Here is a 58,459-nt window from a genome sequence, read left to right as displayed (position 1 = left end):
AGTATTCTATTTGCCTCCCCAAGAACTCAAATTAGATTTTTTACATTCCACTTTTTTAATTAAAGTAATAAATGTCAGGGCTTAAAACATGAAATCACTGTCTAGGATGTCTTTATTTAACGTCATCTGAAATTCCATGCCTTTACGAAATGAGTGCATTTATTACAAACTTCCCCTCACACCCTCTGGCAGCTTGAATCAGAGTTTACATTGGCAGGTAAATGGAACAGCATAACTCCTTATTAGGAAGTGCATCCGGTGCGTCACCGCTGAGTCTGAGGGCTGTAGAGGCACAACTTTGACAAGTGCGACCGCTTCATGTAATCACTTCTTACAAATGGACTAAAGACCACGATGGAGTTCTTCTGGGGGAATTTATTCTTCACTTTTTTAGTCATAGGTAAGTCCTGGGGTTATTTTTAGACTTGTAATCTGTAACTAACTTTTTTTTATGCTACTAAGCACCACAAGGATGCTGCTGATGTTGGAAAAAAAAACCTAATGCTCTTTTTTCCCCCTAAAGCAGTTCGTCTGACGTCATGTAAGAAATCGCTGATTATGACGTTTAAATTGATTTTCAGGTGTTTCTTTTTTACTCTTCGTCTTATGAAATGATTGAACGCTAACTTTGCAGTCGCTTTTACCGAAAAAGACCGCCTAGCAGTGCGTGTGCTGTGAAAAAGATCCCATCCTGTAGCTTTTCCTCTTCTCCCAAACAAATGCATGATCCCCAATCAGTCACATGCATGAAATATTCATTGTTCTACCGTGCAGCATTATCGCTAAGGGAACATGAATGTTGCTTTGTGTCTGCACTATAACCCCCAAAGCTTTCAAGCAGCAGCCAGGCTTTTAATTATCCTCCTGTATGCACATTTCCCATCTCTGAAATGAAAGGAAATATGGATGTGTCGTGGGGTTTGCAGAGCCCCAAGAGAAAGGCAAAGTGCTACTCTGTGCAGCAGGTAAACAGGCGTGGCTGGAACTAGTGTTAGTGTAGGTCTCCTGAGTCCAGCACCCATTCACATTCCTCTCTGCCTGCTGATTGAGGGGAAGGCAGGCTGAAACTGTGAGCTGCCTGTGCGGGCATGTGGCTGTGATACAGCATCAAGACTCACGCAGACAAATTCCATGTCCTCAGGGGGTTTAAAGGACTGCAGTGGGAAGGTAACTCTTCAGGGGTTAGCCATTAGAATTAACGCAATCTTCAATGCTTGACTGATATGGTGTCCTTCATGTGTGTACAGAGACATTACAGTGGTCTGCCTTGCATGCATGAGTCAAGTTGATGTGGCTTTCAAAATGTTTGTGATTCAGCCACAAAAAGCACCTAAACCTAAAGGAGGAAGTCAGGATGGCTGCACTTGTTGCTGGTGTTTATGTCAGAGTCATGGTAGCATTTAAGAGATAGTCTCGAAAACAAGCCACAAACATGATAATTGAGATGATTCAGAGTTGGATATGGGTTATGATGTGTTTGATGTACAACTGCTCATTTTGAGTTGTGAGCACTGTGATGTGATGATGGTCAGGTGTTATTACCCATACTGTCATGTGATCTCTTGTTTCTCTTCCATCAGCTGACAGATTCCTGTACTCACAGTCCTTCAACGTTGGCACCTCAGGTGCAAAGATTTTCAGTGGACCAGTGGCGGAGGAGTTTGGCTACACAATCCAACAAGCAACAAACCATGAGGGCAAATGGTATGAAGTCAAGTCACCACTTCATGGTTTTCATCAGTTAAAGTGGAACAGATTCAGCTTCAAGTCATAGACTGTGTTGCTTTCACCCATGGCATCATCTAATATTCTACACTATCTGGCTGCTACTCATTAGTCTCTAAATATTGGGTTGGAACATCTATGAAATACATCATTGTTGATACACCTTTCCATAAGCATCTGAACTAGTTGTATTTAACTTTGCCTCTAGGCTTCAAATTCTGCTCTATGCTTTATTTCAAATTTCAACAAAGGTGTGAATGATAAAAAAGGCCATGCTCCTAATCCAGAAATAGCATCAAAAGTCTTGAATGAATTCATGTTGAGAGTTGTCCTCATAGCAGGGGTGTTCATCTTGTAAGTGAAGGCCTGTTGCTGTAAACAAAAACACACCCGGTTATCAGCAGTGTCTGAGCCTCCTGTGACATGTAAACAACTCCCAGAACTGTCACCAGCCACCAGCCACCTCTACTGCAGGCACTAAACAGAACGTAGTGAGGAGCTTGTCTTTTCATAACAAATGAAATAATGTTTACATAACTCAAAAAGTAACAAATGGATCTTGATGAAATTTTCAGGAAATGTTCGATATAGGATAAAGAAGAAGTGATAACATTTTCGAGGTGATCTAGATCACTGTTTAGATCCAGGATTTTTTGTAAGGATTCTTTATCATTGTCAGATAGGGACGGTTTCACCATATGTGTATATAACTCCACAATAAATGGTCGGATTGCTTCAAAACAATATAAGACAAGGTCACCATAATTTCTGACAGATGTACAAGTATGATCCAGATCCTGGCGATATTCTGGATTCTAAGATCTGGAATATAAAATATGTACTGGGTCACCATAATTTTAACACTGTAACAAATTATCGTAGAAACCTGCAACTAACAACAAATTGTTGCAGACAGTCTGCTGAAAGGGAGTATAACATTAAAGTAGGACTAAAGTGTTGCGTGACAATGACAATATGCTTAGTGGAGGTCTGCGCTTTCTCAATGCTTTTCCAATCTAACTTTGAATTTGCTGGAGGAGACACCATCATTTTAATGAATCTCACTTCCTTTTGGAAAAGTTTGGTCGTATCACAGTTTTTAACTCAGAGAAATGAAAACTGTGGCAAGGTTTCTTCTTGGACGCTCTGTGAACACCTTTTTTTAGACCATGGTGACATAGTTGTTGCAGATGGCAGTGATGGTCTGTCAGATCAATCCACCGCTCTGGTCGAGTCCAATCAGTTGTAGCCAATCTCAGCAACAAGCGGATGTTGATTTGTAGTATTTGTGGTTTTACTGAAATCTAAAGACATTAAAGAAAAGGAGAACACTCAAGCAATTTACTTATGTTCAGATGAAAATACATTAGAAAACAGTTTGCATGCTGACTTTTAGACTTTCTTTTTATGGAAATGTTAGCATGCTAATATTAGCATTTAATGGACGTCAAAACAATCAAGCTGTCTCGTACGGTTCTATGTAAAAACTTCCTTACCAAACTGCTGCCATTTTCTATTAAATCCTCAAACCTCTTTTTTTTACAAGACATTCAAGGTTGAAAAGATTTTTTGGTATATAGAGGGATTTTTATGGACTTAAATTGATCTTTTACAGTTCATATCAGTATCGATAAGTTAATGAGGTCTTTAAATGCCATCATCAATAGGATAAAAATCCACGTAGTCCTGTAACAGACTGGTGACAAGTCCAGAGTGTGTACTCTTCCATGGTCTCAGTGACAGCTGAGTTTGGCTCCAGCCTTCTGTGACTCAATGAGATAAATGTTGATGATAATAGATGGATAGATAATGGTAACACTGAGTTTTGTCTGACATGTTACAACCTGTGCATGTGTCACACAAACACTCCTGTCTCATTCAAAGCCTCTAACATTTTACAGCCCACACTCAACATGAAGTTAAACAGTAACCGAACTCCTCAGTGATGTCTGGATGTTGTCCACTCTGAGTCACAGTCCCGTAGAGTCATTTTCTGTCTGGAGGAGTGTCCTGTTTGCGTAACAGGGAATTGTAAACTGTGGCAGTGGTCTATGTGACTGTATTCCACTTAAATATCAAGCATCAGCGCTACATCCTGTTTCCTGCCATCTGACTTATGAAGAGGCATGATGTGTGCTCTTTGGCCATGTTTGAGAGGAAATGGCAGTGATAAGAAGTTATTTTTGGGTCAGGGGGGATTGGGAGCAACATGTTTCTCTTTTCTGTGGTTTTTAGTTTTAGTTTTGATCTTGTCCTCTGAGGCAACAGCAAGAAAATAAAGAGCAGCACCTAAATTTCTGACACCAAGAGAAGTGTTTGGAGTTTAACCATTCGGCGTGAACTCTTTTGAAGATAAAAAACACCTCACTGACATTTTTGTGCCTGCCAACAATATAATAGCACAATGGTACTAATTGTATATCTTGTTTTTGGATGGGCTTCATCAGTAATATAGCTTTTTCTCTGAGTTATAACAAGAAGTTTAGAGTGAAAAAAAGTGATGACTTGTGTAAATGTTTGTAAGAGCAGTGAAAAGATGAATATCACTGTTTCCTGCAGGCTCCTGGTCAGCGCTCCATGGAGTGGCTATGATAAAAACAGAAAGGGGGATGTTTATAAATGTCCAGTCTCAGGATCCAGAAACAGCTGTGAAAAACTTAATCTTCAAGGTAAGGTTTGTTGTGTTGTTACCTCACCTTTGACCCCTCTAACAAACATTTGCCATGGACTCGAAGGACTGAAACCAAAATGACAAGAACAAACATAAACTTATGCTTTAAACTTACAATAAAATGAAGACTAAATCATTTCAATCTTGATCTGTAAACTCACAGAAAGGAGCCCTTCTTTTTCTCAGGAAGTTTTGATTTGCTTTTAAAAATCTCTCTTAAAGGAAACTATGTTTTTCATTTTGATTTCCTGACTCAATGTTGAAATACATAGGAGTGTACTTCACGGTCCACATGACCATGCCATTTAAAAAGGGATGTTTTTAACAGTTTCTAATGAGAGTATACTATGTTTTTTTTCCTTGTCGTTTATTACTGAATCTATGAATAACCGTTGAAGTAGTTTGTTTTACTCGTCCACAGATTCTGTCAGTATTCCAGAGGTAAAAAACCTCAACGATAACATGTGTCTGGGAATGACTCTTACAAGGATGCCCTCAGTCAATGGTTTGATGGTACGTGTTTCGGATGCTGTCTTTTTCAGAAGTGGGGAATAATGAGTTTTTGGGGTTTTTTGCCTGAAAGATCATATTTCAATCTAGCTCTGTTACTTGTCTTATTGTAAAACCACCTGCTTAGATGGCACTTCATTTTGACAATAGCGAGCTATCAAGAGTTCGATTGTTGAGTGAACCCAGAGGTGAAAATACCTGGTTAGGTTAGTGTTATCAATAACAAACTGATAGTCAATAAAAAAACAAAGCAGCGGGTTAAAAATTCCCAGCGATGCCTCCACTTCCTCCAGCAGCTCAAATAGTTCAGTGTGTGCACCAAAGTGATGAATCTTTTATGACTCACTGGTTTTATCACCTGGTTTGGTAATCTCTCAGTGGGAGATAAGAACAAGTTGCAACAAATCAACAACAAACTCGCTGTCAGATCTTTGGCATCAAATTTCAGTCAGTCCCCTACTTTTAGTAAGAGAGCTACAGCGAAGGCTTGAGGCATCCTAAGGTGTCCTCAACAGCCTGTCTTTGGTGAATATGAGCTCCTGGCCTCAGGCAGGAGATAATGACTGACAAGGCACAGCCCATCTGGATTTTGCCTTTGGTAGGACTGGAATTCTGAAGCTCAGTAGCTGTCAGAAATGTTGTAGTCATAAGACAGTCTTACAAGGATTAGGTCATGTCTATTTTTTGTTTTACATTGGAGTGCTATTTCAAGTAGGAAGAAAGTATGTTGGAAGCTCTATTAAATTTTTATTAAATACGAACCTTTCAGACTTTTTGTGGAGCTAAATATTTCTGTTCTGTTCTTCTTTGACACAGATGTGCGGTCCTCTATGGGGACAGCAATGTGGAAATCAGGACTTCTACCCAGGAGTATGTTCAAAGCTGAGCCCCATGTTTCAGCCTCAACCTGCCTTCTCTCCTGCTGTGCAGAGTAAGAGCTGTCATCTCGCAATGAGTCATTGATGCTTTAGCCATGTACTGCTTTTCCCACAAGCTATTAACTTGTTCCTACAAGATATTAATGTGTGCTTAGGATAATTAGTTGTTCTTAAAAGGTTGTTAATGTGCTGATTATAACTATCTTGGTAGAAAAAAAGTTTATTTTTTGGACACAAAGTGATAAATCAGTTAAGTTGTCTGTAACCCATTAACAGGAATTTGTCTTGACTTGACACATTTAACCGCAACATTATGTCAGTTTAACGGCTCAGAAAATACAGCTTCACTTGGTTGTGGTGTTTTCTTGTCTCATACAAGCTCAAAAGTTTATTTTTTCTTTCAATGTTTTGGCACGGGCTTAATCAAACAAACACTCACAGATTGTTTGAGCAAGTATTTCATTTGATGTTTCTTTTTGTGACCACTAGAATGTGGAGGGCCCATGGACATTGTGATTGTTTTGGACGGCTCCAACAGCATTTATCCATGGGAACCAATGAACTTATTCCTCCAGAAACTGATACCTGAGCTAGAAATAGGGCCAGATAACACACAGGTGAGATACATCTTTTTTATCTGTTACAGATTATGGTCCTGAGGAGGTTCATCTGGTTACTTTTTCAGCCATCACCAGTCCAGGTGATTTATCGCACTATGTCTTTCTTGATGCAGGTTAGTGTCATGCAGTATGGTGTCGAAACCCAGATTGAATTCACACTGAACCAGTATAAAACCAAAGATGAGGTGTTGGAGGCAGCATCCAATATTAGACAAATGTTTGGATCATCTACCAACACCTTCCAAGCCATCAGATATGCCACGTAAGTGTCACACTTACTCTGACAAGTAGGAATGCTTTGTGAGTAGGTTTAGGCATTGGTTTGTTTAATCTTTGATTGTATGGTTTGTATTTAGTTTTGCGAGAATATCTTTTGCTCATAAATATTTCTGTGAATCTAGTTTCAGTGTCAGAATGAAGTAACTGTTCTGATGTTTGAACCTAAAAAGAAGCATTTTTCTACTTTAAATCTCTGACAAACAGTGTGTTTTAAAGTCATGAAAAGTAGCCTGAAACTTGTTTTCTCTACAGTCAGTGGGGTTTCCATCCACAATACGGTGGTCGGCCGAATGCTGCCAAGGTGATAGTGGTCGTCACTGATGGGGAGTCTCATGATAAAGCCAGCAGGGATGATGTCATCGCAGAGTGTGAGGCAAAAGGCATCACTCGCTTTGGTATCGCTGTGAGTTTTCCATTTACTCTCTTTGAGGAAAAGTGATACAATTATTTATCACTTTTCAATGATCTAAAAATGTTTGGTGTATTACCACTCTGATAAGCTACAGGTCTCTTTTAGGATCTCTGAGTTCAACCTGTGAGAATTTTGCTTCATCTTATTTTTTTCCAGTGATTATATTGATCACTCTTTCACAACATTCATTAATATTTTAAACTTGTGTTGCATGAAGCTGTACTTAAAACTATATGGCATCCAACGACTCAGTGTGTGCATAATGATGTGGCTGAATGTGCCTTTGTTTAGATTCATCAGTGAAGATGTGGATGGTCTTTAAGATATGATGCCAGTTCACATCATAGTCATATAAAAAATAGCCTCTGATTAATCCAATATTGACATCTTCTGTCCTTTTTCAATCTACTTTTTTGCTGCTCCCTCTTTCTTCACAGGTTTTGGGTTATTACAACAGACACAACATTGACACAAGAAAGCTTATCCTAGAAATTAAGTCCATCGCAAGTTCACCCACAGAGAAGTACTTCTTTAATGTGTCAGAGGAGGCGGCTCTCTCCACCATCGCTGGAGCACTGGGGACCCGTATCTTCAACATAGAAGGTGCCCTGTATTTCCAACAGCATGTTTTTATAAACAATCATTCAGAGCCATGAAACATCCAGAAAATACAGTAGCGATTTTTTTCTTCCCTTTTTTATAACATGATACTCTGCTCTTTAAAGGCACTGGTAAAGGAAGTGACAACTTCAAAATGGAGATGTCTCAGGTGGGATTCAGCGCCCACTACTCCAGCAAACAGGTACGGACTGCTGCCGTGTACGATGATAAAGAAATTTCAGTAAGCTGGACCACTTGAAGAAGAAAACTCAGGAGACTCAGACGGCTTAAGTTTGAATAGTTTATGCAGCATGATTGAGGAGAAGTGACAAAGAATACACATAGATGTGCAGTGAAATGCAGTCCGTGCGTTCAGTGTTTATCCTGTCTGAGGTTGTTATGTCTGTCTATGTATGTACACAACAGTCTCAGCTGTTCAAGGAGACAGGAGCCTGTGTATCTGATCCAGTTCAGACTGGAGACACACTGTCCCTGTATCGAGATAACTTTAAGGCCAAATGCAGGTTGGTGACTATGCTTGGCACATACAGAGGCCATTTACAGAGATGACTAAGGAGAAACAAAGACAGTAGGGGATTTCCACCGCATACGATGCTTTGTCATCCTACAGTAAAAAGTATGCAAAGCATATTTGGCTTTTTCCACACTTCATCCAGATACAAAAGGTAAAGCAGGTTGTTTGAAGTTTGAAGGCTCTCGCATGTTAAGGAGTCTGTTCTCTAGCTGTTACAGCAGTGACCACCTTCATCTTCATCTTCTTCTTTGAGTAAAGATAAGAGAAATGAAATGCCAGCAGCACAAACATTTTCGCCAAACTCTGCCTGATATTCTGTTTTCTTTCAGTTGAAGCTGCCATCTCTTACATATCTTCATTGTTTGCTGTCAAAGCAGTGGAAACTATGTGCTAATAACAAATGCCTGCAAAGCAATGTGGTCATTTTTAAAAACACCACTCAACCAAGAACTGTTGAGAAAATGAAGCTGGTTGGAGACAGACCTCTTGCTGTAACACAAACTGTGTCACTGCAGAGAGAAAAAAGGAAGCTGCCTTTTTTTCAGTGTGAACACTATCTTTGTTTGATTTTTATTCTCACATGGTGAGATATGTCTGAATATCTGTTGACTGGTGTTTTACCTGCTCTGTCGTAGGATGTGATGATGCTGGGAGCAGTGGGAGCGTACGCTTGGAGCGGGACCGTCGTGCATCAAAAAGGGTCGAGCATCAACATTTTTCCTTTCTCAGCCTTTGAAGGGACACTTCAAGACAGAAACCACAGCTCATTACTGGGTAGGCTTTAAAACTCAAGTTTGATTCCTGTCATTATTTTGCATCTCTGGATGAAACAATGCTTGAATGAGAATGTATGACTCAACTGCTTGACAGCGGCTGTGTTTGAAACCTCAGGGATTGGGCAAAAGTTGAAGGTGGTGTGAAAATGTCAACCTTCTCACCACTAAGGCACTTCCTACATCCTGTTTACAGTTCATAGAAAAGTGTCTTCTCAGAAAATCCTTTAAGAGCCTGAGTTTCTGCATCCTGATAAAAGAAAAATAAAACAAAAACAACTTTATCTCATTTCACTGTCCTTTAATGTTGCTAAAACATACATAGCATTACTTTACTTGTCCATATGGATGTCCATACTGGAGGTAAATGACATCACCCATGATGGATGTGGCAGATGGTGCATTACCACACATTACCGAAAAAAGAAGTTCATGATTTGTTCTTTTTTTTGTCATGTACCACTTTCTATGTGAGTTGATGAAGAAATATTAACATCTTAATTTCAGCGTCTTTTATACAGTAACAAACTCATTGCAATAATGTAAAATAAGTAAAAATGTGGATCCTTGATTTTATGAATTGTTGCATGTATCTGTGGATAGATAAAATAAAAGTAGTAAAATATTTTTTAAGCATAAGTTTTCACTCCAAGTAGAAATACTCCAGATTAGAGCATGTAAATAGATAAATAAAGATTAGTCAAATGGCAAATTTTCCAAGAAAAGGGGTCACAAAGTGTCTCACAATGAAGTTTTATAAGTCAATACAGATTTAGTAAAGAGAAATAGCATAAAAGCAGACAAAGACAAATTAAAACAAGGCAACAAACAACAGATGAGTCTTTATCTGATTTAAAAAAATGTGTGCAAAACCCTGCACAGAGGACCACAGAGTTCTGCTGGAGTTATGATGCTTCAGCAGCTCTCTGTTATAAGCTTGAGCTTGACCATACAGCACTTTGTGCACAATGGCAAAAGTTCTAACTGGATGCAAAATTCCAGATGCAGATCCTGTGTTTCAGAAAAAAAAAAAAATCATAATTTCATAATTATAATTCATAATTTTTTTTACCACTAGTGTGTTTGAGTATGAGCAGTAGCAGTAGCAAGCTCCTTTACTAGCCGATGTATGCAAGTATCAGGATTTTTTGTTTAACAATTTTGAATCGTGACCTTTTGTTCAGAAATCTTTTTTTTATTATTTAAAACCTCCATTTTAGTCTTTGTTTATAAGCTAGGTTGGAAAAAAGTTGGTATGTAAGATCCCTGAATAAATCCTAAAAACTGACTCACATTTGAAGAGCATTTTTGGGCAAAATATGGCTCCTAATATAGTCTATAGACATCATCATCATCATTCAACTTTTTTCACATGATCTGGTGTTAAAAAAGCAAACTAAAAATTGCAAAAATCAAATCAATCAAAGAATCGTTATTTAAATTGAATCAATGCTCCAAAAATTGTAAAAGAATTGAATCATGAGAAAAGCATATCGTCTCAGCCCTGCCTTTCACACCCACTGAGGGCATGTACACACTGCTTTTGACTGACACCTCCTGCATGCTCTAATTTATTAAAACCTGCTGGGACAGGACAACCTCACAGATTCTTTTATTATTTAAGAGTTTCGTACACTCTCATCCCTGTATTACTGCACCTAACTCACACCTGAGTAGAAGTGTGATCAACCAGAAATGATAATTCAATCTCACTGGGTCTGTAAGTCACTAGTCATGTTGTCAACCATGATGCTGAAGATCAGATGTAGTAAATGTGTCACTTGCCATTTCAAGGTTACTCTGTCACAACCCTGAGTGATGCTTCAGTAGAGTATTATGTAGCTGGTGCACCTCGCTCCAACCACTCTGGGCAAGTTATCGTCTACACCGTCAACACACAGAAACAATCTGCTATCATAGATTCAGCAAGAGGGAAACAGGTACAATTCAGATCATGATTTTCATTTTTTCCACTGGATTGAAAAGTTGTATATACACAAACCATTTTCAAATCTTTTTGTCCTAGATTGGGTCATACTTTGGAAGTGTCCTGTGCTCCCTTGACGTTGATGATGATGGGGTGACTGATCTGCTGCTGGTTGGTGCGCCCATGTTCATGAGCGACTTGAAGAAAGAAGTGGGCAAAGTCTATCTCTTCTCTGTCACAAAGGTACAAATGAGACAAAAGTCATTTCTATAGTATGATATGGAGTCTCTGCAGGAATAGATAAATGAATACAAAGTATCACTGTTTACAATAAGATATGCAGTAAGAGCCGTGGTTCTGTGGTTAGCGCTGTTGCCACACAGTGAAATAGTCCTTAGCTGGGCCTTTCTGCAGAGTCTACCTGTTTTCTCTGTAGCCTCCTCCCACAGTCCAATTACATGCTCATCTGACCTGCATGTACAGAAAAGGTCAAAATTGTTAGAATAGAATAGAATAGAATAGAATAGAATAGAATAGAATAGAATAGAGGAAATTAGCCCCCCTAACCCAAGAATTCCAGGTTGTTTTGTTTGTGTTTCAGAATTTTCCACAGTGCTGTTAAACAGGTCAAGAACTTTTAACACAGCTTTCCCAAACATTCTTATTTTATTTTGGATGTTCGCATTTTTTTTGCTTTGCACACAGGAAAAAAATGTTTCACAAAAACTACTGAGGTCAAAATCATGACCCACCTCAAGTACTGACCTTTTTATTCATCCAAAGCACAAACTGCTGTTTTGCAATCATGTGTTTTACCTTTGTTATGATCACAGCTTGTAATCAGTCAATCAAGTAAAAAAAAAACAAAATCATAAAATTTCATAAGAGGGCGAAAAGAGGCATAAAGAGAGCTTCTATCTTTCATTACCACTACTTGTTTGGTTGAGTTTAAATTCAACCCCAAAACCATCCTGTAAATAGGGATCTATTGTTCGACTTTGAGCCCTGTGGTCACTTCCTGTCTCTGTCTTGTGGTTTGAAGGGTATCCTGAATGAGCAGGGAATCCTCATTGGTCCACCACAAACTGAGAACGCCCGCTTTGGCATGGCTATCTCTGCCATTCCTGACCTGGACCTCGATGGTTACAGTGATGTTGTAGTTGGAGCTCCTCTGGAAGACAAGGGGAAAGGGGTAATCTACATCTACAACGGAGATAAGAAGACATTAAACAAACAGTTCTCACAGGTATGGAGAGCAAAGGTCTGATATTTGACTTAGGCAAACATGTTTAGTAGTGTTATTTTTTTGTTAATTCTTTGCACTCAAAACATAGGGATAATTTAACTGTGTTTGTCACTTCTTTCAGAGGATCCCTGGCTCCAAACTGGGTCCTCAGCTGCAGTATTTTGGAAGGTCTTTAGACAGCTTCAAAGACCTGAATGATGATTCACTCCCTGATATCTCTGTGGGAGCTTACGGCAAAGTTGTGCAACTCTGGTGAGTTTAATCCATGTATGATTTGGGAATGTTAAGATGACGTGTTTGAGCTTGTAATGTTTTTTTTCCAATTATCAAGCTGGGTGAATTTAGAAAATAATCGTGGAATCAGCAGAGCTTTTTGTTTATTGTATTCCTTGTTTTTCAGGTCTAGAGGTGTTGCATCTGTCACGGCGAAAGCTTCTTTTAAACCTGATAAAATCAACATTTTCAACAAAGTCTGTGACATCAATGGACGGAAGCTAACGTGTTTCAACACACACCTGTGTTTCGGTGCTGATTTCAGGCCAAAGAACCCTGTCGGACCCATCGGTAAATCAAACTGATGTCCTGTTTTTGCTTCTTGAAAATATGTGAGCTCGAGTTATAAAAATGAGGAGTATCCTTTGACTAAAGCTGTGCCAGCTGTTTCTCAATGTTTACATACAAAGCTAGCCACTGAGCTAAGCTAACTATAGCCTATTACTTGGTCTACAGACATGTGATGCCAATTTACTAAACAAATCTCAGCTTGTGTTGTGTTCATATGACAGTTAAGGTGAACACATGTATGTGGACAGAATATGTGACATAGGAACCATACTTGACCTCTTTCAGATATTTCCTACACTCTGACCCTGGATGCTGACTTGCTGGCCTCACGAGTGACATCAAGAGGACTGTTCACTAAAAACAATGAACGCTTCCTCACAGAAAAGGCTCAAATATCCTCTGCACCTCTGTGTCTGGACTACCAGGTTTACGTTCAGGTAAATGATGAAAATACTGTTTTGTTTTATTGTGACACTTGTGTGTGCTCATAAAGAAGGATCAGTGACTGATTTATCTGGGCTTTTTGATGAGGCTTGTAGATATATTTTGAAAGTCTAATAATTTGGTCGTGTGCTGTTTCTTCAACAGGATGCACCAGATTTTGTGAACTCACTGAGTCTGAAAGTAGAAATCAGTCAGCAGAGCACAGATGCAAATCCTGTCCTGGATATGTCTGCGCCAAGTGCCTGGGAGTTCTTTGTAAGTGACTGATACAGCATATCATTATCTCTGATTCTGTGTATACATTTTTTTTTCTTTTTTTGAGCTTATGGCCATGACAGATCTACAGGAAACTGGAGCTTTTAGACATAGTCATTTTGTGGAGGTGTTTCCACAGCCATTTAAAATGACATGGTGCAAGTGATGATTACCAGCTTCTACAGCTGAAGCGTCTCACAAGTCACGCAACTTCTTAGATTTCCACACAGTGTGTTTACCCATGAACAAGATTCAAACAATTGACTGATTTCCTTTGTGCCTTTTTTTTCTCACATTCACACAAATTACATGATAGTAGTTACGTACTGAAAACACAGCCTCTGAGAGGAAAAACTCATCAGGTAAGTGTTTGGTAAATGTTTCCCTCTGTTGTTGTTCCAGATACCCTTCACAAAAGACTGTGGCTCTGATGAAGTGTGTATCAGTGATCTGGTGCTGAGTGCAAAGACGGACACAAAGGCCACCAGGTAAGGATCACTAACCTGTATTTAATGTAAGGAACAAGATGCAGCATGTTCAAACTTGTGCAACACACAGCAGCAATTCAGACACTGATGATTGTTTGTGTTTTCATTGATGAACCTGGAGTTTGCCTTATTAATTAAAGCTACTGCAACGAAAATTTAGCTGATTGGGAAACAGGATGAAATTTACTGTGATGCTTTTTATTAAGCTACCAAAAACCAGGACTGTTACAAAAAGCTTGACTTTGTAATGCCTATAAACTGTAAAAAGGAGGAGGTGTCATGCATGATGATTGACAGCACACTGAAAACAGCTGATTTGACTTTTTCCACAGCAAATATTTGAAGTTAGAAATCCACAGAACCATAAATTGGAACCAGGATCAGATTTGTTTTTCACTGAGCTTATTCACACATGTACAGGACACATTTAGAAAAGGGGTTCTTTGTCCATAGGGGGTGTTAAAATCAAAAGAAACTTAAAGATGACCACAGGAGCTTTAAACTTTGCAATAGTTTTTTATGTTGAGTAGATAAGATAAGATACAATAGAATAAGAACTAGTTATGAAGTAAGACTAAAATGTAACACTCATAATGGAAATCCTGGTGCCAGATAGCTCTAAAAACAACATGAAGGGTAATGAAGGGTAAATTCAAAGAGACGGAGAGCCCTCAGAGAGCGCAGATCTCCGCCAAGCGTATTGTTATTGTGATTGACACGCAACACTTTAGTCCTACTTAAGTCCTACTTACTTAATGTTATACTTCCTTTCAGCAGACTGTCTGCTACAATTTGGTGTTCGTTGCTGGTTTGTACGATAATTTGTTACCTGAAAGTGTTGAAAATAATGATGACCCAGTACATATTTCATATTCCAGATCTTAGTATCCAGAATATTTCCAGGATCTGGATCGTACTTTTACATCTGTCAGAAATTATGGTGACCTTGTCTTGTGTTGTTTTGCAAAGCAATCCAACCATTTATCGTGGAGTTATATACACATATGGTGAAAACAGCTCTATCTCACAATGATAAAGAATCCTACTAAAAAAAAGTCCTGGATCCAGACAGTGATCCAGATCACCTCCAAAATTTAATCACGTCTTCCTTGTCCCATTTTGAACATTTCCTAAACATTTCATCAAGATTGGTTCGTTAGTTTTTCAGTTATGTTGTTCACAGACAACCAAACAGAAAAACTCTCCCAAAAACATAAGCTCCTTGGCAGAGGTAACAAGTAATGTTTGAGAAGTTGAGGTAAGAAATAGCATAGGTGACATATTATGAAGAGATATAATGAACATAAACCAAGCTCATATTTAACATAATTTTAATTGATATAAAGTAAAGTTGCACTCATTAGTTGGAGCAAAATTTTTACTGGTTTAGAAAAATGTAAAGGATCATTAAAGTTGCGCGTGATTATGAACGCAGTCTGTATCTGTGCAAGACCTGTGCAAGAATTACACCTTGAGACTTTATGAAGACTCGTCCAAATATAGACAGAATGTGTAATCCTCTGTCCTCTCACAACCATTACACCATTTCTATTCTCCACTTTTATGAGTCTGTCTTAATTCCTTAATGGCAGCTCAAATTGGACTTTTCCAGTTTATACAAAAACTTCACAGCCTGTAAAATGTCTCAGCCTTACTTATGAGCCTGGACAAAAACTTTCAGGGTTTGGGTGATCTGTTCTTGGTGGATTAACTTGGATGGAAGGATATAAACAAACATTTCACAGAGACAGTTCAACACTTCTTAAAGTACTTTCCCACACTCAAACGTAATTGATCGCAAACAGCTGCTGTTTGTTTCAAGTTTTATTCAAAGACTGGTCCCTATGCCTCTTTCATTCTCCTTCAACTTTAAGACCTTGCTGGTTTTCAGTCCTCTATGTAGAAGAAGCTGTGCAATATAAAATGGAATTACATGTTTTAGTTTTGATCTGTTTTATGTGCTGCAGACTTCAGCTGTATTTATTTATGGGTTACAGTTTTTGAGCTTTGTGGTTAAAGCTTGTAGCCAACACTTGCAAGTTCAACTCCCAGCTTCAACAGTTATCTGCACATCATCCTCTAATCTCTCCTCCTGGTATTTCCTGCCTATCTTCTGCTGTCTTATCAATAACATCCCCTACATATTTTTCTAAATAAATCACCAGGGGTTCACAGTAGGTCCCATTTTTTAGTGTTAAAGGAGACCTGAGCCATTGCGCCTTGTTTCAATACCTCTGCTCAGCAGCACAGACTGCTCATTTAATCTTTGGCAGGAGTATCTGTGACAACAATTTAAAGCACATTTCATTACAAGTAAGCTCAGTGTGCCTCACATTGGTGATATGAACATACAAACTAATAAGTAACAGTTGGTTACACAGTTTAAAAACAAAAGAAAAAGGAAAAAGTGGAGACAGTTGTGATGGACCTTGTGTCAGCAGCCATATGGACTAAAACGGCTTCACCAGACTTTGATTTGATTTTGGGTTCAGTTCAATGATTCCCACCTGAAGAGTTAAGAGGTCTGATCGAGTTATAACTTGAGAGCATATTAGAAATACACTCAAACACTTTATGGACTAATAACAGGGTTGTGAAAGTGATTTTGAGTACAGTAATCTGAGCTCTTATCTTTGCAGCTCGGCTCCCTTCCTGGTCAGCGCTAACAACCGAGAGCTGTCGTTCGAGGTTGTTGTGAAGAACAAGAAGGAAAACGCTTACAACACCCAAGTTTTGGCCACATTCTCCAGCAGCTTGTACTACTCATCCGTCTTTCCTCCTGTGAGCGATATATCATCAACCACACTTTTTTATTAGTACTGAGTGGATTCTTTTTGCACATTTAGGAGATATGCTAATGGTTGAAGAGCAAAGCCACAAAGTACTGATGCTCTCCTCTGAACTGTGACTTTACAGACGGATGGAGTCAAATGCACTTCAACACAAACACAAACTGTCACCTGCCAGGTTGGATACCCTGCACTGAAGAAGGACCAGCAGGTGGGTGCGAGAAAGAAATAATCCAATCTGTTTTTACTGTGGCCATTTTGAACAGTCTTTGCAATATAAATGCACTGTACTTAATGTTTTTTCATTTTAGATGAAATTTCGGATGAATTTTGAATACAATCTTGAACACCTGCAAAAGAAAGCAGATGTGAAATTCGAGGCCAAGAGGTATGCTCACTACCTTACATTTTTTTTCTTTATTTTGCATTTGATGAGCACACAATAATGCCTCAAACCTTTTTCCTCTGCAGTGATGGCAAAGAGGAAAGACCTGCAGATAACAAAGTGGAAGTTTCCATTCCAGTCCGATATGATGCAGGGGTTGTTCTGTCAAGGTGATTTCACATTTCATGACCTTCAAATTACTTAATTAAAACTTCAGTCTAAGATTCACAGTTGAAAAGTTAAACTAAAGATTTGACTTTCTTTGTCTTTTTCTCCCAGGCAGTCAAATATCAACTTCTACGTGGCAGATGCTTCTGTTCCTGTAGTTAAAATGGTGAAAACTTTCAGTGACATCGGCCCAGAGTTTAACTTCACAGTGAAGGTGGGATAAATTAATATACCTTATTAATTATAGTCATCTTATTTCTAGTTTCTACTACTGAGACACATTGTGTTAACAGGTTTCTACAGGTAACTTCCCTATCAGCCTCCTCTATCTGACCATCGCTCTGCCACTAAGCACTAATGATGGAAATCCACTCCTCTATGTTACCAGTGTGGATGCAGTGAGTACTCAGTTAACTACTTACAGTAATTTTTCGAGTAAAAATCTTCATTTCTAAATCAGGCTTCGTCTCTGACTTGTATTGTACAATATGAGTTATGAAAGTCACAGTTTAAATGACCTGAATTTTGTCAACTTACAGGGGGATTCCATCAGCTGTGATTCCAGCAGACTGGTTGATCCTCTGAAGATCGGTGTGAAGCCCCACAAAGCGTCCTTCTCTGAGGAGAGTTTGAGAGGCACTGAGAAACTGGTGGGTCTCTTCTTTATTTGTATTTTATCTTCTTTTACAGAGCAGGAAAATTTCTCCAGTGACATCTTTACGTGCAGTTTTTGTACTTAACCGGGGAGGTTAGCGTTGCACCAATGTAAAACTGCTCTGCCAGTTCAAGAGGAACAAAATTTCTGTTTAAAATGCCTCTTTGAAAAGGAGCTTTTCTGGTGCTTACTTCTGACACGTCCCCCGCCATCTATACGAATTAATCATGTCACTTATAAATCTGAAAAATTAATTCTCTATTTTGAGTTAAAAAAATCAAGATGTCACTCGCTCAATTCAAACTCAAAACACATTAACCTGTAACATGTTAACCAAACACGTGTATAAATAAATGTATATCCAGTAACATAATTGATCCCTCCTTATTTAGAAAGATTTTCATAAATTATAATCTTTCTTTAAATTACCCAAGCTACAAGTTTTACATGTATTTTTTTAAACTTAACAGTCCTTAAGTAAAATTTGAACATCTCCTGTTGTCTTTACATAATGCTGACAGTTTTTACTTTCATGCTGTTATTGTATTGCTACGGACATGTGGTTTTAAATTTCAATTATGGAGTTTTTAATGGTTACAACGTTTTTTTCAGTTATAAAGCAACAGAAATCATAAATGAATGTTAAGTAGAACTGGTTGTTACTTAGATTTATAATTTAGTGTCTTTTTATGTGCACTACTCACTGAAATGTATCCTCCAAATCCTCCCTCAAAGAAGTAAAAAGTTCAAACTTAAATACTACCTGTAGTTTTATATTATTTATTTTAGTTTTATAAAATCAATCAATCTCTCAAACTTTACTTGTATACATGACTTTGTAATACAAAGTGCTTTACAACAAAAAAAAAAATAGAAAATGAAATAACAAGGACTGGAATAAAAAGCAGAAAATTGCATAACTAAAAAAAAAAAAAATGAAAACATAAGACCCTACAATACCCCCTCTCCAAACCACATTCAATACACACACACAAAAAGATATAAAAAGGAAATTCTGACAGAAAACAGAGTTAGAGTTAGAGGACTGATGAAATGCCGTCTTGAATTAAAAACATTTGTTTTATCAGTAATCCAGGAGATTTGAAAATCAATAGATTTTATGCTTTGATCTAAATTGTATGCCATGAACAGTTTTATTTTACTAATGTGTTTTATTTTATAATCAACAGGACTGTAAAAGTGCAAAATGTGAGTTAATAAAATGCATCCTCAAAGACACTGAACTGAAGACGGACTACTTCGTGAAAATTAAAACAAGGATCTGGAGTGGAACTTTTATTTCAGTAAGTTTTTTTTTTATTAATTCTACACTGCTGTTTTTTTTTTTTTTTTGCTCTAAATAAATTTCTTTTATAGTTGTGCTTTCAGTGCACTTATTTGTGTAAATGTTTCATGACAGGCGACCTATCAGACCGTTGAGCTGACGTCGAGCATTGATGTTGAGACCACCAATCCTGATCTGCTCATTATTGGCCTCAAACAGCTCCCGGTAAGTTCACACGACACTTACTTTGTAATTTAAAAACATTTTGGTTCCTGTTTTTTTTTCCTCACGTTAAACCGGATCATATGACCTGTACAGTTTTTTCTGTGTAAGACCGAGCGTGTGTTAACCCCTCCTCTGATGTCTAGGTTGTCTTGACCATCAGTAAACCTGGAGAGAAAGGTGACGTTCCTGTGGGAGTAATCGTGGGCAGTGTCATTGCTGGACTGCTGCTGTTGGCTTTAGCTGTTGGGCTGCTGTGGAAGGTATGTCTCTGTGTGTCTGTGCTGAAAATATGGAGCTTTGTGTCTACAGCAGAAAAGGAAAATTTAATTTATTTATCCCCAAAACTTAAACGACAGAAAAAAACAGGCTTCATATTGTAAGACAAACAGTTGTGTCCAATTTTAACACAAATAGAGCCGTCAGTGCATTTTACATGATTATGCTAACTGAAAATTGAAATATGCACTTGAACAACTAAAAAACTACATTCTGAATTGTGTCTGAACTCGTCCTTTTTACTTCCTAGTTTGGGTTTTTCAAAAGAAAGTACCAGCAGCTGCAGAAGGAGGCTGACGATGACACTCAGAGCCAGGCAAACATTGATGAAGTGCTGTGAACTGACTGAGGAGACAAACTGCAGCCTTCACCCCTCACTGGGCTGTGTTCAGTATGGATACTGGTACTCGTTACTGATCCTGGTAAAGTGGAATGGACTACAGCTCAATCACTGGAGACTGGGCGTTTTTTTTTTTTAAAAGGAACCTTTGTTTGTGGATAACTGGGAGATGATCTTTGTGTGAAATTTTTTGGACACTTTTTTTTTTAAGCTTTATGGACTCTGTGGACTGAGTGGTTTGATGCACTGACTTTGAATGAATGCAGAATTGTACTTTTACAAACATAAGGTAACTAAATTCAGCAGCCTTTGGTGATGTTGTATGGGATTCCTGTCCTGACTTAAACCCTGTCGTAGTATCTAAGCTCGGGGATGCTTTGAATTTAGTTTTGTAAAGTTTTACTTTAGATGCTTGGCACATAGTCGCAAAAAGTAAAACAATGACCTTTTAACATACATGCCGTAGCTGGACAGTCTCCAGCTGGGATTCACAGCATCATTCGCATAGTATGGGGTAAGGGTAAGGCAGATAAAGTCTTAAAAGTTTATTGTCAGAAACAGCAGTCGCCAAAATGTACTGATGCGTGGCCGAGAAGGTGTCGCAGACAGAGTGACGACTTTCTAACATAAAGTACTCAATAATAAGTTTGTTGTTCTCAGTTGACAACCTTTCAGCCTGGTGGACAGTTCAGGCTTCAGCAGGTCATACTCGCTCTATCTAGTTGGAGTCATTCTTTATATGTAGCTTCTCCTGAACTGCAAAGCAGAGGAGCTCCATGCTAATGCTACTCATGTTAGCTTTTAGGCATGAGACAAGGCCGTGGAGCCTAGGTCAGGTCTGCTTGTTGAGCCTTAACAATTAATAACATGGAATCCACAGAGAATGTGTGTGTGTGTGTGTGTGTGTGTGTGTGTGTGTGTGTGTGTGTGTGTGTGTGTGTGTGTGTGTGTGTGTGTGTGTGTGTGTGTGTTGCATTTATAATTAGTTGTAGAATTGAAAGTTGGGTACTTGATATATGTCTGTCTCTAAACAAACAGAGTAGGAGTAAGTGGTAAATTTTAAATTTCAAAAAATTCTGTTTACATTGGTATCAGCCAAAATGAGTTACTAAATATTGGTGTATTGGATATTGGCAGAACCCAATATTGTGTATCTTTGGTCTCCAGGATAATCTGCCTTCAGGTCCGCTGTCACTGTCTGCACTCAGGGCTTTTCTGGCATTGAGACAGTTGGAATCTGTGGATTAGTTATTACTCTGCTTCACTGTGTTTGTACTGTACATACTGTAAGATAAAATTTGGATCTTTCATCTAAGATCTGTGTGTAAAAAGATCATCTGAAATGTGAGTCACTGGAGTAGCCTTTGTGTTTGCTGTTGTTTTTGTTGATGAAATTTTTTTTGTTGTTCTGCCCCTAAGAGCACACCCTGTTCGGTACAAATATTGTAGTATTCTAATTTTTTTTATGATTAATTGATTTGAGGTGGTGTCATTTAGAGGTCAGAGATGGGTTTGAAAGGGATCATCACAGTTTCTCAGGTTACAAGGGATTTTTTTATGATGCTTTTTTTTTTAAAAGTAAGAATGAGCTCAAAACCTTTAGATATCAGAACCGTTGTCAAACTCTGTTAATCAGCTTATACACACAAATGTAGCTTTTTGTCCTCTTCAGGTAAAGTTGGTCTTAAGCACGGGGCAAAATGAGACAATATCCTGCATTAACAGAAGCAGAATGTTGTTCTGGAAAAATCCAAAGTGTGATGCTGTAAGATGTGTCAAACAAAAAGCAACAACCAGGTTCTCTTTTAAGTGAATACAACTCTTGGGCTGTGTTTCTTGCTTTTAACTGGAGTATTGGAGTGGCATACAAATATGCATTAGCAAAGCTTTGCCACAAGATGGCAGCACAGTATAGACAGTCTGTTGGTGCTTTTAGTTTTTTCCCTACTGCACTGGTGATTTCTTAAGTGCTCCATCAATTAATAAATTATGATTTATCACTCATTAAGGGTGTTTGTGGTGTCTTAGCTCCTGTGTGTCCTCTCTTTGATCCTTCCTTTCTTCCTGTCCTCTCCCCAAGACCTGACCCTGAAAGCAACCCCACTTGGACCCGTTCTATCCAAACATCAGCACAATCAAAGTTTTTCTTTAAACTCTTTTAATTTCCTCTCACATTTTTGACTGTCGTGTTCTCCCACAGTTGTAAGGTTACTCCGTCCCTGGACTGTTTGGAAATGTGTTTCTGGCTGTTTTTCTTTTGAACGAGACAGCTCCAGCACCCAGCTGAGACTTCAGACTTCACTTCTCTGCATCTGGCAAGGTTGTATATACTATTTATCTGTAATAAGTAGCATATTTCTTGGAGCCTGGACTCAAACTTGCCTTTTTGGAGGGGATATATAGGATTTGATGGATGATTGAACTCCTCTGTTTCATGATTACTCATGCATAACAGTGTTGTGAAATAAAATTTGGAGTCTACATATATGCGTACAGGGAGCAATGTTGAAATAGAGGGTGAAACAAGATACAGTGAAAGTTTTCGACCACCTCTGAATGTTCGTGCCTCTTGGGTTTCCTGTAGGTGATTGGCAGTTTCAGCCAAACAACTGACCCTGTGTGTGTTTGCTCACAAATTACTGCGCTGTTGCTGTAAATCAAAAATGATGTCATTGTAAATTACTTCATTGCAATCATTTTTTAGTGCACGTTATAAAATCTTAGGTGTTACCTTGAATCTTGAGTCTAATCCTTACAGATCCTGAATCCTCATATTTTTCACTTGATAATAAAAACTGATGGATCAAATCTGAACCAAATTTTATCTCCGTGGCAGCCAAACAGTGCTGTTGTGTAATCCAATCAGCACCAGCCCCTCTGTATGAGCCCATTTGAACCAAATTCAGCTCAGAGTCTGAGACAAGGAGTGTTCGACATCCCTCTGCTGATGCCATTAAAAGCTTCAGGACATCAGCCAGCACTTTAAAGTTGATACAGCGGGACAGAAATGTACTCTCATGTCAGGAAATGTTTTGGTAGCTTCAAGTCTTCAAAGACACTCATCTCACAAATCACACACAGCAGACACTGAATGATTTGCCAAACATAACTCAGAATCAAGAGAACATTTTCAGATATGCTGAAAGAAATAATCCTTACAGATGCTGATTTACGTGTTTGCAGTAATTTTACCACATGGGTACAACAGCTCCTGTAAGGCTCTTATGAAACTGAAAAAAAAAAAAAAACCAGTCAGATTTCATAACCAGATAGTTTACTGCTATTAAATCTGATGTTCTAAAGGAGCAGACCTTCTCAAATGGAATAAAGGAGTCCAAGGTGGACATCTAATTTATTTACTTGACACTCAAGAAGTAATAGTGACCAATTAAGAAAAACAGGAGAGTAAGACGAGTAAAATTAACAAATGTTTGCCAAAGGAAACTGAAAAGACAGAACATCAGTCAACAGTTGTGCATCCTTAAAAGTATAAAACATATAACCCCCTAGAACAATGTTTATCATATTGTACAATCACTAATCGTATGCGTAAGCATGGCATGGTATCATGTTTTATAGTATCAATTTATACTGTATCATTAGGTATTGAATTATATTGTTCATTGCTTCTTATTGTGTTGTGCCAAACTGTAATTATATCATTTCTATCCTTATCATATCATACCGCAGCGCACTGTATTGTACCGTATCGTTCCGTACCGTATCGTACCGTATCTTATCTTATCTTATCTTATCTTATCTTATCTTATCTTATCTTATCTAATCGTATCGTATCGTATCGTATCGTATCGTATCGTATCGTATCGTATCGTATCGTATCGTACCGTACCATACCATACCATACCATATCGTATCGAACCATATCCTATCATACCGTACCGCATCGCACTGTATCATACCGTACCGTACCGTACCGTACCGTACCGTACCATACCGTACCGTACCGTACCGTACCATATCCTATCATACCGTACCGCATCGCACTGTATCGTACTGTACCGTAACGTACCGTACCATATCATATCGTATCCTACCGTACCGCATCCCACTGTATCGTACCGTACCGTACCGTTTTGCATTGTATCGTACCGTACCATACCATACCATACTATACCATATCATATCATATCCTGCCATACCGCATCGCACTGTATCAAACCCTACGATACCGTATTGTATTGTATCGTACCGTACCATACCATACCATACTATACCATATCATATCATATCGTATCGAACTATATCGTATCATACCGTTCCGCACTGTACTGTATCGTACCGTACCGTACCGTACCGTACCGTACCGTACCGTACCGTATCGTACCGTATCGTACCTTACCATATCATATCCTATCATACCGTACTGCATTGCACTATGTTGTACTGTGCCGCATCGCACTGTGTTGTACCGTTCCATACTGTACCGTACTGTATTGTATCGTACAGTAGTGTATCGTGCTGTAGTGTATCGTACTGTATCATACCATACCGTATCGTATCGTATCGTACCATATCGTACCGTACTGTACCTTGAGTATCTTGTGGTGTTATATGAATCATGTATTATTTAAATGAAGGATGATGACCTGGTCCTCTTTCTGTTTCATCTGCTGGTGTTTGATCTTCTCCTGTGTAACACTTAACCCTCACTCGATCCCAGAAAGTCAAACTTCACAGACTTGTTTTTCACATGACGTGAAATGAGCCCAACATGACCAGTATAACATCCTCTCTCTGGTCTGGAGTGAGAGATTGTGGGTGGTCTTGGTGACAGGAGAATGTGATAGTGACCTGTATTTGGTTGATCTTTTTCAGTGGGTATTTGTATTATCATATGCATATTGTTCCAGAAACTCTTATAAACATCTGGTATTGCTTTCATCTCTGGGTTGTTTGTGTAAAAGATGATTTGTAATGATAACAACCAATAAACCAAAGTTATTGCCCACTGCTGGGAACCAATAACGCACTGCATGGAATAATAAATATGAAAAGGGTATTTTTCTAATGAGGAAGATTCTAGAGTCAGTTGTTTTACATGATCACGTTAGTTGTAGGTCATTTACTGTCTGAGGCCCTTAATGCTGTGGTTAAGTCAGAATGTTGTAGAAATGAGTTCTCATATTTTATGGCTAAAAGATTCCTAAGTGGTATTTCACTGGAGTTGATCAAGAGATTAGTGTGTGTTCTTCCTGGATAACTGATAATTAACTCCCTGGTGTCTGATTCACACAGCAGACACACACACACTTTGCTCTGTGCTCCGGAGAGGGTGAGAGCTGTAACCAGAGTTCCGCTGAAGAGGTCGCGCAAGGACTTCTGAGGGAGTTCAGCCTGTGCGTCAATGTGAGTGTGTTACTGTGTGTGTGTAAGTGTGACAGTGTGTGTGTTTCATTCAATGAAATGCAACACCCCGCTCCTCTGTCTGAAGCCTCTTCGGAAACAGGTTTGATTATATTTAAAAGCTTGACCCGGGAGAGAAACCCAAACAACTGTCTGTTCTAATATTAGCAGTGCGGCTGCGGACTACTATGAATTCTATTATTGTCTGGGCTCGGATGTATTCCAGCGGGCAAGTCTCATCAAAAGATTTACACTTATGTCTGCAGTTGGTGGAAAAAATATCAGTTACCACCATGTACTCTTAATTTGAAGGACTGACGGTACGTCCTGATAGGTATGCTGGCTGAGGGCCTGGTGATTATACCGAAATAAAAGGCCCTGATATGACTTACAATAACCTTTATTATTATTATTATTATTATTATTATTATTATTATTATTATTATTATTATTATTATTATTATTATTATATACCAATTCCAAGCCAAAAATTTCCCTCCTCAACCTGCATGCGAACATCATAAAAACACTTAAATTATCATTATTGTTCCATTTTGATATTTTATTAATACTAAACTAAATTCATTAGAAATCGCAGTTTTTTTGACCTGCTGTTTTTTTTAACGTTGCTTTAAAATCAAAGTATTTTTCTAATCACAAATTCATACATACTTTTGCAATCTTTGATTATTACTACAAGAGAAAGTTGCCTGTACCGATGTCACCTGATTGGGATTGAAAGAACTTTGGTAAGAAAAAAAAAATCTCCCCACCCCCACAGAAGAGGAGACCGCCCACCAGAGACACTCAACCCGAGACCCCTTATAGATTTAAAAAGAGAGGCTGCATTCTCAGACTGACACTTATTCAACACTGCCACCGTAAGCAGATTACTTTTGCGCTTGCCTGTGTCAAATACGTAGTTCACTTTGCCTCTCCATCATGTTTAGGATGCTGAAACACCACCTCCACCCGGGCATTTTTCTCTTCTTCATATGGCTTTGTCACCTCATGGAACATCAAAAAGTTCAAGGTAAGCTCTCCTCATCCATTTCTTCTATTCTTTCCGTTTTGGAGAAACTTCCACTGCTGTCAGACATAAAACGCGCCCGAGTGTCGAATACTTGCTGCAAACCGAGAAACTTTTCAAAGTAAGTTTCCTTATTCCCGCTGATAAAACTCTCTCCTCATCAGACAGTGCGTGCGTAAAGCGTCCATAAAACAGGTGCCATATGGGACACTTCAAAGTGAGACTAAATGGCAAGTTTTGCAGCCCTCGCCAGGCGCGCACACTTAGGTCGCCACGCCGTGTTGCAGCACTAGCTTTCCATAATACCTGAGCAAATTCTTGTACTTTGCTGTGAGCGCCCAGAGTCTTACAGTGTTGTCGCTTAATCTGTGAAAAAGTTTAGTATATCTTTACTGTGAGTTTATGGACGTGCTATTTGTAAATTTCCTACAAGCGCACATCAGCATTGTGTGCAGAATGGGTTTCCCCTCCTGCATGTTTGACCAAAAATGACACAACTACAGACTTTTGCACCTAATATTTCTCCTTTAAACATAAAAACAACTCGATGACATGTAAATCTGTTATCTATTTAAGAAACACATCAGTTAAAAGACACTTCATATCATGTGTGTCTGAGTGGGTTCAGACATCCTGCTGTCTGGATCAAGAGATATGTCTATACCACCGATTAGGAATACTATACTGCCTTTTATTCTTTTTAGGGTTTGGAAATAAAGTTTTAAGAGCTTTTTGAATAAGAAAGTCGCTGTCTGGAGGGTACATGTCTGGGATATTGTTCTGAGGCGTTGGAGACGGTGGTGAGAGGGGTTTTTTCTGAAGGAGATTGGCTGCTTTTTAACACTGTCTAGACGCTCCACTTTCTGTCCAGTGATAACAAGGAGGCTCTGGGAATAAAGGACAAACCCCCCTCCGAAGATTTTTCTTACTTTTTTGGTTTGCGGCTGCATTGTAAGGGTTGTCAGTCACAGATAGGACAGGCAAGTGTTAACAGTCTGGCAAAAAGAAAAAAATCAGACAAAATAGTGCCGGGAGGGTGAAAGGGAGGGAGGGAGCGTCTCGGATAATACAGGCTGCGAGTGTGTCTGGTGCGTCTGGGTCAGCGGTAACAGAGGTTCAACATGCGACATTCGAGGGTTTTTGTGTTTGTCTGTTTGCAGCTGGGAACTGCTGGCTGCAGCAGGGGAAGAACGGGAGGTGCCAGGTGCTCTACATGCCCGGGATGAGCAGGGAGGAGTGTTGTCGGAGTGGAAGACTGGGGACGTCCTGGACCGAGGAGGACGTCCCCAACAGCACGCTCTTTAGGTGGATGATCTTCAATGGCGGAGCCCCCAATTGCATACCTTGCAAAGGTGGAGGTGCACTCATTTCCCTTCGTTATCTCGTAATACACACCCTCAGTCATTAAGTTAATAAATCCTGCGTATAGTCCGATTTGCGCACATTAACTACGCAAATTATGAATTCAGTGTTTACTGCAGGCGTCAGACTGCTATTACGCACAAGTCCAAAATCATCGCCAGCATTCCATAACACAACCTTTTATTCTAGAATCCTGCGATAATGTGGACTGTGGGCCTGGGAAGAGGTGCAAGATGAACAGAAGAAGTAAGCCGCGCTGTGTGTGCGCGCCAGACTGCTCCAACATCACCTGGAAGGGACCAGTCTGCGGCTCAGACGGAAAGACCTACAAAGACGAATGCGCTCTGCTGAAGGCTAAATGCAAAGGCCACCCAGACCTAGATGTGCAGTACCAGGGAAAGTGCAAGAGTAAGTACATGTTTAAAATGTTTCTTTGAGCTGCATGTGCCAAGAATCCGGCGTTTTGTGCTTTTCTCTCTCTTTTTTTTTGATTCTTCAAATCTTCACATCTCTTTGTCTCGACAGAAACGTGCCGTGACGTCTTGTGCCCCGGCAGTTCCACATGTGTCGTGGACCAGACGAATAATGCGTATTGTGTGACGTGTAATCGGATTTGCCCTGAGGTGACGTCGCCTGAGCAGTACCTGTGTGGAAACGACGGGATCATCTACGCCAGCGCGTGTCACCTGAGAAGAGCTACCTGTCTCCTGGGCAGATCTATCGGAGTGGCATATGAGGGAAAATGCATCAGTAAGTGTGCAGCCACAGGACACGTGAGAGTGGGGTGTGTGTGATCGCCTCCAGCCACTGACTCTGATGATTGTTTGAGAGCAGTTTGTCCCTGGCCAGCTCTGCAGTTGTTCTCTGCTCATTTTTGCCAACATTCCTTTGAGGAGGGGGTCTTAGATTGTGTGTGTGTGTTTGGTTGTTGCTTGTGTTTGCTCAAGAATTGATAGACATCTTATTATTTCCTGATGTTGGCAGCACTAGTGCACATGGGAGAGAGGGGAGGAAAGGGGGAGGGAGCAAGAGAAAGAAACAGGGGAGTGCTGGGGGCCATGGAGGCATGCTCCAAGTTAATGTTTGAGTCAGATGGCCTTTTATCCCAAAAAGAGTCCATCTGACTCATGTAGTTTTAGAAATGTTAGCTAAAACATGCCTGCATGTCCTCCATCAAATTTCACATCACCATTCTTTGCTTTGTCATCTGGTCCCACTTGAAAAGCATTCACTATAATCCACCTAGTGAATGATTTCCCCTTTTGCTGATTTCCTCTTTTCTCCTCCCAGAGGCCAAGTCGTGTGAGGACATCCAGTGCAGCGCGGGGAAGAAGTGTCTCTGGGACGCTCGTATGAGCCGGGGCCGCTGCTCGCTGTGTGATGAGGCCTGTCCAGAGAGCAGGACGGAAGAGGCGGTGTGTGCCAGTGACAACACCACATATCCCAGTGAATGTGCCATGAAGCAGGCTGCTTGCTCTATGGGGGTGCTGCTGGAAGTCAAGCACTCAGGATCTTGCAACTGTAAGTAAATAACAAAAGAGAAAAATATGAAAAGAATGCGACAAAACACCCCCAACATCCCTCTCTCCGATTGAAAGACAATATTCCATGTTGCTTCCCTGACAACAAAACCTCCCCTGAAAGTGCCCCCATCCCAGCTTTCCCCAAATAACTCCCCCCCACCCCTCAGCCACACCACCAAGCACAGCTTAAGCAAGCAGAAAGGACTTGGGAATAGAAGAACTTGCATGATGTTGTCTTTGTTGCTGGCTTTTGTTCTTGTGTTCTTGTTGTTTCTTTATTTTTGAATTTCCCTCAATTCTTCAGAAAAAAAAAAAACTAAAAAAAATAAGAAGAAGGTAAATCAAATGGCATAAATATAGATATCAGCAGACTTGACTGAAGAATCTGAGGAGAGCTAACTCGATTTAATAACAGATATAAAGGAGACTAATTTTGTTTGCAGTGGAACAATCCAGATATTTAAAAGTTTAGTTAACTTTATTGTCATGCGAGTGACCTGCATGAGCAGGTTGCCTTAAATCTCATGCAGTTTTTTTTTTTAATCAGTAATGGTTCTTTTTTATGATAGTGGTCATATCTTTACAGCTTGTAAGTTCCACAGTCACATTTTCTAATTTCAAGTTATTGGTGTATTTGTGTTTTTTTGTATTATATTTCTCTTTTTGTTACTTTCGGCTGTAATCAATCAATTCAAAATGCACTGCCTCTTGTGACATACACCACACTGCCAACATGTCAGTAAGGACAGAATACTTTTAAGTATATGATGTGCATAAGGTGATTGTAACATTGGTGCCATGTTAGTGATAATTAGGAAGGATTTAACATTGATTTTCATGTAGACTTCTTGTCTGTAGACTAGAGTGATTCATGAGCTCACAAATCAGTGGGTAAAACCGTCAAATTGAACGATAGCCTCAAGGAAGTATCAAATTTACATTCCAAGATGAGTGTTAGTTTCTTTCTCCTGGCTGAGTACCTTAATGTGATGTGCCTAAGGTATGCAACTGAATCCAAGGGACCAACTTTATGATCACCTCATGAGCTAAATATAAATGTGATACTTCACAGTGTGCAGGATAAGCAGAGGAAGCTCGCTCTTACTTCTCATTGTTTTCAGAAAAAACTATCCGCTCACTCAAATTGTTCGTGCTGTTTCCAGTGTATGTGTTGTCCAGAATATGTATCAGAAATGACAAATCCAATCGGATTGATGAGGGACTGCCTGTTTTTTTCTTTTTTGTATTATCGTTCTTGCTCCTACTTGTGTGCATTTATTTTTTATATATTTTTTTTTTATTATTTTTGTCCGATGTATTAAGAAAAGAAAATACCTCAGAACTGTGTTGATGACCTCTGACCTGCTTGCTAAGGCCAGACTGTGACACAGAGTCCTCCCTCCCTGTGTGTTTGAGCCAGAAACAGAAAAAAGTAGCAACAAAACAAGTGAATACAAGAACACAAGAGCACTTTTATGTGTTTTCTGTGTCTGCTTTCAGGAATCTGCCCCAAAAGAGACCCGACCCACTGCAACCATCAGCCCCCCAAACCCTCCACCCAGCACCCCCTCTTTAACCCACCTTGTGTGACCCCCTTGCCCAACCTCCTATCCAGCCCTACACTCATTACTTTTTCTCTTGTTGCAGCCCTGATTTGCTAGATTATACAGATATAAGTTGCATTGGGGATGCCTCAGTGTTTGTTAAAATCACACAGACCCTCCCTCACACATATAAACACACTTACACATATTCACACGCACCTACAAAAAGAAACTAAAGGGCGAATGTGTGCCAGTTGCTTTGCTGTGCACTTTTCTTTGAGGACATTTATTGATAATCTGCGCTGTTGTGGTCCATATTCATACAACAGCTACCATATATTCTCCCACATAGCCATTACAGAAGACCACGAGGAGGATGAGGAAGATGAGGACTCAGACTACAAGGCCTATGTCCATATATCTTCTATACTGGATGGATAGGCCCCCATCACGAGGGGAACAGTCCTAGGGCAAGGAATCATGTCCATACTGTACATTATGTGTATGCTTATTTATTTTTTAAAGAAAAAGGAAGTATACATATAGTTCAGTCTGCTAGATGTTTATTTATACTTTTTTGTGTTTTATAATTTATACATTTACAATGTCAGGCTTACTATCTACTATGATATATTGTGTTACCACTCATTTTCCCCTCTTTTTTTGTTGTCCCTTTCACTTTCTTTTTTTTTTTTATCATGAAGAAATATATTTGTCCAAAGAGAAGCAGTGTTATTTATTTGTCATGTTACCGTGTAAGTATAAGTCCTCTACAAGCTGTAAATTGCATTCCCTGAGCTGTACAAATCTGCTTGTTTCTGTCAGATCTCTATCACAGATGTTTATGTCACACATACGTAAATGCATGTTTAGGCTGTGTGTTTATTTATTGGGAATATATCAATCATTTTATGTACAGATGTGTTTTCTGGTTTGTTTACAACTCATAATAACTGACCAAAGGGATTCTCTCAATGGTTTTGCAAAAGAGCATTGTAAAAGTTGCAACACAGCAGTGATGAAATGGAAGAGAAAAAGAGAGCCATTTGTTTTTCTTTTCTTGCTATTATTTCGTTACCCTTCAGTCTTGTTCCCTGTAGATGTGTTTCCACATGGAGACAACAACCTTAGACTTTATTCAATAGCATTTATTTTGTGTCACCACATTAGAGCAGACTTAGGTTTTGGATGATACTTGATTCTTTTGGAAACAATGTGCCATTAACATTTGTGTGCTGTCTTCTTGCCAATGTGCTCAATATACTGCTCTTGAAGAGCTTAAATAGGACTAACGTACTGCAGTACTCCACACTATATCAGACTACATCACTTTGTTTCTTTTTTCTTTTTGTTTTCTTTTCTCAGAATGCATTTTATTTTCAAACATCACAAGAGAAATACAAAATTCTGTTATGAATATATAGTTTTGTATTTTTTATGTAAATGTCATATGTACATACAAAGTTTGATGGTATTTGTACAGATATGAAGAGTGAAACAATAAAAGTTTTTTTCCTTATACTTTTTTCTGACTCTGAGTCTATGATTAAAAACATAACTGCATGGTTTATCAAAATTACAATTTAATTCTTATTCCATGACTTATAGAGTATTTGCTGCAATGCCATAACAAATGCTATAAGACGAGATGTTTTCAACCACCATCACATGTCTGGCAATCAAACCGGAGCTTCAGTACTTTTATATCTGGAAGAGAGGAATACAGGATTTAAGAGCAGGGATCAGAATATTTTCCCCTCTAAGTCTAAGTTTTCATTTATTATTATGAGCAAAACTCTTCTTGACTGGTTCATTCAAAGAATTTCTGATGAGTCAGATTCTGCATCACATACCAACAATAACTAGTGGATGAAGACCCCAATAATGTTGCATGTCAAGTGTTAATCAATTGCACACCAGCATTATAAATCTCAGACATTCTAAATCATTACATAAAAAATATCACATCAAATAACCACATGGAACCATCTAAGGATGTGTAAAGAAATGAAAAACACAAGTTTAAGATAAATTTATCCCTTGAGAACTTTTGCGTTACCACTGTTTCGTCAAATGTGAATATGATAGTGGCACAGAAGACTACAATGATATTTTTACTTGGCAAACATGAAAGAAAATAAAGTATCAAAGCTTGCAAGAAGCAATGGCTGGCGCCAAAGTCAAGATCCTCGGGATGTGCTGAGTTTTTTTCCATTAACACCACCATCATCGTTATTTGTGATATGAAACACACCTCAGTGGCGTAAATAGACGCTGGATGTGTCTGGACTTGTCTTGCTGTATGTAACACATCCCTGTAAAGCAATCTTGGTTGCTGGCATCTGGCTTCCCTCTCTCTGCCAGCTGTCTCCGTCCTCCGCTCGTACTGTTTGTTCCTCCGCGGATGCCGTACGACACTGTTGTCAACAAACATGGCGTCCTCAATGTCACTTCTCGGCTTGAGACGTTTGTCTTTGATAAATGCCGCTTCTAAATTGCTTCTGAATCCTGTCAGGTAAGGTCAAAGTATTCTTTTACTATTTTTTTGGTCGTATGTGTCTTTTTGAGTAGTTTTAAATTGAGTATTTCGCTGAAAGTCGCCCACAGACCGAGCATGAAGGCCCAACGTCTAGCATGTCAAAGGCTAGTGAGTGATTTTAAGCTAACACAGCATTTAAACAAAGCCTGTTCACATATTTCGTCTCACATTGCTAATATTTTCAAGTTTACACATATAACTACATTCTCTCTCAATAACTTTGTCCTTAAAGTGAGTTGGTGTTCCGCTATTGTCAATGTTAACCTGTGTCCTTAAAGCACTCGGCTAACCTGCTAATTAGCCAGCAGTTGCTTCAGCTGTGTGCGGTCAACTTGTAATCACTGGTTTCTTGATGAGTTACAGTTTATTGTTGTTCACTGTTCCACACGTCTGCTTGCCATTCAATTTTTTATTTAGACAGACTTGGGCTTTGTTAAATGACTAACCTCAAAAAGACTGAACACAGCTAACTTTTACATGACTGCTAGCTAGCATTGTAGTGAAGAGTCGTACCTATTTTCTCTTATACTGCAGTGGTGGCCAAAATTATTAGAACATCTTAAAGATCTTGAAATATTTTGCCCCCAAATCGTGATTATAAAACATGCAATTGATTTGTTTTATGGGTATTTTTATGGCTAGTTCAACAAAAACAGACATAACCTATTAGATATGAAACAAAAATGTTTTAACTGTTTCACCACTGTATATAGCATCAGATAACACATTAAAGGGGCTTAACATGTTCTAGCAGCATGATAAGTTATCTGATTTGTGTTGGTAATTTGTGGTTAATGAACTCTTAAAAATAAGCTGTTCTGCACACTACTGGACAAATATTTGTTGTGCTTTGAGATACAGATTACTTTTGAACTCTTGGAGCAATAATTAATATTACTGATGATAAAATGTTGAACTCTGATCCAGTCTATTTTCACGTATTTCTTGTGCTGCACCTCAACATTTTACCACATTGTCAACTAAGTTTTACCTGATGTTCTTTCATTTACCCTTGGAATCACTGATGGCAATCATATATTCTAAAAAGTAAATATTTTACAGTCATCAGTTTGGGACACGTTTAAAAACTTTAGCAGTTAAAATCATGGAGATGCTATTGGGATGGGAACTGTTTAAATTTTATTGATTGTCATTTCAGATTTTTTAGACTTTTGTTTACATTCCATTATCTTTGTTGAGTAAATAAATGTTGAATTGAACTAGGCCTTAGTGATAAAACAATAAAGATATATATTGGTAAATAACTTTTCCTTGATAGACATATGACACAAGGTGGATAGAATTCATTCATTCATGTTTTGACAGACATATGATTAGCCAATCATATCTGGGAGGAGGAGGTGCAAATATAATCATTTAGCACTCGCAGAGTGATTTGTCAAACCTACATCTGTTAGCACCACTGTTTTTGCGTCTATATTTACTAGTTTGAAAAGCACAGTGTTACAAATGGCTGCGGTCTTTGTTGTGCAGAGGTTCAGTGAAAAACAAAAAAAAAGAGAAAGTCTTTGAGTGCGTACCAACACAGTTGGACTGTCAGAAATAAAAATAGTAGAGACATATTGTCCATCCAACATTACCATTTCTGAGCTTTGATTTTTTTTTTTTTTTAACTGGGGCTTTGTGTTTTCGGCGGCTGCACTGGTCTCCACCCATACACAATGGGTGTGCATGGACCTCCTTCTTTGTCTGCCAGTGGCTCAGCTGAAGGACCACTGCTACTGAATGATCCCCTGACTGTTGACAAGGCACTTGCGATCAAGGGCTTGTGCCACATCAGACACAGCAGCCTGTGACCAAAACATCCAACTCCATGGCTTCAAACTTTATTTTCATTTACGGCCACTCTGCTTTCCCAAAATCTCCATGATGACAGCAGGTGACACGCTAAATCCTCATTTACAGAGGCCCGTTTGCTCCTGTTATAAATTGCAAACACAGTCTTAGTAGATCACCTGCAACACTAACTAATAACAAAAGTAAAGTAGAATTACCTGTTTTATTTATCTAAAGTAGTTGTATCATGTTCTTCAGTATATCTGCCACATTCAACCTCTGACAAAAAAATAAACCAAGTCAAAAATAATCTTCTGACGTCTTCAGACGTCTTCTTACGCTTGACAAGATAGTTACTTGATTTATATTGTGATAAATATCAATATCGACATCTGTGAAGAAAAATATTATGATAGGATATTTTCTCAAAACCCCCTCAATTGAACAAAAATAGCCCGTTGTTGTTAAAGCAACAGAAGTAAACTGTCTGCTTTGACAAGGTTTCTCTCCTTACAACTCCTCTTCACGTAGTACATCACAAAAGGTGTATTAAAATGTCAGCACAGTAGATCCAGCAGGCCAGTGAGTAAAAATTCTGTAGACTGCAAAATTCCCACTGAGGCTTAATCCTGAAAGATTTATGTTTCTGTTAGGAACAGACACTCTGTTAACATGGAGATAGATACTTTAATACCTCATTTGGATGCTTTCTTGGCATTGAGAGCAGCATGAGATTATGTTTTTCAGTCTTTGATTCATTTAGTGAGCTGGATGAGCTTCCTTCCCCAGTTATCATTGAAACCTGGCTTGCACTTCACTTAATTTTCCATCCAGATCCAACAGTTAAAAACATTACAACAGTGCCATGTAGAGGCAGCTACCTGAAAAAAATCCACTCTTAGATTTAATCTGTAGGTGTGCAGAAAATTTTGATGGTGTCAGTCAAAAAGATTTACCTGTATGGATTAATGCAAAGGCTTTCAAGTTGTATTTCTTTTCTTTCCAAGCCTGTCGGACAATTTTAAATCTTCCATTTATTAACAAATAGTTGTAAAGGGTAGAAGTTCCTGAAATAGCAAACACTGACACAGGGTAGGTTCAAAATAATTTCTTAAAGATACTGATTGTAAGAAATTGAAGTCTTTAACAGCAAAGACAGGTAGTTGGAATAGAGGGTTGTTCTTTGAAACAAAATCTCCTCAGTGAAGTAAAGGCAAAGCCTGATCAATCATTGAACAAAGAGTTTAACAGTCTGTAGCACATGTTTTTCATTCCAAAAGTAACAACAATTTATTGAGGATCAAACCTAGTTTCGATAATGATCATTCAACTCTGCCTTTAATGGTGAATGAATCTTTGCTTTTTTAAATAAAACAAGTTATTTTGTTAAATGATCTACTTCTCCCAGCAGACAAAAGTGCAAAGTATTAAAAAACAGTTTGACAGAAACCTACTTTGACTTATTTGAGAAGCTGTAAGAAGCAAAAATTAGTTATTTTCATTTCACAAACAACTCAAAATGATGACCAGATTTGAAAATAACAGTCTAAGACTTCTCACTTCAATTTCTTATCAGTGCTGATAATAAATCCATTCAGCACAGACTAATTTTCCAATTTGTATTATTTGTTATGAGATTATTCTAAAGGATTTTGTCCTTTCAGAAATGGGATGTTTTCTTTTAACCTCAATCTGTGTTCAAACTTTAAACCATAAATCACAGATGTGTTAGTCACAAAGGTGAAACTGATTTGTCCTTAGAATTTTATAACTACAAGGTGAGACTCCTGAAGAATGTCCTTGTGCAAAAGTCATACATTTTGCAATAAATGTAAGATTGTAATTATCTGGTAATTACTTAGAATCCAATGATCTCAGATAGCCCCGTCCTGGATGGTGATGGCACGTCGTCGTTTTGTGACAGGACACGGCTGCACATTCACAAAGAGCTACACAGTCCTCGCCTGACAGTTGACCGCAGCCAACATTAAGCACGTCCTGTCATTAGGATGAGAACGAGAGTCTGCCAGAGATTCACCAGACAGAACTAATAGGTGGCGGGGGGGATTCCCTCCACGTCTCTTCCTTTTTCTCTGTGTCCTCGCCCCACCGCTTTCTCCAAGATACTCTCTGTTAGCAGAGGTTAACTCGTTGGAGTAATTTACCTCTTTGTCACTTGTCTGCCTTTGGCTGTTTGTGCTTTGCGTGTAATGTCTACCTAATGGTTTTCAGGTCTACAAGCACAACCACGTCGAGGCTGGCAGAGAAACCAGGACAAGACACGCAACTTATCACAGTTGATGAGAAATTGGTAAGTATCCCTCCCCGTTCAACGTGACACACTGATTGTCGTTTGTCTGGTCTACCAATTACCTCGCTGGAAAACTTGTTAAAAAACGCTCCTATTCTCTGCTGCCAAAATCTGCTTGCATTAGACAGTAGGCTTTTGTAACATTATGATGGAAAGGGCAAATGTTATCATTGGTAGTTCTGTCTGTGCTCACAGCTCCCAATAATCCTCTCTGCGGGACCCTTCCAACTTTTGATAACAACTCATTAAAAAGGTGACTGCAATTACTGAATAGATTACTCAATAGAGTTTAGGTGAAAAAGTATTTCAACATCATAATTCACTATTGTTGATTCACTAGAGTTCAAAGAAGCTTTAGTTTAGCTTATACAAAAGCAATCCTAACAGAGCCAAACTTACAATCAGCAGTTTCTGTGAAGGTTTTTTTTGTGTTCTTGTCATTTGTTGAACACATCCTATCTGTTAGGACGCATTAGACTTTGTGAAAATTACAATTTAAACATTCTGACCTCATGTTAACTTTAGATTTTGGACCTTTAATTATCATCTTTTCAATCTGTAACATGAATAAAGAGGAAGTCAAAGTCCCATATTCACAAGTTTTAACAGCGTCATTTGTACTTTACAGTCACTGACCAAGGAACAGAGGGAAACTTTGATCTTAAATTCAGCAGATTTGGGTGTAACTCAGTGCAGGGTTTCTATTTCTGCCTTTGATTCTATCACAGTGAGAAAACAACAGAGCAGCTAATATCAACAGTACAAGTAAAGATATTACAGTCTATGAGATGTCGTGTTGCCGTAATATGCATGAGTTGTATCTGAGCTTAAGTTAATAAAACACTTTCTAAAGGTTGGATAAAGACAGTGATTCTGTCTTTCGGCATCACAGGTGATTTATTTCATTGTTTTGAAAGTGTCGAAGCTTCGGTACATGCCCGAGGCTTCATAGCTGGAATCAACCACAGCAGATGGATACCGAGTGTTTCTTCCATACTCCTGTTCTTAGGAATTATCTTTGATGCGCTACATGTCCAGTCCACTTCTGTGTGATCTTATCCAGTTGGAAAGGAATGCATAATGACACGTCTGATTAATACCTAGCATTTTAGCTGTTCTCTGCTTGATAAGCTACTCTATGAAAATGTGTTGAGAAGTTTAGCATTTATTTATATGACATTTATTCAGTGCACTATTTCTTAACTTAAATTGTGTATATATTTTTTATTCTACTCTGTGCAAAGTTCTTTATTTAATATTGTAATTATTATTATTTTTCTCTACTACTTAAGCTCTATTTTTTTCTACTTTCTGTAATTCTATTCACAATATTTATACTGAGAGAGTGCATTTTAAACCAGAGTCAAATTCCATGTATTCTTGAAAATACTTGGCAAATAAAGTTGATGCTGATTCTGAGAAGCCTGCTCCATTGGTTGATGTTTTAACCGTCTAAGACTGCCAGCATCCCAACTTTAGGAATCTCATCAGCCAGGAAACACTGTCCGCTGACTTCATGCACTGCAAAAAACTGAAATCTTATCAAGTGTTTTTAAAGTAAAGTAAAGTTCTTTTTAAAGTAAGAATTGTCTTATTATACTCGATATGAGCCACTTTCAACTTATCAGTACAGAAAAATGTCTTGTTTCAAGTTATCAGAGTACAAAAATGAGGTTTGAATCGCTTGTAACCAGTAAAAAAATCTGCCAATGGAACAAGAAAAAATTGCTTGAAAATTTCCTCGAGACTAGTACAATATCTTAATACAAGTAACTTTTCTCTTGTTCCATTGGCAGATTTTTTTTTGCTGGTTACGTGCAATTCAGACCTCATTTTTGTCCTTAAATAACTTAAAACAAGAAAATTTTCTGGATTGGTATTGTGAATTAGGCTCATATTGAGTCTAAAAAGGAATTTTCTACTGATAATAAGACAAAAACACTTGATAAGATTTCAGTTTTTGCAGTGTGCACATCAGCATCAAACATCCCAGACAAACAGATGTCATCTTGGGCTTGTATGAGATTGTCTTGGTCTGTCTGTTTGTGTGGGGTTGCTGTTTCAGAGCCCAGTTTGGTCTCTGTTAGTGACAGAGTGCCAGGCTCTGGGTTCTCATTGCTGGGTCAACAGGATTTCATTTTCCTGCATCTGTGAGGGGAAGGTAGAGCACCTTACGTTTGCCTACTTTGTTGCAAGAAGTAGCTGATTGGTTGGAGATAAAAACAGTCAGATGTTTGATAATTGAAAATTTGAGGTGTGATTATTTGCTTAGTTTCTGCGTCTTTCTTCTGCAGTGGTTGCTTTTGCTTCCTGTGTCTATCAAAATTGTTTGTGCTTTACTGAACATCTAACATTTAAGTAGCAAAACTGTTCCTGTTTTAAAGCTATCACACAGTTTTTGTCGTTTAAAGTCAGGAGCTTTATCTGTTGCTTTGTTTCAGGCATCTCCGTCTGAATATTGGACTTGTCCTCTGGTTGTTTGTACATGTGCAAGTAAATCTAGTTTCCTGGCCAAAGGTTAATTATGAAGTCGTTATTCAGAGCTGCATTTCTCTGAATGATGCGGTACAGCTCTAATAAGCTTTATGTTTCATCAAACAAACAGGGTCTTTAGTGCCTCTTTTCATGAAGTGCCAGAGCACAGACTAAACAGCAGCGAGTATTTCATCCAGCCAAGGTTAGCGATGCACCGACTGTTCAAAACAAAGACGGATCTTTGAAGTGAAAGCGTTGTCATTAAGAGACAGAGGAGATAGGAGATAACGGAGAAAGAGGGAGTTTGGGGAGAATGTGGGAGTCTGTTGTGGACTTGTCTGGGGGGGTTTGCTGTGTGTGGGCAGCGTCAGTGCGCTTTTGTTCCAGACCAAAGCTGACCATACTGGCAGACAAACCTTTGGCTGGGCGGAGTGTCTGTCTCTGTCCTCTCAGTAGGGGCCACTGAGAGGAACAGCAGAGGAGAGGAAAAAAAGGGCCTCTAAAAAATGGGGAGGGGGTGAAAGAAAAGAAGCTTGCATGGAAAAAAGTTTGTGAGACACCCTGAGACTCACGAAAAAGACAGTGGCCACTTCAGTGTTGTCGGCCACAGAGGTTCCTTTGTGGCATGCTGTTGCTGGCGACGGCGGGAAGTACTCTAATGCTCACCCAGACAGGCCAAAAAGAGAGGCCCTCAGCTGTTTACAGTACAGTGGTCTCCGTCTCACATGGAAGAGGGCAATGAGAGCATTCTCCCTTTTGGGCATTCAGCGTATGTCAGCACGCTACTCATTCATCAGCCTGTCAATAAGTGTGAATTGCTTTCTGGTTAGACCAATCAAACAAAGGTCTCGATCCACTGAGGGGTTATGCCGGGTTTGCACGCTGTCTCCCTGGAGCAGCCAGAGGAGAAAGTGGTGTGCCGCTTGTTCTGTAGTGAACTTTTCTGAATAACCTCATTTAGATGATGTTGCATTTTGGCCAGGGCAAATGATATTCTGAATACACTCCAAAAACTCTGTCTGAACGTTTGTGTGACACTCATTATCTTGTCCTTGGGTCTCGTCTGTCCAAAAAATGCAAAGCTTTACAGGAACTCGCGTCTCTGCAGTTTGTTCAGACATCTCCATTACAGGCAAATTTAGGCCGTGAAGGACGAGAAGCTCCTGCAGGTTAAACACAACTAATCCAGTGAAGAAGACTTTAAAGGGCATTTCTGTAGATTTTTTTTACTGAGGATTTGGACAGAAAATAAAACACAACTTTTAGTGATCATTTATTAATTCAAGGTTCCTGAATCAGTGTTTTTAATAGTTCTTGGTATAACTTCATTCTGCATTTCAAGGCTTAAGCTCTTAAAGATTTCTTTTGGGGGGTTTCAGACTTGCATCTTTACATTTCTGATCAATGTGAAAGTGCTCATCTGTCATTTAGTTGCAAGTCAAACTAAAACAAGGTGTAGAAACAAGTGTACACCACCACATAGGTGGAGAGTGATTAGCTGTGGTCAGCCAATGAAAATGATCTGGCACATTGCAGCTTAGGATCTGGGCCTAGCGATGAAAACGGACCATTTTTACTGATGGTTAAAAAAAAATGATTAGCAGTATACATGGGCCAGGCTAACACCTTAATAGAGAATTAAATTTAATGGTGGTAGACCCCAACAATACAGGGGCTAACAACAAACTTGTAAGGCTGTTTTAAAGATGGCAGACATTGTGCTTATGTATTGCCGTTAGGATGAAATATGCAAAGAGAACGGATATTTAGAAATCAAATTAATCTTTTGGAAAACTGTGAAAATGTGTAGATACTAGGGGTGTAACGATACACAAAAATCACGGTTCGGTACGTACCTTGGTTTTAGGGTCATGATTCGGTACATTTTGGGTACAGTATGGAACATCGCAAAACCATTTGCTTGTTTAGCATGTTTATTAAACCAAAAACTTGCCATTTTACAGCGAGGGGGGAGGCTCTTCAAGCTCCGGTTGTCGTTAGCACAACATGATGCACAATTCAGACACAAGCTCCTGTGGCTAGGGAAGCTCTTTGATATACATCTTCCGATTCGTTCACCGTGAGACGTCACGTCCACATGATATGCAAATGATCGCAAAGCACCAATCACAGACCACTTTCCTCATGAATATTAAAACACCTTCCCTGATCAGCCAATCATAGACGAGTACTTACTTGAATATTAAAGAGCCATGTGCAGCAGCTGACGTAAACTTACTGTACTTGTTTGAATACAGCACTGTACCGAACCGAAAGGCCTTATGGAGGGGTTCGGCACGAATACATGTACCGTCACACTCCTAGTAGATACACAACAAATTTAGATTTAGGAAAAGCAACATTTTTAATTTTTTATCACTGTTTGTGTGGAGTATGTATGCACAATTTGAATTTGTTGGATAGAGGGTTTCTGGGAAGTTCACCAGAGAAATGTCATTTTGCACCTGCCTCGCTGTCATGATGCAGTTGGTTAATTGGCCAATTTTTCGTAGCTGTATATGCAGCTAATGCTGCTGCGTCCATAACTGTACGTTCTGACTAAATGTCCTGTTTGTGTAATACCTGGACATGCATTTTCACCTAAGATGACAGTGGAGATTAAAAGAAATGCTAAAAGAGAATAAATAATGAAATTAGACACGTAACACGGAGACAGTGACCCACGGAGACAGTTAAGTTACAGGGCTACAGTAAAAAATGAATCCGATTTTTGAAGCTTTGAGTGTTCATTACTTTGTCAAAAATAGAACATGTACAACAAATACTAGTCTTATTAAAAAATGACAATTTTTCATAATTTTTACTGTTGAATTGTTGCGGTAAGGCATCTCATGACAGGAGAAGAAGAATCAATTCGCGAAAAAAGACAAAAACATTAGCAACTGTCACTGAAAATACGGATGTAAAGCTGTGAGATCCAGATGGAGAAAATCAGAGGGACTAAGAATGGCGGCGATAAAGTAGAAACAGACAAGCATTGGCTGAATAGATACTACTGACTATTGAAAGTGTTAAGCTTGGATTGCCCTTCTCCAGGCTACAGGTACTTTGTGTCTGAAGACACTAAATCTCACAGTGTAAGCTTTCAAAACATTCGTGAACTCATTTTTTTGATTTCGAATTAAAGGATAAAATAAAATTTTGGAAATTGTGATGACTGTGAAATATTTCTGACTTTTTTGGGGGTTGAACTATTTCAGAATCAGTTATTTATTTATCAGCAGCTTCATTAAGGAACAAATAGCCTGTTGCAGATTTTGCCTGTTTCATTTTCTTTCATTGTGTTAAAATGCTCAGAAACCTGAAAAACAAGCTTCAAGCAAAGCTCTGAGGGCATTGTCTGAATTTCAGAAATGATGCCGAGGAGAAAGACCTGCGTGATGGAGCTCCAGTGCCCAAAGCTGTTCCCTAGAGTGCCCATGCCGACCTGCTTTTGTTTGTAATTACTGTTTGATTAAGCATGCTGGGCAGCTCTCAGGGTCCGGCTGGCTGGCCACTGATACACAGCTTTACACGGAATGTCTGTGACCTTGCTCAATTAGAGGCCGGCCTTTGCTTTACTCTCTGGCCCTCTGCAGAAACAACCGCCGTTATAACCTCAGCAGCTGCTTCAGTGTGCTATAATACAATATCTACGCGTCTGCTCCTGCTTCAGCTGCAGCCAAGTGCACTCCCTCTCTGCACATAAAGACAACACCATAATCTTAAAGCGCTTGTGAAGCCTTGTTATAGAGTTCTCTAAAGGCACTAGGGTTTTACGAGACAGAGGAGGACAGTTATTAGAGTGTGGGGAATAGAATGAGGGAGGCAGGAGGAAGACGAGGAGAGGAATAGAGGATTAAATTAGTAACAAGCATTTGATGCTCAGCATGTTGAGTTAACTTACTTAAAATGTTTGGTCTCTTGCAAATTTAGAGCACAATGCTCACTTGGCAAGTAATTTAACATCTGGAGGAAAGCTGTGGGTTTGATGGCAGTGAGTTTGTCCAGTCTAAAGGCAGGTTGTTGGCTGATTTGAAAGGCACAAATTGAAATCAGATTGAGAGATAGTTCAGTCAAGATTAATCATGCAGAGGTATCAGAGAAGTGGTCACAGAGGTCACTCAAACACAGCTGATAAGCTGAAGATCATCTGGTAGTTGAGGATTTGCTCGTTGAAAAAATCCCTTTCAGAAAAAAAAAACAGTCATGAGGGAAAGTTCAAGGAGGTTTTGAAACATGAAAGTGTGAAAGGCGACAGAGACCCTTCATCACAATGAGAACCCATCCAGTCTCTCTGCGTGGATATATTTAGCCCGTGCGGTTTAAATCTGCAGTACAGGGGTGTATGTATTCTCTAAGCCCGTCTAGCCTCAGACACAGAGTGACCTACAGTGCAGCAGACCACATTCACCACCCCACCCCCCTCCTCTCCCTCTCATCCTCCTCTCCCACCCTTCCTCCCTCCACCGCTCATACAGACAACTTAAGTGTCTGTTTTGTCTGGTTGCCCTCTCATACGACGTGCTTATGCAGAAAAAAAAAAGAAAAAAATCTGTCTGAGTTTGGAGTGGTGGGTCAGAGGATGTTGGTCTTTGAAGAGTGCCAGACAAGAGGCTTTATTATGTATCATCCACTAAATAGTATTTCATTCATTAACACTCTCTTCCACAGAGACTAAGCCTCTTAAGAGGACTCCTCAGCCCTGTCAGCGCCGGCTAGTTTTAGGAAGTGTCTAGCTGTTAAGTGTTGTGTTTGCAGAGCCGATTAAAAAAAGGTTTGCTTTTTCTGTTTGACCACACTCTTATTTATTCAGGAGTTGGGAGCAAACAGGGAGCAAACAGCTCATTTTTTAAGTTTTATAAAATAGTTTTGGAGGCTTGCACAGTTCTGGTTCTTTTCTTTTCAAAAAGTCAAAGCAATAGTTAGAATATTTTCAGAAAGTGATACGGCTGATACACAAAGATATGGGTGCTTTCTGCTCATATTCTGCGCTCAGTTTGTGTGGATTTCTGCAAATTTTCTGTCAGTTTATGAACCAAACCATATGTTTACAGTCAAATTGAAAATCATGAAAGCAACATAGAGCAGTGAAGCCAACAATTCAAGCTTGACCAACAATTCAAGCTTGACCAGCAAAACACATCAAAGGAGGAAACTTGAAAATACATGAAAATCAGAAGAATAGGAGTGAATCCTCGCCAATTCCTCTTATTGTCTTTCTAGCATTTTCTGTCCACACGTCATGATAAATTCTCTGATCTCACAGACTGACCCTGTCTGAACACCAGAGCCACATTTTTAGACTTTTCTGGGGATAATCTAAACTTTATGCCTAGATTTTGTGTGAAATGCAATCCTGCAAATTGACACTTGCAGTGAACTCTGTCTTGTATCATTCCATCCTTGTTTGTTTCCTATTTAGGTCAGGTCAGTGATGAACTGAGCTCACAGAAACAGGTCATTACTGAGGAAGCTGATTTTGCCCACTTTATAAACCACAATAATTCTGTTGTTGTAAAATCACCAAATCTGACTGAGAGTTTTTAAAGTTTACGCTCAGAGTGGTATTTGTTCTTTTATTTACACCATCTGTCATATTCATAAGCGCCCTCTCCTCTGTCCACTCTCTTCGATCCTCACCGGTATGTGTAACGTGAGATTCGAGATGACCCTCATGCCAGCTGCTCTTCGCTCTACAGCGTCGGACCCCTCCCACACACGAGCAAGCTACATCATATTTGTTTCCATTAGAGACGCCCCCTCCGTCCAATCAGTAATTGGCGTGCTCCCTCCTCTCCAAAGATGTCTGAAGGTGGGCTGATGAGTGACGCTCCAGGTCTGGGTGTGGGGGGTTAAGGGTGATGTGTTTTAACTTTCACCACATGCTGACTCGACATGATTCAGCTCAGTCTGCCCTTTGACCCCTCGTGGCTGCCGAGCTGCAGCTTTGGCATACGGGTTCATGGGGTTATGATGGTCTGGACTCGTGTCCCGGCTTTCACTCCAGTATGCACCATTACCTAAACCGAGTGGCCAAGATGCTTGAAGTGTTTTGTTTGAGGTGGACATGCAGAGGCTTCCTTTATTTGTTTATTTGTTTGGTTAGTGTATCAACAGGAAAAACATCCTGTGCCTCAGTTTAGATTTACAAACCATAACAAGTCTTAAAGTTCAAACTGTGGGTTCAGGAGGTTTTCCCAGTATCTGCCTTTTTATCTTCCCAGAATCATAAAACACGAATCATTTGCTTTGTCTGTTCAAGATAAGAGAACTGTACAAAATATTTCTAAGCCAAGAGTGACGCTTTAAATTGTGAGATATCAGATCAAAAACATCAGCTGATACAGGGGGATGAGTTTCGAATTAGGTACTCTGAAAGGTACCAACCAAATTCCATCTGTAGTACCAAGAACTGTTTCATGTAAAATTAAATGGTACCAAGTAGAGCCCGACCGATATGGGGTTTTTGGGGCCGATACCAATACCGATACTGGGGGCAAAAAAAAGCCGATATCCAATCTATCGGCTGATATCCGATATATTGACCCATATTCGATATATCAGCTGATGTATCTAATAAATTCATTGATATACACAGGATATATACTGTATATGAACACAAAACATAATAATACCCATATGATTCAAGACAGAGTCAGAACACTATTGAATTAAAACAAGGAACTTAAATTTTAAAACTGTAAACATATGAACTGTAGTGTTAACCAATGATAAATAAGAACAAGCTGTAAACACAATAATAAATAAATAAGTCAAACTTCAAACACAGTAAGTAGAAAAAAAAGTCAAACTGTAAACACACAATGAGCAACTTACACAACGTTAAAACGCTGTGTGATAGTCTTACATTAGATAATGGTGGACGTGTGAAATGACAGTACTTTTTATCTCTGTTCATCTCTCAAGAAAGCAACTTGAACGACGTTAAAACGCCGTTCTATAGTCTTACTTTACATAATGGTGGACGGAGCAGGCGGGCACTCGGGCAGTGTGCAGCCCAACACACAGGAACAGGAGTGACAGAATCTTCGCAGAGCAAAATTTTATAATCGGCTACATTTTGGCCGATGTTAATTAATCAGTTACAGGCATAACCGGCCCGATTAATCAGGCTCTAGTACCAAGTTTCGTTACCTAGACACATCCTTGTGACTGTGAGGAGGGAGTGGAAGAGTCGGTGATTTTCCATGCTGGACATGAACTAACCAAATTAAAATATCTTTGAGATTTTATTATTAATCAAATAAAAATTCATTGCCACATAAACACATATAAAAGCACCAAATATTGGCACAGTTGAGTATTGATATTGAGTGCTAGGTACTGGGCATCAATACTGTATCGATTCAAATGTGAAAGGTGACCATCCCTAGCTTATACCAAAGCTAAAGTATTCGTATTAGTATTGGGACTCAAAAAGTTGGAATGGTGCAAAAATATTCAAAAATGTGAAGGAGGTCATGTACATGACTAAAGTCAACTTCTTTGATTTAGTTTCACACATAGTCTGAAGTGATTTACTCATTTTAAGTGCTCTGACGTCTTGTGACGCAGTCGCCTGCTGACAGCGGTCTGAATAGCTGCGCCTGTATGCTTAGCTCCTGGATAGGAGCTCAAACAGAAGCACTTTGGTGATATTTTTATCCCTTTTGACACAAAGTGCATATCCCTTTTGACTTGTCAGCTGACCTGTTTGGGAGTTTTTCAAAGTGACAGGCCATTCAAAAGCGTGGTCATGTTTTATTTTTTCGTCATGGCAGTAGGAGCAGGGAGCCACCTGTGTCTTAACTGTGGTGTGCTCACAGGAAATTAAACCTTAAAAAGATGTTACGCTATGATTTCAGACCTTAACGCATCAATTAGATTCAGATAGTTAAATGTTGGCTTCAGCCCAAATGGCCTGGCTGTGAATGGTTCTTTTTATTTTTTTTGTGTAAAATGTTTGAAAAAAAGTTTGTTTTGCTGTAAGTTTCTGTAAAGACCCTTCATGTTCGCTGTGTCTCAGGTAATCTCATGTGGGTGGTTTTACTGGAGAGCGGATCATTTTCCCGGAGTTATAATTGAGCCGTCCTGAATTATTAGAGGAACAGATGTGAATCTGCTTTTAATGCTTTTCTGCAGACTTAAAATAATCCTGCATTACTGTCCAAGGCTCCACGGGAGTATCAGATGATTGACTTGACTATTCAGTTCACTAAGTGAGAGAACAGTGATGTGTTCAGTAGATCCTTAAACGTTGGCTTTTTTAAGTCCTGGTCCACATTTGGAGCAGTCTGTGGGCTGCCACTCAACCATCCCTTTACCATTCAGACTTAAACCGAGTCTGTGGCTGTGTGGCTTGACTTGATCATTCCTCACATGCATCAGAAAGTGAGGTCTGATATTCTTTTTTACATTTTTATAATGTAAATGTTCACCTGTAGGTCATTTGACAGTAACAAGGCTTGGAAGGATCTCCTGTTTCTTTCAGTGGTTCAGTTTTGTGTCTTGGCTCCCTGACGGCTGTTTCCTCATTTAAAAAAACAACCAGAGTAGTAGGGGAGGCATCCTCTGATGTAAGTGCAGATTATTCAACAAGTGTTTGGTTTTTGAGCTAATTCTCACCTTAAATTTTCTCAGAGGAAGGTTTTCTTTATCGTTAGCTTTTGTGAAATCTTCAGCTCCAGCTTATCCCGACCTTTGGATCTTGTGTATCCAGAAACCTTCCATCCCAGGTCTCTGTCGGAGCATTAGGGGTACCAGCTTTTAGCATTCTGGTGGGCCCGCCGGCCCCACAGCGACAAGCCCCTATGCTCTTTATTTGGCTCATAGCCTGGAGGTGTCAGAAATATCGACACGCTTTCACGTGACGGAGACTTTGCCAGGCCTTTCTTAAGCCCAGCATTCTGCCTGCCCAGCCAGGTATTGTAGGGCCCCGTGAAGGCCCTGTGAATAGTGTCAAACTTGATAGTTCTCATTTTGCTTCCTGTACATGGCAGAAGAAAAAGTGCCCACCGTGTGGGTTTTCCTTTTGTGATGCTCCTCTCTAGTCCTCCTGGGAACACAGCGCATTCCAGCCACCATCTTTCCCTTTGTGAATCCGGGTATTGTGGCTGAGTCTGTTATGCCGATAACCCCGCTAGCTCTCAGTGTAATGCATGCAAGTATCATAGGAGTCTAGACTCGTATTTCTGCAAACAATGCCAGATAATGAGCTGAGTGTTTTCAGTGATTTGGCAGAGCTTTTGTTTTGACACATCCTCTCTCATTCATGAAGGGCCTTTTGTGCTCATCCACGCCGAAGATGTGATTTAAGGTCTGCTACATCTGGACAAATTACGGCTCCAGTTTACCATACATGGGCCTCATGTGTCAGTTATGGTTTACGTAACGTACATACATGTAACCATAGTCCGGCCTGCTAATCCCAGGGGTATCATTTCTAAAGTGTCTCAGGGAGATTTCATGCCTCTGTCCACAGAGTCGAGCCGAGCACAGAGCCGCTAAATGTTTCTGACTGCAAATTTGATTTACCTAAAACTCAGAAGGTACTTTTTGTCCATTATGTTTTCCTCTTGACTCCAAATGTGCAACGGTTCAGTGGGAACAAAGTATTTTAATGGCTCTTGTTCTCTCTCCAAAATTCTCAGCAAGTTTTTCTTACCTCTCACATTTGGAGTAAAGAGCCTTTGAACATCATCCATGAAAATAACAGCTCACATCCTGCAGAAAGGCGTTTGTAAAAACATGTTGATTACCTGCTGCACGGTCCAGCCTGAGAAAAGAATAACCTGGCACCGCTCTCACACTTCTGGTGCGCTGTTGTGTCATGGAGCTCCCACCATCAGCCCCTTTGGGTGAAGAGAACATGTTTTCTTCCTCTCTGTGACAAGAAGGAATTGTTAAGGTTAAGTAGATAGGGCAGCCGGAAATAATTACCGAGCACTTGTGAAGTTTTTTTTCCCTCCTTTGTTCGTCTTTCCCCTTTCATTGGAACAATCTTTTCAGTGTGCAGATCTTGTTTATGATTAAATTCTGTCTGGTCTGGCCTCCGAGCATGGCGAAAGATGTCTCCCTGAAACCAGAAGTAGTTTCGCAGTCGGACCTGTAATTTACGCGGCTTAAATACCACCGGACCCTCCTCTGCCAAGGGAAAGGCTGGCTTTTGTGTGGAGTTCATGCAAAACGACCCCCTTTCTACAAATCAACGGGCAGATGACAGACGATGTTGAAAATTTGATTCTTTGAAGTCGTAATGGCCATTGAAATGTGTAAAACTCTGGTCTTGAAAGGGGAGCACCCTGGAAAGCTCTCAGTCTTGGGTGGCTGGTGCCTGCTTGCTGGGAGGTTCGTCTGTGTTTTGTCGCCGACTGCCCGTTGCTTGTTTGCTAATTCCCTGAAGAATTGGACCAGATCCTTGATAGGAGCCTGAAGGGGCTCCAGTTGCTCAGGAAGATGCTCCTCCTCCTCCTCTTGTCATGCTGCCCTACTTTTTGACGATCTAAAATAAATCAACTTAAGTGCAAAGCATTCATTTCATCCGGGATGCAAGAATGACGATGACAAGAAAGCCGATATTCTATCGCTCATAATGACATTTCTGGCGCTCCTGAGCTGTACCTTTCTTACTGTTGTTCAGTCGTTACCTTCTGATCTGCTGCTCAGCCTCTCGAACACAGTTGAACTTTTACAACTTAATAAAAAACGACATCAAAGAAAAGTTTTAAATGCTTAGTAATGTTCTGTTTTTGTGTTGAATGATGATTATTGCATCACATTTTTTATTTGTTAGAAAAAAACAATAAAAATCATGACGATGTGACACTTTTTGGAACTCTTTCCTCACATTTTTTCTAACATCTGGAAAACAAGATTTGCAGGCTGTGACATCTCCACACAACACTGTGGTTTTAACAATGGTTTCTATTTTTTCATCACTCAGAGATTCTGAAAGTGAGAACATCAGATCACACAAACCATAAAAAAACACCAAACAATCCAAACTTTGAGTTCATTTTACCATGCGGATAAGAACATCCACTCCACAGGAGCTTCGTCTTTCGTTGTTCCTGACACCAAGGATGTTCTTGAGCTTTCCTGACCTCGATATTTACAGCAGAAAATAAATCTCATCTGAATGATTCAAAGAGCAAAAACATAAAACATGAAATATGTGATACAAGCGCTGGTTTTCTTAAATCCTTTTTCTGACACGAGAACATGTCTGAGCTTCAAGCTGTGTTTTTTTACCACACCTGCAGAGTTCAGAACAATCTGTTTCTAACAACAATCATGCCTCACTTCAGCTCAGGAAGCAAAAACTGTCCGTCACTTAGTCAAACAAAAGTCAGCGACTGAAGAATGAATCAGTTTGTTCAGCTACAGCAGCATAAAGGAGCAGATTTAACTGTTTAGTCTTTTACCCAGCAGCCCCTCTGACTGAGAGATGTTCCTCTTCTCTGTCTCTTTCAGGACATCACCACTCTGACGGGTGTCCCAGAGGAGCACATCAAAACACGTAAAGTCCACATCTTTGTCCCTGCAAAGACGGCCATGCAGTCTGGAATCAACAGCACCAAGAAGTGGAAGATGGACTTTGACACCAGAGAGCGCTGGGAGAACCCGCTGATGGGCTGGGCCTCGACGTAAGAGCCTCTCACCTGCACCTGATGATGTCTGCTGAGCAGAGACATTTCCTCTAATCATCAAACACCTCAGATGTTATTTTCCTGCATGTTGTCTAACAGCGCTCTCTCTTCTTTCAGTGCTGATCCGTTGTCCAACATGATGCTCACTTTCAGCTCCAAGGAGGACGCCATCGCTTTTGCTGAGAAGAATGGTGAGATCAACTCAAAATATTCAGCTTTCACATTGAAGCCAGGCTTAAGCTTTCTGTCAGATCATACATCATAGATTTCATAAGGGGTTTGTTTACTTTGGCTTTTTTCCTTTTGGAGAGAGGACAGTGAATAGAGGAGGACGCTGGGAGACAGAAAAGGCCTTAGAAATAATAACGATTTAAATAATACATTTGTTTATTACAGCAGCTTTAAAACATGGTTTTTAAAAAGTGCTGACCGACAGACAAAACTGTTCACAAACACAAAGCAAGACCCCGTTGTTTATCGACCCAACGTTAGGAACCCAAGAAACAAAAGAACTGAACAACATGAAGTGAGACCTAGAAGACCAAAGATGTCAGATGATTAGAGAAGATAGAGGCAAAATCAGTTAAAATTAAATTAACATAAAGAAATAGATAGGAATTGTAAAGGCAGATTGAGCTTTTAAAAGAGAAATGAGAGATAAAACACATTGAGGAGTTGTAGTCAGTTAAAGGTTCGTGGAGAAGGAACAGAGATCAAAGCATTTAAATGTATCAAAACATAAAAATAAAGACATGATTTTAAAAAAACTGCATGTGCAATGATTTTTTAACACAGACCAAGAAGAGGTTCTTCGAATAAGAGCAATAGCACAACAAAAAGTGGGAATATATGAAAAATTAAACTGTAAGACGCAGAATATGAAAAGAAAGAAAGAAAAGAGACAGTTAAAGTTGATGAGAAGATGACATTTTATTAAAGTGAGTCTTTTGACATGGGTGTAAAGAAGTGAAGTGTAATTGATTTCCTGTTTTACAGAAAAATTAGTGGATTTAATTCAAATGATTCATTTATAAACAAAACATGAAATCATGACACATTTATAAAATAGAAAAAGAAAGCGTGTCTCTTTAAGACTCTAAATGTGATCAGCTGCTCCTTATTCCTGTGGAAGATAAATCACACAAGTTCACACAAACATGTACACTTATATTCACTTTATTGATACAAATTTAGAGACAATGTTATATTAAATGTAGAACTTTGTTAAAAAGATCGAAGTAGAAAATTTACAGAGGTATCAGCTCCTCTTTAAACTTACGACCAGACTCCTGCAGATAAACTCATCCTTTTGTCTTCACCCGGGGTTGAGATCATGGTCTGTTTTATTTTCACAGCATATTAAAGCTTTCAAATGAGGTGATATTTGTTGGATTAATACAGCACCTGATAAAATACCTTCATGAAGTCACCCTGTGGGCCTCATTACAAGTCATAAAACATGAAGGGGATACCTGTGACTGGCTCACACAGTCCTGGAGGAACTTCACACACTCCTCTGTTGGTGAAAGTGAACCGTGCTTGATGTAGTTTCGTGTCCAGCTTCAGAAAGTTCCCTCAGACTGAGAGAAGCAAACCATCTGTGAGAGTTTGTTGAAGTTAAGCAAAGGAAACTGACTTAGTCTGTTTACTGCAACATGAGAGTGATTAGTGCTGATCTGACTCCACACAGCCTGTTGCTGTCTGACTAACACCTCATCTTGGTTGGAACTGGTCCAAAGTGAATATACGTGATATTCTCGCCCTCATCACTTACTCTGCTGTTTTTCTTTCAGGCTGGAGCTACGACATCACAGAGAAGAGGAGCTCAAAGCCTCGTGTCAAGTCCTACGGAGCGAACTTCTCCTGGAACAAGAGGACCAGGAGGTCTGCGAAGTAAAGTGAAGACAGCCACCTGTCGGCTGCTCTGACCTCAGTGTCCCTCTGCTGACCTGTATCATTCTTGTCAATAAATGCATAATTATATATGTGTGAACCAAACATTCGGGTCATTATCGCCTTATTCTTCAAACACTCACCTCATTACTGACTACCAAACGTGGTGCGCTCTGTTAATGAAGTGTTTGTTCCCTGAGCCGGGTTGTGCAACAGCAAACAAAGAGGAACATATTAATACAATTAGAAGCAGTTTAAACACAGGGATGAGTGTATCTGTGGGCTCAAACCAGTGACATTTTTCCTGAGTGAGTGTTTGTTTCCGTGCCGGCACCTAAACCCAGTTTCGTTTTCCTCTGGAGCAGAGCAAACCTGGAATTCTCTGTTGAACCTGTTTTTGTTTTTGTTTCTCTTTTTTTTCACTTCAGCATCTGCAGAGCAGTAAAGTTTCCTCATCTTTTATGAACATACACTCCACAGTTAACCTCCATACCTCTGAAATGAGTCTTGTTGCATTAAATGTGAGTAATATCCGTGGTGTCGTTCATGTGGAAGTGCAGGAGGGTTCAGGAAGGAAGAAATTCACATAAACTAAAGCTGCACAGACCATTTCTTTCACCAAAGCAATACATTTTAATAACGGTTTTAGATTCCCTTAGCTGTTTGTTCTACACAGTTTCATACATTTGGGGGGGGAGGCTAGCAAGTTCTTTACAAATTGGACTGGAAAATGGCTTTCATCATTTTTTTATAGGCAGCATTTTAAGCTTTAAGTTGAAGTAGCTGTGGACCTGTCAGTTTCTTATTTGTGCTTCAGGGATGAAATCTTGAAGATAAAAAAAAATCACCAGCAACAAACCCATGTCCCATGGTGTGATTTGTGTCATGTAGCTGTTCACAGAAGTTATGTGTCAAAATACTTATGCTGAGTAATTTGCTCTGCAGTTTCCTCGTCTGCATCAGAAAAAAAAAAACAGACTACTTAGAAAAACAGTTCCTGCTCAAAACTATGGTGATATAGTGAGAATATGACTGTACTTTTAAACAGAAATGCAGTCAGTATTTTGCATATGGAAACCAATTTCAGCCAGCAAAATAAATTAAAAAAAAAAAAGAAAAATTTGGTAAGTTACAACTATGACATTGTATCTCATAGTTATGACTTGTCCAGTTCAAAAAATAATAATGGTAAATAAATAAATAAAAAGAAGACAGAAAAAAAACAAAAACAAAACAAGTTTTTTTTGCTATTACTTGAGGCATGAACGAGCTTCCATCAAACATTCACTTCACCCAGCTGTCAGGTAGCTCACTGTTGCGTCATTTTTGACAGAGCTGTTCGTTTGAGCTCTACGACTCATTTATCAAGATCATCTCTTGGGTTTTTATCCTCATTTTAATGAGACAGCTTCAGAAAGAGACACAGGAATGATAAGTACCAATTCATGTGGGACTGACCATTGAGCCTTAAACCAGAACAGTGAAGACCACATCCTCTGTACATGGGGCGCCTGAGCTGAACCAGAGGCCCTCTCTTAGCTGGGTTTGGTATAAAACAAAGAATGTTCTTATCTTCCCTTAACGTGTCTCTACTCCTAAACGAAGACAGAGGTCAGGTTTGTCATGCAGCTGAATTAGTCAGCTTCTACCCTGATGAGTTTTATGTGGAGCATACTATGATTTAAGAGTCTCTTAATCTTTACCGCTTGTTGTCTAAAAACAAAAGTTAAAGCCAAAACGTTTGGAAAAGCCATAAATTCCTTGTAATGTTCAGCTATTCACACTTGGCAGTGCACTTGATGCCAGCGCTTGTTTATGGCCTTTGTGTTCAGTAAACAGTGGTGTTACTCTGCGCCCAGTCCCAAACTGCGTGACTGCACTGACATTCACACACCAATCATGAGCGCCTAATTGGTATAGCCCTTCGTTAATTAACGCACCGCGTTGCAAATCTTTCACAGACTTGCGCTCGCTATTTATTTTGCTCTGTCACTCGGTACATCAAAAGAGCCGATCTGATATGAGCGTAATGGTCCGGCTGAACGGCAGGACATGAATGACAGCATGTGTTGCCTTTCCCTTTGAAATCCGCTCGGAGAGAAGCAGCGAGGGAAAAACGCTTTTGGCACAACTTTGTGTCATAAAAGTTGAAAGCATTCCGCATGTCTTGGCCTATAAGCACAATAATGTATGTGAAATGAGAGCGGCGGCGCAGTGGCATTGTTCAAAATCATCATTACAGTGCAAAATTCAGCAAAAGAACCGCTCTGCTCAGTCAGGACACAAACTTTGGCTCTGAGAGTCCAGAGCTCCGCAGAAACAAAGATACGTGGTGTTGGTGGATCTGGAAAGCTTAATAACAGGTTTGAATGTCGCTGGTTGAGAAACAGACTCAAATCATTACTGATGCCTCTATAAAAGTTACAAAGCTGAAAAGAGCTTCAGCCAAAAGTTTATATTCCCATCATTTAAGCCTGAAGCCTCTACCCTGGAGTCACGTAAGACGATAGCAGCATGCTGCAGAAAACATTTTCTATAAGCAGAGTTTTGGTAGCGAAACCTTTGACTGTTAAAAGAAGCAGATTGAACAGTCATTTAAAACGTACAAGTGTAGCAACGAGATAAAAGGTTCTGCTTTGTCCACATGAAGTGCCAAAAACGTTCCTCACTGGAGCTTTAACCTGACATCACATGTCTTCAACAGCAATATTTCCAAGTTTGGGCTCACTTCATGTTCTTTTTGGTGTTGAGAAGTTCAGAGTTGTGTACCGAAAAGAAGTCCCAATTTACGGTGTGATCCCTAAAGTCCTCCAACTAGGGGACACTGAGGTTGCTCTGCAGCAAAAGTAGGGATGGGTACCTTTCACATTTGAAACAATATGGCCGATACTAGGTACCTGGCAATCAGTGCTGTTACTCAACAGTACCATTTTTCAGTATTTTTTTTGTGTTTATGTGGTAAAAAATACTAATTTGTTTGATAACAAAGTATAAAGTTCTTTTTAGATTTAACATGTTTATTCTTCATCATAAAACCTTGCAATGCTGTGTTCATGTCCAGCATGGAAAATCGCCTACGCTTCCACTCTCTCACAGTCACAAGGATGCATTTAGGTACCTAAACATGGAACCTTTTGATTTTACATGAATCAGTACTTGGTACTTTTGACATAATTCAGTCAGTCTCTATAAAAGTACAAAATTCGGTACCCACCTCTCAGCAAAAGGCATAAGAAGAACTTGAGCTATTACTCTGAACCAGTGACATAAATATTAATAGACACCCTAAACAAATCTGACAAATGTTCCCTTTGTTATGATGCCAGAATGGTTCAAATAGACCTTGTAGATTCAGAGATATACATAATTTTTCTAGCAGAGACCAAAAAAAAAAAGCCTGTGTCCACAGCTGGTTCTCCTTTTCACACTGCTTTTGTTCAAGAAAACTTTTACAGAATGCAAAGCGACAAGGTCTGATTTTTTTTATTTAAAAAAAAATATATATATTTTGTGATTTTTTTTGTAGATAGCATTATTGTTTGAAACTTAAAAACAAACAAACTTTCTAAACTCAGTTTGTGCAAAGTTTAGTGTCTAGAAGGTGAGCAGTGTGATTCCTGGTTATGTCCAACCAGAGCTCATCTACCAGCTCCAACCTCACCAAGCAGAGCTAACGTAACCTTGCTCGTCATTTTATTGATGAACTCTTAACTTTCTTCTGCTCTTCTGTCCTTTTTCTTTTCAACAGTCCAGCTCTAGTGACCGTTATTACGACAGAATAAATCCACAAAGTCCTTTTCTTCAGGAAAAAGAACAGATCTTACGTCTCACCGCTAAACTTTGCCGATGTAATGTTGTCAATGTTGGTCAAGAACTTTTGGTCGAGGTGCCATAAATCGATTCGTGTTTGTCAGGAAAAGCAACAGATACTGAAAAGTAGCATTCAAAAATAACAGATTAAAGCGCTTAAAATCTGATTTGAAATTGTGGATTATGAACAGAAAATATAAAAAAGCAAAACTATTTCAGGATTAATTAGACTGGATTCCAGACTTTCTTTTGTATCTGTGACCCCCACCATCCAAATTAAAGATCACAAATTTAATAAACTCTGGAAATTTAGAGAGAAACAAAAGCAATAGTTCAGTTCTTCTGTCTGAACTGAATCCTGTTGAAGAGGTAAGTGAAAGATCTATATTTAGTCCCACCTCCCTCTTTTTGAAAGACTGAATGTTTTTCTATTTGGCTCTTTTTCTAAACTCCACAAGCTTAACCTTGTAAACCATCACTGTACTGAGGTGGCAGCTCTAGCTGTACACTACAGCATGTTTAACACATTTACACATAGCACACACATGACATATGTGCTGGGTAAATTAGGAAGCAAAGACAGATCTGAAATGTGCAACACACATCGTAGCAGCTGCTCATTATCACAGTGTTTTATAGTGTTTTAGTCTCTAACACTATCAGGGTGTTTCATTGTTTTATGGGTCAAAAAATAATTGGCTTCACCAGCTGGAAAACACAGCAGAGAGAAAACACTGAGCTGGACCACGATGGAGGGGAGTGTCCATTCAGGATTCAAGCTTTAAAGAGCTGAGAAGGAAATGTGGCTCGCAGGAGTCAGAGTTAGAGACAAATAAAGATCAGAGAGTGTACTGAGGGAGTCCAGGAGGAGAAGAGTGTCTCAAACTAATGTGGATGACATCTTAACCCACCATGATTTGAGGTTATTTCCTGTTTCAGAGAGCACTCAGCTCCCTGCACTCTGTTTGAGAGCAGGCCGGACACTATCGAGCTGAACGCCCCGCTTTGGCTCTGCAGCTGGACACAAGACCTGATGTCAGAGTTTTAGTTTGAACACATGCCAAGATGCTATTTGTTAATGGAGCTTCTCTAAATAACACACACACCTTC

The 58,459-nt window shown here is 39.4% G+C and overlaps 3 protein-coding genes across 5 annotated transcripts; all 3 read left to right on the top strand.

Moving 5' to 3' along the window:
• Window positions 1-279: 279 nt before the first annotated feature.
• itga2.2 (integrin, alpha 2 (CD49B, alpha 2 subunit of VLA-2 receptor), tandem duplicate 2) lies at window positions 280-20,648 on the top strand. Its single transcript, XM_074669294.1, has 30 exons — window positions 280-400; window positions 1,581-1,704; window positions 4,285-4,394; window positions 4,818-4,909; window positions 5,723-5,837; window positions 6,274-6,401; window positions 6,518-6,666; window positions 6,936-7,086; window positions 7,533-7,698; window positions 7,821-7,897; window positions 8,866-9,004; window positions 10,798-10,943; window positions 11,030-11,173; window positions 11,973-12,176; window positions 12,298-12,428; window positions 12,577-12,740; window positions 13,026-13,177; window positions 13,329-13,439; window positions 13,842-13,927; window positions 16,567-16,708; window positions 16,844-16,927; window positions 17,028-17,104; window positions 17,188-17,271; window positions 17,381-17,483; window positions 17,563-17,667; window positions 17,809-17,919; window positions 19,115-19,228; window positions 19,345-19,434; window positions 19,578-19,694; window positions 19,961-20,648. The coding sequence occupies exons 1-30, from the start codon at window positions 355-357 to the stop codon at window positions 20,048-20,050; spliced, it is 3,552 nt and encodes a 1,183-aa protein (XP_074525395.1). The 5' UTR covers window positions 280-354; the 3' UTR covers window positions 20,051-20,648.
• Window positions 20,649-26,250: 5,602 nt separating this feature from the next.
• Window positions 26,251-32,264, top strand: fsta (follistatin a). Of its 3 annotated transcripts, none has more exons than XM_074670082.1 (6): window positions 26,251-26,447; window positions 27,605-27,796; window positions 27,996-28,214; window positions 28,332-28,556; window positions 29,097-29,327; window positions 31,226-32,264. In XM_074670082.1, exons 1-6 carry the CDS (start codon window positions 26,357-26,359, stop codon window positions 31,312-31,314), a joined length of 1,047 nt encoding a protein of 348 aa, XP_074526183.1. In that variant the 5' UTR covers window positions 26,251-26,356; the 3' UTR covers window positions 31,315-32,264. The 3 variants fall into 3 exon arrangements, with proteins under 3 accessions (XP_074526183.1, XP_074526182.1, XP_074526185.1); XM_074670081.1 differs by having other exon boundaries at window positions 27,605-27,802; XM_074670084.1 differs by lacking the exon at window positions 31,226-32,264 and having other exon boundaries at window positions 29,097-29,551.
• Window positions 32,265-33,230: 966 nt separating this feature from the next.
• Window positions 33,231-53,644, top strand: ndufs4 (NADH:ubiquinone oxidoreductase subunit S4). Its single transcript, XM_074670688.1, has 5 exons — window positions 33,231-33,388; window positions 37,442-37,520; window positions 51,471-51,643; window positions 51,764-51,837; window positions 53,440-53,644. The coding sequence occupies exons 1-5, from the start codon at window positions 33,306-33,308 to the stop codon at window positions 53,541-53,543; spliced, it is 513 nt and encodes a 170-aa protein (XP_074526789.1). The 5' UTR covers window positions 33,231-33,305; the 3' UTR covers window positions 53,544-53,644.
• The last annotated feature ends 4,815 nt before the right edge of the window (window positions 53,645-58,459 follow it).

The sequence above is a fragment of the Halichoeres trimaculatus genome, unplaced genomic scaffold, assembly GCF_033239565.1.
Source record: "Halichoeres trimaculatus isolate MK-OKI-2021-1 unplaced genomic scaffold, fHalTri1.1 fHalTri1_scaffold_5, whole genome shotgun sequence".
Taxonomy (NCBI): Eukaryota; Metazoa; Chordata; class Actinopteri; order Labriformes; family Labridae; genus Halichoeres; species Halichoeres trimaculatus.
The sequence above is the reverse complement of the archived record's forward strand: the minus strand, read 5'-3'. Positions and strand labels throughout refer to the sequence as shown.

What these genes read in the sequence shown, in the direction of transcription:
- fsta (XM_074670081.1), top strand. Translation starts at nt 26,357, where the DNA reads ATGTTTAGGATGCTGAAACACCACCTCCACCCGGGCATTTTTCTCTTC. An exon ending in GTACCAGGGAAAGTGCAAGA is followed by an intron (nt 28,215 to 28,331) that starts GTAAGTACATGT and finishes TTGTCTCGACAG; the next exon opens with AAACGTGCCGTGACGTCTTG. An exon ending in ATATGAGGGAAAATGCATCA is followed by an intron (nt 28,557 to 29,096) that starts GTAAGTGTGCAG and finishes TTCTCCTCCCAG; the next exon opens with AGGCCAAGTCGTGTGAGGAC.
- itga2.2 (XM_074669294.1), top strand. Translation starts at nt 355, where the DNA reads ATGGAGTTCTTCTGGGGGAATTTATTCTTCACTTTTTTAGTCATAG. An exon ending in AAACCACAGCTCATTACTGG is followed by an intron (nt 9,005 to 10,797) that starts GTAGGCTTTAAA and finishes TGCCATTTCAAG; the next exon opens with GTTACTCTGTCACAACCCTG. An exon ending in ATCTCTTCTCTGTCACAAAG is followed by an intron (nt 11,174 to 11,972) that starts GTACAAATGAGA and finishes TGTGGTTTGAAG; the next exon opens with GGTATCCTGAATGAGCAGGG.
- ndufs4 (XM_074670688.1), top strand. Translation starts at nt 33,306, where the DNA reads ATGGCGTCCTCAATGTCACTTCTCGGCTTGAGACGTTTGTCTTTGATA. An exon ending in TCACAGTTGATGAGAAATTG is followed by an intron (nt 37,521 to 51,470) that starts GTAAGTATCCCT and finishes TGTCTCTTTCAG; the next exon opens with GACATCACCACTCTGACGGG. An exon ending in CGCTTTTGCTGAGAAGAATG is followed by an intron (nt 51,838 to 53,439) that starts GTGAGATCAACT and finishes TTTTTCTTTCAG; the next exon opens with GCTGGAGCTACGACATCACA.